The sequence below is a fragment of the Girardinichthys multiradiatus genome, chromosome 1 (assembly GCF_021462225.1).
Source record: "Girardinichthys multiradiatus isolate DD_20200921_A chromosome 1, DD_fGirMul_XY1, whole genome shotgun sequence".
NCBI lineage: Eukaryota > Metazoa > Chordata > Actinopteri > Cyprinodontiformes > Goodeidae > Girardinichthys > Girardinichthys multiradiatus.
The window spans coordinates 1,238,221-1,310,309 of NC_061794.1; the positions used below are offsets into that span (position 1 = coordinate 1,238,221).

A 72,089-nucleotide genomic window follows, 5' to 3' on the forward strand; every position below is an offset into this window, starting at 1 on the left:
CCCAGTAGACCCAATAGCAGGAAAAGAGGTTATCATTGATTATACAGACATGACTGAGAGAGTAAATGGGTTCAGATATCTGTTGGTGTGTGTGGATGCATTTACTGGATGGCCGGAGGCGTGGCCTACAAAAAAGGAAGACAGCAAATCTGTGGTGAAGTGTTTGATAAATCATTATATCCCTAGACATGGTTGCCCAGCTAAAATAAGGTCTGACAACGGAACACATTTCAAAAATGAGGAACTCAAAGAAGTGGAAAAATTTATGGGACTGAAAAACTCATTTGGCACTGTGTACCGTCCACAGTCATAGGGGAAGGTTGAAAGAATGAATCGAACCCTTAAAACCAAATTGGCTAAGATCTGTGCACAGTCCAAAATGAATTGGGTTACGGCCTTGCCATTAGCTCTGATGTCTGTACGGAGTTCTATAAATCAGAAACATGGTTTAACTCCACATGAGCTGCAAACAGGGAGGCCATTTCCATGCCCACAAACAAGGTTACCGTTTCTCACTGAGTGTGAACAATCTCATCGTGATTATTACAGATCTCTCCACAGTCTTGTTACAGCTTTCTCCAAACAGATCCCAGCAGAACCAAAGACCAGGGTCGGAACCACCACCTCGGAAGCCGAGTGGGTCCTCCTGAAAGTCATCAAAAGAAAGTGGTCAGAGCCAAGGTGGACCGGTCCATTTCAGGTCACAGAGAGGACAACCCATGCAGTCAGGCTGAAGGGCAAAGGCGCTACTTGGTATCACTGGAGCCAGTGTGCAGGAGCAGAACCACCTCAACGATCCCTTTCTCAGGTCCAGGAAGATCTGAGCGAAAACATAGGAGAAGATAATCCCACTTCTCTCACCCAAGAAGGGGCAGAATAATCTCCGGGTGAGAGTAACTAGCCCAGGGTCAGTCTGCCCTGAGAGCTGAAGACAGAAGAACAACAAAAGAAGAGGCGGAGGTGATTGAGTTTCCCTCTCACTGGGAGTGGTAGAGTTTCCCTCCCACCCCCCAGAAGACACTGTTCGGCGAACATTTTATATTTTATATTACATTTTGATTTTTTGTATCTTTTGTCAGGTTATGATTTAACTGTATATGTTTATGTTTTAAGTTTCATAAGTAAAAAAAAAAAATGAGTGCCCAAAGTAAGGGAACTAGACTCTAGGAGTTTCATCATAGGTGGAGTGTTACTCTCAGTATTCATTGTTATGTTTATTTTATGGTATTTTTGTGAACTTCCATTCCAGACATGTTCTGAAAACCACTCCGGGAAGGTGTCCAAAAGGTCTAGGACGTATGCCTTAAGCATTATGGGGGATTAGAATTAAATTACACGTTAGGGGCAACTACCACTTTTCGGTTTGACCTGTGTGATGTCATGAAGTGTGGGAAGAATCCAACTGCCTGGTTGGGGTATAATGTGTATTTGTGTGCCAATCTCGACGTGTCCACCTAATGCGCTGCAGGCAGGACCATGAGTTTATATGGGGGAAACGAGCTTTGCGGAAACTGGGGTCACGCAGTGGGGTATACGGGTAGGTGGACACCCACCCTGACATATATAAATTCACGGAATCGAGAAATAGCCAATCAAATCAGCCTGGTACGAGCATTGACACATAACACACTTGGGGGTGTCTATTTTTGTCCATAAAATCGTTACAAGAAGGTTTGCATCGCACATCTCACAAGTGGGATGAGGTGATGTATTTCACTCTAGGGGTAGAGGTAACAGGGACCGACCCCCAGGTACTAATCAATGTCAATTTAAATTAACCAACTCCCCAAGTGCAGGCCACTAGCACTTCTACAGTCCCAGAACCAGAAGACCAACTAGAAGGGGTGATGAAAGTAGATTACTCCAACCTGCAGCCTCTAGAAATAATCCAGATGGCCACAGGTTACACAGATGATAATCTTTGGTTGCAATGGATGACCCAAACTGCAAAGGAACAAAGTAGGTCTGACTGCATTGCATGTGCATCTGCAAGGCCACACTTAACTACTGACCCAGCCCCTTTATATCCGGAAGATGCTTGGGGGTACAGTTGCATGTTACAACTAACTAAAGAAGCCACCCCAGCCAACTGTACCACGCTAGCTAGCATCTTTCCACCCATCCCAAACAACACCAAGACAGGACCATTCACTCCTCAGAGGCTGAATGGGACATATTCTTGTTTCAAGTTCACCTCAAACACCCCAAAGGTGAATGTAGGACAAATTCCCTCGGACTGGTGTAATACCACCACGTCTGGAAAAGTGATAGGACTTTGGGCACAATCAGGATTATATTACTACTGTGGAGGATATAGACTTCTCACTAATATACCGAATAACACTATAGGAGTATGTGCAATGGTCAGATTGCAGGCCCCGTTGATTTTAAATGGTCCTAATATTACCTCTGTGACATATCAACAAGATAAGGCACTGGCACTCACTCGTAGGAGGAGAAGACATATTATGAAAAGAATCGCTTCAACCACTTTTAACTTGAGTCAGGGTTCCCCCACCTATATAGATGCAATTAGAGTTCCGCGAGGAGTCCCAAATGAGTATAAACTTGCAGACCAAATATCAGCTGGATTTGAAAACATCCCTATTATAGCTGCCTTGTTCCCAGTAACGCCCAACAAAAATGTAGACCGCATTAATTATATTCATTATAATGTTTTCGTCTGGCCAATCTAACTCGAGACGCTGTAGAAGGTTTATCTGAACAATTGGCCCCAACTTCCCTCATGGCAGTTCAAAATAGGATGGCATTGGATATGTTGTTAGCTGAAAAAGGTGGCTTGTGTGCCATGTTTGGAGATATGTGTTGTACTTTCATTCCTAATAACACTGCACCGGACGGTTCAGTGTCAAATGCTTTAGAGGGACTTAAGACCCTCTCCGCCACCATGCATGAACATTCTGGAATTGATAATCCCCTGGAGGGGTGGATGACAGGCATATTTGGACACTGGAAGGGTTTGATAATGTCTTTGATGATTTCTATTGCAGTATTTGTAGCTATAATGGTGACCTGTGGATGTTGTTGTGTGCCAAGCATTCGTTCTCTGATGGTGCGCCTCATCACCTCTGCAATTGAGCAGAGGGATCCAAAGATAACGATGCCACTGTTGCAAATTGACTATGACCAGGATGAGGACTCAGAGTGTGAATTCATGGACGTAGACTAAAATGGATGCATGTTTTCTTAATGATTTTCTCTTTTACAGGTGGTACAGTAATATTTTTACTTATTTTTACTTATTCTTCTCAATACTTAGTTAAAGGACATTTTAGATTGTGAACTATTTTTAAAGAGTTCAAAAGGGGAATTGTAGAATATAAACTATCTATGTGTGTAACTGGAAGGTACAGATATAGGGGAGTGAGAGGCATAGAAAGTGCAAAGTCATAAATTAGTGAATGACAAGGGAGAAAGAGTAGGGGAGGGCAAGGTTGTAAATAGATGGAGGATGAAAGAAACAGGGGAAGATGAGTTTGCCAGAAGAAAGTAACCAGAAGCACTCCTTATTTGGGCCTAAGGAAATGTTATGCTACATACATGAGTGACATGATATATGTATATGTTGAACACACCCCTAAGACTGAATAAAACTAGCTGGAAACAGAGGACAGTAAAGTTGGGCTCATAGGTTTTCACTGGAGCAACTTTCTCTCACTCTGCAGAAGCGAACATAAGTTGATTGCACTTGTGTTTATTTCTCTCTTTTGAAACCTGTACCCAAATCAACGGACCCGGGGAAGCAGAGACGGCTTCGACATATCACAGAATTTACTGTGCAGGATTTTCGTTCTCCAGACGTTCTGGAGGCTGCGCAGGCTGAAACCCCACACGCACCGCAGCGGCCCGGGCGGCAGATTTCTAGTGATCCGGCTCGAAGGACCAATAAATGTTGGAGTTAGAAAGCTGATAAATACAGACAAGTGTAATTAAAGACACAAGTGAACCAAGTAAGTTTGACTTGCAAGGGTGAGATAGTCCTCTGCCAGAACAGCGACTTCCTTCTCACAAAGGGAGAAATCCTTATACCAGCCGTTTATTTACAACTCACATTCTAACAAGCAAAAAGCGGGAATCGGTTCAGCCAATTCTTACAGAGATTTCAACCTAAAAGAGTAGTCATTCCCATATATGGTATAAGCTTGTCATGTCCAGGGAGTGATCCAACTCCACACCGCATTCCTTAACCTTCCACAAACCCTTTTTCACACTAAAAACAATCATAAGAATCATCCAAACTATAGTAGAACTTCAGACATAAACATGATTTAAACTGAACAATGATAACTTATATAGATTTTTCCAACACAAGTAGACAGGGTGTCTGCCCCACGGACTAAAACTGTCTTACCAGTAAATCTACAGTCTGAGAATGAAGTGCTCTATTAGGGATATATGAACCAATCAGATCCCTGATGTATGATGGAACTTGATCATTGGGGTCATTTTAAGTGAAAAGGAGAATTTTAAATTCTATTCTGGATTTAACATGGAGCCAATGAATGGAAGCTAAAATAGGAGAAATATGATCTCTCTTTTTAATTTTCAGCAGAATGTTTGCTCAAGCTGAAGGCTTTTAACTACATTTTGTGGACATTCTGATAGGAACCCTGTGGCCTGTGGTACTCCACAATTAACCCTAGAGTTTGAAGATGATTTATCATTTACATGACAAACTGGAATATGTCAGACAAATAAGATTTAAACCAGCTTAGTGCTGTTTCCCTGATCCCTACAGAATATTCCAGCCTTTTTGTTGTAATTGACTGTATCAAATGCAGCACTGAGATCTAACAGAACCAGTACAGATACTGAGTCCATTATCTGAGGCCAGGAGAATATCATTAGTGACTTCAGCATAACTGTTTCCATGCTATGATGAGCTCTGAAACCTGACTGAAACTCTTCAAACAGATCAGAACTGTGTAAATGTTCACACATTTGATTAGCAAATATTTTCTCAAGAAATTTAGATAAGAACGGAATGTCAAAATAAGGTGAGATCTTTCCATGTAATCCATGCAACATTTAGTAACTGCTCACAGTTAACTCCATAAAAGTTACAATAAATATCCTTATGTGTAATCCATGCAATAATTATTAAAACACACAGTTGAAGCAGTAGGGAGTGAAACAAGCATGTTCTCATATTCTGGAGCTGAGAGACTGGAGAGGCCTGTGTGGAGCCACGTATTATCTGCCACATATTATCTGTCTTATCTTTTGCAGAAGTATGAACAAGTATCCAATGATGTATGATGATTTTACATTCTTTCACATGTATTAAATAAAATTAGTAACCTTTGATTAACAAGTTAAAAGATGTATGATTGAAATGTGGGTAAGAACTGAGAATTATAGTAAAAAGCATTAAGGTTTGACATTCTCAATCAGCTATATATGAAAGAGATATAACGTTAATCATTTGTGAAGCATGAATAAAAGAATGAAGTGATGGTTTTGTAACTGTGTTTTAAAGTAAATGCTGAAAGCTGAAGAATGGAATGTGTAATACTGTGTAAAGTTTAAAACTGAGCAGATTAGGGAAAGAACTGTAGGATGACTGGGAGTGACGAGAGCCAGCTGTATGCTGACATCGAACCTTTTGAAGTCTAAACGGGAGGAAGGGAGGATGCGACTACAGCCAGCTGCGTGGCTATTATCGGCATCTCCAAGGCCGGGAAACAGAATCAGTAGTTCACGATGAACATGACTAAAGTATTGAGCAATAATCCAGAAGCTGAGCTGAATAGGTTGCGCAATAACTGAGAAGCCTAACAAGGGGCTGACTGGTAAAAGCATCAAGCACCATAAAAGCAATGCTGAGGGAGGGGACGGGGTTGTTTCCTCGCAGAAGACCAGTGAACAAGATCGGATGGAGAAAAGAAGCTTAGATGGAAAAGGAACAGAGACACAGCCCAACTGATCGACTGCATTAAAAAGAGGATCAACCCGTGAGCCCAGAAAGGACTGTGCGTCAAGATTAAGACTGATTTCATCTAAAGCCTTTTTATAAAGACAACAGAAGTGAACTTGATCGGTGAACAGCTGATTGCTCTAGGTTTCTGGCTTCTCGAAGTCCGGAATCAACCCCATTTATGTCTCCGGGTTTCCTTCAACTCTTCAGCTTCTGGAAACTACTGTCTTCGGAGATATATGACAACAAAGATCCTGTTTAACCATCGAAGCCTGGAGCATCAGTGCCTGCCCACTTAAAGGAAGAAAACTGAAGATTGAGTCATATTCCCTTCAAGAAACCACTCGTTGTTACCAGAAGAAACATCTCCATCAGGTGCATGGATGAGCCTCCTTCTTCAAAGCCTCTCCAAACTCACCAGTTTCAGCATCAGGGAAAGACAGGTTGAGTTGATCGATTCATTTCTATTATTGAAATTATTTTGTGTTGCCGAATTTAAGCTGATACTGACTCCTGCAAAAGCGTTATTAATTAAAGAAAGCATATAAAATTCTAGTTAAATCGTGGACATTCAATTATTTGAGTCACCGTATTTTTTGGTTTTTCATTGGTGGTAAAAAGTCTTGTTGCCTGGTTCCAATATATTTTAGGAGGTTTTTATAGGTTGCCTTCGTCAGGTTTGTTAAAACAGCGCCCTTGGGGCTCGTGCCGAGCCACTAAAATTAACCTAACCCTAACCCATACCAAGAGCCAGTTGTAAAATTAGGGAATGAGCAGCCGTGAACAAAAGTGACTGTTGAAAGTGTGGATGACTGCGATAGGCTACTCAGTCGTCCAGACCACCAGTTGAAGAAGGGCCAGAATTTTGTATGAAGGCTGTCAGAGGCTAGGCGAGTCATTTCCTGACACCAGCTTAAACAGAACTTTCAGTAAACCTGCTTAGTAAGATCTTTCAGGTTTGGGGAAGTCCGGACCCGTTGGATGGAGAGCTGGTTTGAGCAATCCCCTTAGACATAGGGAAGTAGGAGGGAGGGGTTAGCTCATTGGACAATGAAAGGAAGGTTACATATTGGTCTGTAATTTAGTAAATCATCTTGATCAAGGAAAGGTGTCTTAAGTAAAGGTTTAATTACAGGCCGGCTGGGTGACGGTACGTAGAAAGCATAGTCCTAGATCCTAGCCCACAGGTCACCACCAACCCGTCTGCGTTTCTAACAGATTTTCCCCGCTCAGCGACACACCCGCTGAGAAGCCAACTCTGGTAATTGGCAGCTCCATAGTCAGAAACGTGGCACTAGAGACACCAGCGACCATAGTCTAATGTCTGCCAGGGGCCAGAATGGGCGACATCAAATCCTACCTGAAACTGCTGGCTAAGGATAAGCGTAAATACAGTAAGATTGTTATTCACGCTGGCGGTAATGACACCCGGTTACGTCAATCGGAGGTCACCAAAGTTAGTGTTGCTTCAGTGTGTAAGTTTGCCAAAACAATGTCGGACTCCGTAATTTTCTCTGGTCCCCTCCCCGATCGGACCAGTGACGACATGTTTAGCCGCATGCTGTCATTCAACCGCTGGTTGTCTAGGTGGTGTCCAGAAAACAATGTGGGTTACATTGATAACTGGCGAACATTTTGGGGAAAACCTGGTCTGATCCGGAGAGACGGCATCCATCCCACTTTGGATGGAGCTGCTCTTCTTTCTAGGAATCTGGCCGAATTTATTAGTTCTCCAATACTCTGACAACCCAGGGTTCAGACCAGGAAGCAGGGTCGTAGTTTAACACTCCTCTCTGCAGCTTCTGTACTGCTACCCACCCATTACCCTATTAAGACAGTGTCTCGCCCACGGCCAAAATGGAATAGATTAAAAAATAATCTAAAAGGAGGAAATCAGGAAAATCGAATAAAAATAAACACAACTCAGACCGAAGAGAAAAATAAAACAATTAAATGTTGCTTACTGAACATAAGATCTCTCTCTTCAAAGACATTGCTAGTTAGTGACCTGATTTGTGACAATCAGATTGATTTACTTTGCCTCACAGAAACCTGGCTGCAGCAAGAAGATTATGTTACTATATTCACATTCCTCGAATTACTGAGCGAGGAGGAGGAGTAGCAACCATCTTTCAGTCGGATGTATTGATTAGCCCCAGACCAATCAATAGCTACAACTCTTTTGAATATTTAATCCTTAATTTTCCTCATCCAAATTGCAAAGCACTAAAACCTCTTCTGTTTGTTGTTTTGTACCGTCCACCAGGCCCTTACTCTCAATTTTTAGATCAGTTTTCAGACCTTTTATCTGATTTAGTGTTAAATGCAGATTAAGTTATTATAGTGGGGGATTTTAACATTCATGTAGCGATAGCCTAAATATAGCGTTTAATGCTATCTTAGACTCAATTGGCTTTGATCAAAACATTAACAAACCTACCCACCTTTGTCTTCATTCTCTGGACCTTGTGCTGACATATGGCATTGAGTGTAAAGACATAACAATATTCTCTCATAACCCTGTCCTGTCTGACCATTTCTTAATAACCTTTGAGTTTAATTTAACCGAGTACTCCACACCTGAAAGAAAATTTCATTATAGTAGATCATTATCAGGCGATGCTGTAACAACCTTTAAAGAATCTGTTCCACTTTTAATTTCCTCATTATCACTGAAAAGCACAGTGGAGGGCAATAATTCTGTTTCTGCCCCTTCACAAATTGATTCTTTTGTTCATAGTGTTTCTTCATCATTGCGTGATGCATTAGACAATGCAGCCCCCTTGAAAAAGAAGGTAATTATTCATAGGAGGCTGGCTCCGTGGTTTAATTCAGAGCTGCGTACTTTAAAGCACAATGTTAGAAAATTGGAGAGAAAATGGCGCTCTACACACCCAGAGGATTCCTACTTAATCTGGAAAAATAGCCTACTGTTGTATAAAAAGACACTTCGCCAAGCTAGAACAGCTTATTTCTCATCATTGATAGAAGAGAACAAGAACAATCCTAGGTTTCTCTTTAGTACAGTTGCTAAACTTACACATAGTCATAGCTCTGTTGAGCCATCCATTCCCTTAGCTCTTAGCAGCCATGACTTTATGGGATTCTTCTTAAATAAAATTGATTCTATTAAAAATAAAATCTTTGACATACTCCCGAAGATGATTACTTCGTCCTCAGCAAGTGAGACAACATTGGAAATGACTGCGGAACCTGATTTGTGTTTGGACTGTTTTGATCCTGTGAAGCTTCCTGAGTTTTCAGAAATATTAGCTTCACCTAAACCTTCAACTTGTATGTTAGACCCAATCCCAACCAAATTATTTAAGGAAGTGTTCCCTCTGATTACCAGCCCCATTTTAGATATGATTAATCTATCTTTAGTAAATGGATATGTACCACAGGCTTTTAGGTTAGTTGTAATTAAACCTTTACTTAAGAAACCTTCACTTGATCGAGATGACTTGAAAAATTACAGACCTATATCCAATCTTCCATTCTTATCTAAAATTCTTGAGAAAATTGTTGCTAATCAAATATGTGAGCATTTATACAGCAATGACCTGTTTGAAGAGTTTCAGTCAGGTTTCAGAGCTCATCATAGCACTGAAACAACTCTGCTGAAAGTCACTAATGATATTCTTATGGCCTCAGATAATGGACTTGTGTCTGTACTGGTTCTGTTAGATCTCAGTGCTGCATTTGATACAGTCGATCACAAAATTCTCTTAGAAAGGCTGGAATATGCTGTAGGGATCAGGGGAACAGCGCTAGGCTGGTTTAAATCTTATCTGTCTGACAGATTCCAGTTTGTTCATGTAAATGATAAATCATCTTTAAACTCCAGGGTTAATTGTGGAGTACCACAGGGCTCAGTACGTGGGCCAATTCTCTTTACTATATATATATGCTTCCAATAGGTCAAATTAGTAGGCAGCATGGGATAACTTTTCACTGTTACGCTGATGATACTCAGCTTTACTTATCCATAAATCCTGATGATCCCAACCAGTTAGATAGACTACAAGCATGTCTTGAAGATATAAAACTTGGATGACGTTAAATGTTTTGCTTCTAAATTCAGACAAGAGAGAAGTTTGGACCGGAGTCTTTAAAAAAGAAACTGCTTAGTCAATCACTTAACCTGGATGGCATTAAATTGACCTCCAGTAATAAAGTAAAAAACCTTGGTGTTATTTTTGACCAGGACATGTCATTTAAATCCCATATTAAACAGGTTTCTAAGATTTCCTTCTTTCACCTCCGGAACATTGCCAAAATTAGAAATATCCTGTCTAGGAGTGACGCTGAAAAACTAGTCCATGCATTTGTTACTTCAAGGCTGGACTATTGTAATTCGTTACTATCAGGATGTCCACAAAATGCAGTTAAAAGCCTTCAGCTGATTCAAAATGCTGCAGCAAGAGTTCTGATGAAAATTAAAAAGAGAGATCATATTTCTCCTATATTAGCTTCCCTTCATTGGCTCTCTGTTAAGTCCAGAATAGAATTTTAAATTATCCTCCTCACATATAAAGCCCTTAATGATCTAGCTCCATCATACATCAGAGATCTGATTGTTCCATATGTTCCTAACAGAGCACTTCGTTCTCAGACTGCGGGTTTACTGGTGGTTCCTAGAGTCTCTAGAAGTAGAATGGGAGGCAGATCCTTTAGTTATCAGGCTCCTCTCCTGTGGAACCAGCTCCCAGCTTTAGTCCGTGAGGCAGACACCCTGTCTACTTTTAAGGCTAGGTTTAAAACTTTCCTTTTTGATAAAGCTTATAGTTAGAGTGGCTTAGGTTATCCTGAGCTATCTTCCTTATTTTTTACCTCCGCCTTTCTCCCTCCCTGTTGGATGGAGTAAGGGGGAGTCAGGTTTGGCCTAAACCGGCTCAGTTATGCTTGAGGTGTAAACACACCCTCCATTTCTGCTACCTGTATGACACCTTCTCTTTTCCAATGGTTATAATCAGTCTGACAGAGACCGGTACACTCAATCCTTGCGGTTTTTTTGTATAACAATGGCCACCAGTGGGCTCTAGAAGGACAAACCTTATCAGTTTATTATTTTACTTAGTACCCTTAAGTACTAAGTAAAATAGTTTGGTGTTAGTTTGGCCATTCTAAAATGGCCAAACTAACACTCAATAGTTTATGCTTACCTACCCAACAACCCTACACCATTCCAGACCCTTTGTGAAGTGCCTTGAGATGACGTGTTGTGAATTGGCGCTATATAAATAAAACTAAATTAAACTGAATTGACTTGGTCAGCAATTTTCTGCCATGCTAACACTCGCTCTATTTCAGTAGCAACAGTATTGCACTTCTTATGTGCTGATATTCTCCATATGCTATTACTAATATTTCAAGTTCCATTTGGCATAAGGCTTCTTATATTCTCTGGTTGCCTTGATGAATCGTGTTATCTCTATTACATTATTGAGGTCTTCAATGTACTAGTGCTTGTGCTTAACTCAGGCTTAACTTAACTCAGAGCTAAGTAACCTAATTGCTACCGCTTCTTCTGGAACCAAAAACCCCTAATATCACAAAGCCGAGAAGGTCCACACCGCTTTCTGAAACTGACCCTTAAAGTCCAACTGAAGTTGTGAGTCATTGATGTGGATTCCCACATCAATCCTAAGTCCTTGGTGATGCTATAAATTCAGATGCATTAAACTTGTGACTCAAGTCTGACTTGATTTCAAGTCATATGACTCACGTCCACACCTCTGCCAGACTGATTTCTATCACTATACGAAACTGAAGAAAGCTGAATAGTTTGTGTCAGGGCAAAACTAAAGAAAACATTTAAGCTATTACAGCAGTTTTAAATAAATCAGTAGATGTAAAAACCTAAAGAAACAATTGAAATCTATTTGGCGTCAGAAGGTCTTAATAACTGTTACTGGAAACAATAATTCCCTTCAACTTTGCTTTAAATGTTCCTACTATCTAATAGTTTTTGTCACGGTCTGAGGTTGTTTTGGACCAAATTGCAAACAGTGACTAGGGCTCGGCATATTGTAAAGCAAGATCTTTAATAAAGGCTCGTAGTTCAGCAGTTATAAGGTCACTGGAGAATCACAGACGAAATACCCTGGTAGCACAATGCAGGGAAACACAAGGAGCTCGAGGAGAGACGTGACATTACATGGCTTGCATAAAGTGAGGAACCAGTGGAAAGTAATGAGTACAACCAGGTATATGAGCAGGGAGAGGAGGAGAATGGACCAATGAGAGGGAAGCTAAGGTGATCAGAAGAGAAGTGAAAACAGGTGCGGGAACCGGCTGTGGAGACTGAAGGAATGAATGGTTACTATGGCGATAGGACTGGGAAACGCAGGGACACGAGAGAAGCTAAACTATAAGTAAACCAAAGGAAAACTAGATCTAAGGATAAACAAACACTAACTCACAAGGACGAGCAGGGAAGCGAAAACCAAATACAACTAATAATCTTAACAACAAGAACGTAAAGGTAGGTAACCAATAACTAAATACAACTACCAGAGAGGAACTAAACACAGAGAACTATACTAACATAATGATTCGGGGAGGACAAATAAATGTAAAGAACTAAACGGGAGGGAACTTTACTATAAGCAAGCCTGTGGAGAACAATTAATCTAAAGGGAAACAAACCTCTGAGCAAATAATGACTGAAGGGAATCTAAAAACAAGGGGAGCTACTAAGGGGGACGAGTGAAGGAAAAGTCAGAACACAGGAAAACAGAAGAACATAAATAAACCAGTGAGTGGGTGGACTAATAACTACGAAGAAGAACACAGAAAGAATAAATGACCAAACAATAACCAAACGAAGAAGCACAACGTAAGGTAAAAACACTTCACAGCAAAACCAAAATAAACACAAAGCCCAAATTGGCAGATCCTGACAGTTTTTGACAAAAGGGCTGCTTTTATTGATAATATATTATTTAAGGTGGTGTATAAATTGCTTTTCTTAGTCAGACAATAATAGATCTCTGTATTAAAGCAGTCACTGTATCAAAACCTTTATTGGTGTTATTTATAGAGTGCAGACCATGAAGGTGAATGGAAAGACGCATTTTAATGGCATAAATAAATTAAGTAGAGCTGTATCTTCCTGCTCTAATCCTGCATATTGGCCCTATTCTTCAGAACACATAAAACTATTGCTTTAGGTTCATCTGGAGAGCATGTGAGCCTGTTTGATTTAGGATATGGCTAATATCTGTAGCTCCAACAGATAGGTCTGCTTTATCACTAGGTTGAGGGAAGGGATAGAATGGATATTACATGTGTTTGTTATCTTTGACTGTCATCATTATTTGATTTGAGAAAGCTCTGTTCAAAGAAGTAATAATTCAAATTGTTTTCAAACCTTAGCACAAATTGTAACACTGTCCATCATTTGAGAATGCATTATACGTTTTATCATCTCCTTATAACATATGTCTTAAATATTGTTTAAGACATACCTCATGCAAGTAATCTCTTTCATTGAGCAATCCTTAACATATGGTTGGGTATGAACTGAACCAATTAATAAAATTTCATTTAATACATGGAATTCTTGGAAGACAATGTTGCATTTCAACTTCAGCACCAAGGCCCTCAGGAAGAATAAGAATAAAATGAAACAATACAGTATTAAACAATAAAATCATAGCCATGTGAACACATTTCATCCAACAGGTGCTGAGGTGACATGCATTTATTTATTCTTCCTCTTTCCCCCACAGTCAATAGCTTTTACTAAAGCCGTAGTGAAATGTATGCCCCGTTTGACATGTTTACATACCTCACAATTGGAAAAACAAGCCCTGCCAATACCTTGAAAAAATACTTTGAGATTTTAAATTGTGGTGAAAAAATCTCAAGGTATATTTCTGAAATCACAATTTTAGTATTTTGTTTCTGAATTTCTTATTTTTAACTGGTTCAAAGAAAAACCTGTGCAATATCATAACTTTTTCTTGGGAAAGAACTGATTCCATCATGAGCTGCAATCAGGCTCACGGAGGCCAATAAACTGATAATTTAATGAGCATCATGCTTAAACATCCCAATTTAAGGTTATTCACTTTAACCTTTTAAAGTAAGCATAAAACAATGAAAAACACAGCTTCAACAAGAATTGAAACTCAGTTTAGAAGAGGATTAACCTAAAGGTACAGTGTCTTCCTGTTCTCCGTATCGCTGTTTATTTTAATAACACCATCACACAATGAATGTACACTGAAATGTGCTGACAATGGCTGTTTTTAAATTGACTTGAGAAGGTATCTTCATTTACAAACACTGTTAAATACTAAATGCTTTTAAATAATATTACCTGACATTTAAGGATCCTGCTGAAATGTTACAACTTCTGTTTGCAGTGTTTGTTAGTGATTATTGATCAGTGATAAGACATCCCAGTTCGAACAGTAAACAACATTCACAAACACTCTTTCAATTGTAATTGATAATTATTTAATTAAGCTGTCACAAACTGCTGTGATTGTTTACAGAAAATCGAATACATCATTGGAGGGACCAATCATTTACAATAAGAAACTGTGACATAATGGCATGACTTTAAGGTGCTTTTCTGTCTGGGGGAAAAAGAATAGCAATTTCTACCTTCTTTATTTTTATTTTTATAAAACTACTAAAGAAGGAGCTCCAGAACCAGCTTTGTCCTAGCACTGGAACTGAGCTTTGCTCTAGTAGAAACAGCCTACCTGTTGGAGTTCTATTAAAGCTAAAGTTTATCCACTTGTATCTGTGAACTTGAAGTCACAGAGAAAAACAGGATTTGTGTTACTGTAGATTTGTCTTTCACAAATACAAAACACCACTTCAGATTTTAAAGTGCAAGTACACAAATTGTATTCCTAGTCACATGTTAAAATTATTTGCAGTACTACTGATTGAAAACAAATGGTGGACATTGACATAACTGTGTATGAATATTTCTTTACACCTCACGGACACAAAACTGCTGCTAAACCTTTGATATTTTTCCGTGCAGAAACTTAAACTCTGCTCTACAAGTCACAATATCTAAAACATCTGCTCTAATATTTTTGCTCTACTCAATCCATTAAATTAGGAACATAACCATTTGACACACTTGTATTAACATCTTCCAACAGAGACCAATTTGTTTTCATTTTCTTTTTCTAACACAAACAAAAGTCAGTTAATGGACCTGCACGTATCTGCTGATGTGGGTCACAAATGCTACTTTACAAGCCAAACCTTGTTTCTTGGCACGCTCTGATTTTGTACCATATGTCTCACAGATTTGACTGCACTGTTCAATGGTTAGGATTAATTGGAATGTATGTACCTGATTTTTGTGAAGTGCCTTGAGGCAACATGTGTTGTGAATTGGCACTATATAAATAAAATTGAATTGAATTGAATAGATATGTGGAACAGAACATATACATTACCTGAAGGGAATTCGTATGCTCTTACAGCAGGGGATGCAGCCTGTTCAGGTGTCAGTAAGCACCAACCTGAAATAGCTCCAGACTTAAGGTTTGGGACAGGAGTGGGGAACCTATGGCCTCCGGGCCATATACAGCCCTCAGAACCTTTTGTCTGGCCTGCCATGCAATTTTAAATAAAAATAAAAAAAATAATTAAGGCTTTGTGGAGAAAAACATCATAACAAATAATATTTCTGCAATAAAAGCGTTAGTAATGCATTTATGCGTGCCAGGATCAGAGTTGGTGAACACAACATGAGTGGTCTTGTGTCAGCATGAGATGATAGATGGACAGATGTCGATCATGGCTAGGTAAAAAAAGAAAAGCAGATGCTGATTCTTGTGTTTTTCAAGAGAAATGGACGCAGCCCCCTTGAAAAAGAAGGTAATTATTCATAGGATGCTAGCTCCTTGGTTTAATTCAGAGCTCTGTACTTTAAAGCACAATGTTAGAAAATTGGAGAGAAAATGACTCTCTACACACCTAGAGGATTCCTACTTGATCTGGAGAAATAGCCTACTGTTGTATAAAAAGACACTTCACCAAGCTAGAACAGCTTATTTCTCATCATTAATAGAAGAGAACAAGAATAATCCTAGGTTTCTCTCTGTCAGACTGATTAAAACCATTGGAGAAGAACAAAGGTCGCACAGGTAGCAGAAATGGAGGGTGTGTTTGCACCTCAACCATAACTACATCCAGCAGGGAGGGAGGAAGACAAAGGTAAAAATAACTGGTGAGTGTTGTTTCTTCTTGGATTGTGAGAAAGGTGGGTAAATTTAAAATGGGATGAGTCAATTCGATTGAATCATACAGCTTTCAAGTCAGGTTCATACATTCCAATTAATCCTAACTATCGAACAGTGCAGTCAGATTCAGTTATTTATTCAAATTGGTTAAAAAGTTTTTCTGTCAAAGGAAACCCAGCAGTTTGCACCTCAACCATAACCGGTTTAGGCTAAACCTGACTCCCCCTTACTCCATCCAACAGGGAGGGAGAAAGGCGGAGGTAAAAAATAAGGAAGATATCCTAAGCCACTCTAACTATAAGCTTTATCAAAAAGGAAAGTTTTAAGCCTAGCCTTAAAAGTAGACAGGATGTCTGCCTCACAGAACAAAACCTGGAGTTGGTTCCACAGGAGAGGAGCTTGATAACTAAGCGCACTCCGCAATAATGGTCAAATTATATTTGTATCCTGAAACTCTGTCACTTGGTTGAGGTGAAGGGAACATGTGCCTGTCGGAAGCAATCGACAGTGATCATGTGTTTCTCCATCTCTTCTACATCTCTCTCGCATGTCCATCTTCAAGATCAAACTCTGTTTTCTTCATGGTCTTCATGGTCTCCTTCTTTTCTATCATGAAGCATTTTCCTCCTCTGAAACAAGTGGGCAATTAAAATTTAATACACAGAAATGCATAGCTTCACTAAAGCAATGCTAATAAAAATGTTTAAGGTATCTGGATAAAATCAGGAAGAGAATTAAATTAGGCATTACTGCTTCATATTTCATTTTGAAGACATAATCCCTAAAGGCCTACAACATAAAAAGTTTTGTCTTCCAATAGAGCAACACACTAGACTAAGAGTAAAGTTTTTGATGAGGGGAGAATACAGAGAGATGTAGTGTTTTTCATAAAGACTTAAAAGAAAGTTTAAATAGCAATCAAAAGAAAAGAACACATTTGTAAAAATTTCAGTTAAGATATCACCTTCTTTCGGAGGAAATCTTGAAAGAAGTTCACAATCTTTAATTCCCTCTGGAGTTTGGAAAAATTGGAGACATGGATCCCATCAGAAATTCAGCATCGGGCTTAAGAGTAAGGAAAAAAGTAAAACACAATATGCTTAGTCGAAAGGTTTAATATATTTGAGACAATCAACTTTGACATAATACTGACCTTTTTCAAAAGCCCAGGAACAAACAGCGGCCTGAATATGTTTAGTTGTTGTACAATCATCTCACGCAAGCCATATAGCTTCATGCCTGAGCAAATCTGCTGCAGCACTGGTAGGGTATGGACAGATGAGTGCAAGATCATGGCCCTATAATTCAGAGCAGATATATAATTGAAAAAAGTTGAGAACCTGATGTCAGCAGCATCATTACGTCACTAAAATAAATAATCACTTAGAAAATGAGCACACTATACGATTTCTTCCTTCCTCTCTTGTTTTACAAGACCACAGTACCCGCATGCTAATATTCTGTTAAGGAGGTTATTCAGAGCTCCAGGTTCTGCCATCTCAACCTTTGCAGATGGAAAAACATCGTCAATGATGTAATAGGAAACTTAGCACTTTTTAGAATTTATAAATATCCATGCTACTTTGGTGGCTGTAAACCAAACTGCATAAAACAAACTACATGAAACAAAGTAGCAGCAAGAAAAACAAAACCTCTTCCATAAGCTGTCTGGGCTCTGGATCAGTCACATCATCTTTGGAAAATTTGTCTTTGTCAATCTCTCCAGTGGAGATGTAGCTGAAACACCATTCCCTGAAAAAGTTAGGTGGAGGACCACCTTGTGTGGTTTTCACTGCAATAATCTCTCCAGTCATCATGCAGAAGTAAAGTGTATTAATACATAAACAAAATATAATACACATATGACTGTTACATTGCAGAATACAATTACACATACTTGAAAATATCTTTATGGTACTCAGTTATTGAGTAATTAGGGGTTTTCCCAGCACTCCCTCCACAAAATAGGTTGGCCTCAACACCTGACATCATTTCTAGAATTGAAATAAAACATGGGTTACTACATGAAAGATCTCAAATAAAGTGAGGTATATTATAATGTGCAGCAAACATCATGTAAAGCTCTGAAACGGTTTGACATTGTAGATTGCACGCAACCAGATAACACCCATACACTACTATATATTATTTATGACATGGAAAACATACCAGTTAAGATTTCTTTCCTGAGTGCTCCATTGTCAATTCCCGATTCTCCATTGAAAGACACTCTGACTGTATTTTTGGAGAAGACTTCTTTTAAACCCTCCAATGCCCCTGGTAAATATATCCTGTCTTGTGACACAAATGTTGAAAACCGCTGTGTCAACTCAAGTGTGTGGATGGCTTTGGCCAGACTTGAAAAAAATGTAATGCATGTAGACCTTAAGTAAACCGGCAAATCAATGATACACGTTTCTGGAGTGTCAAGTTTAGATGTACCTGTTACACTGTTTTTCTTGCCCTTTCAGTTCTTCACCAGCATGTTTTTCGTCGTCGTCCAAGTCAAAAGTGTGCGTTTCTTTCTCTTTACTAGAAGCAAAGATTCAAGGTGATGTGACTTAATTATTGAAATCTTTAAGAAAATTATGACTAACAATATCTAACACCATGAAAGAATAAATTCTGTGAATAAAGACTGTGTAAGATGTGCATAATGGAAGAAAACCTTTCTCCACAGGTGCTGGTATGTACTTGAACAAAATACTCAGGAAACAACTCTGAGCACAAAGGACAGGCCACAGAACAGAAAGTGAAACTGTACCTTTACCTTAACATCTATCTTCTGAGAGACAGGTGTACATGGGAGCACACCTGGAGATGCCTATAATAAAATGTAAAACTAACGTCAATCACACATATGATGAATAGTTTAAACAAATAGCTACATATGACTGATCTTACATTAACAGGATTGCTCAAAGCTGGAGACTCCAAATCTGTCATCACATCTGGTTCCAAATTTTAAAATGTAGGGGTCAATAAGATGAACATTTGTGAAAAAAGTTTAGTGATAACCCGCATTAAAAATTGTAGGATTCACATTAGAGTTTACATTACCGGTTCAGAATATCTGCTGTCTGAAGAGCTACCTGGCTCACACTCCTGGGCGTGTAAAGCCAGGAACTGAACTGCCATGCTCAGATAACAAGTGGCACATCGGGCTTTTGGAATCTTTTTAAACTCCTTGGATGAGTATGGCAAGGGGGAGGTGTCTAAAGTATCTTGGATGGGCAAGATGTTCAGGCAGCTCTTTCCACCCAAAGCTTTGGAAAGGTAGGCTCCTCTTTAAGTTTCTGCCTCAGGTGGCAGAGCACTTAATTTCCACTGGTCTGATACTCCTATATGGGAATATGTACAATGTATTAGTCATTGAAAATGTAAATGAACTAATCTACCTACAATCAGGAACAATCAGGAACATGAGAACATTAACCAGCTTTTACTACTAGTATAGTGAATAGAGAATATTCATTTCATTCAACTGCTGACATACCACAGAAGTTAACTGAATAAGGTATATTCTGTCCAACCAGCAGCTTTATATAACATCCAGGCCCCTTCCAATGGTACCATTTTTGAGTTTGTATCCATGATTATTGTTGATATCTATGGGGAGAGACAAAAACAAGTGTGGAGGTTAAAATGTAACCCTCCCTCAGTGTCATCTCTGTTCAGGTACATTTATTACTGAGGCTTCTTGGGAAGAGACATCTCCATCTCTTTCCCTATTTTGTTTTACCTGGCAATGGTAAGCATGTTCAGGAATATTGACAGTCCTCCTGCCAGGTCCAGCCAGGAGAAGGACCATCTCATCAGAAGACTTTGGTGTTCGCTCAGTGCATTTATCCAGCAGAAAAAACTGGATGGGTGTCTGGGATTACATTAGGAGACTGAAGGATGTGAGAAAGCCTAAATCCACAGAAGATCTGTGGTTAGTTCTCCAAGATGTTTGAAACAACCGACCAGTCGAATTCCTTCAAAAATTCTGTGCAAGTGTACCTTGAAGAATTGATGCTGTTTCGAAGGCAAAGGGTGGTCACACCTGTTAGGTATTATTAAGTCAACTCAGAGGCAAGAACGATACAGTCAGTTTTACTTGCAGCAAGGTTAGCTCACTTTGCAGTGCAGACTACTTAGTTCTCACACCCTATCTCTTTATTTATATGCACAGTTCAAAAGGCAGTTCTGACAGGGTGTGTGTGTGTGTGTGTGTGTGTGTGTGTGTGTGTGTGTGTGTGTGTGTGTGTGTGTGTGTTCCTGTCTTGGCATCACAGTGAGAACCATTTTCCTGATTTCACCATCAAATTGAGGACCGTTTGTACCAAAGTGAGGACATTTTGCTGGTCCTCACGACCTATTTTGCTAACGTTTAGGTTTAGGACTAAGGTGTGAATTGACTTTAGGTTAATGTTAGGGTTAGACATGCACTGGTAATGGTTAGGTTTAGGGTTATTGTCAGGGTTAGTGCATAGAAAGGGTTGAAAATGACTGAAAATCAATGGAAGTCAATGGCAGCCGCTCTCTACAGAAATTACAAAGTCCTAAAAAGGACATCATTTGCTGCTTTGTTTTTGGTTTCGGGGCTTCCTGTATGGCTGTTCTTCTGCTAGGTTAATGTTAGGGTTAGACATGCACTGGTAATGGTTAGGTTTAGGGTTATTGTCAGGGTTAGTGCATAGAAAGGGTTGAAAATGACTGAAAATCAATGGAAGTCAATGGGAGTCAACACATGGTCCTCACTACATATAGCAAAACAAGTGTGTGTGTGTGTGTGTGTGTGTGTGTGTGTGTGTGTGAGGCTGAAAAGAGGCTGGTTCCCACGGGATGCAATTCAGCCTAGTGTGTGTGTGTGTACAAATAGATAACGATGATCCCACACACGGGAGGGCTGCATAGCAGAGCATGATACAAAGCGGAGTGCAGCTGCACTACAGCACAAAGTTTTTACTTTGATGTAAAAACTGGGGCACATATACCATACCAGCTGGGTAGAAGTACATAATAAGCATTATTTCCACATAACCAAGCTCCTCCTTTTATCCAATATGTGCCATTTTGCATGAAGGTTGTAATCCAAAATGTTGTTTTACAATTTGTACTTGTACCCAAGTAAGTAGAGTTGTTCCCTTTGTTTTTGTTGTAACACTGGGCATGCTGCTTTATGTCCTTTAAATAAGCATTGAAAGGGGAGACTTTTTCTCCTTCTGTAATATTGAAAGCTCTCCAGAAATCGGGACAGGTACAATTATGAGGGTTACACGTATTATTTAAACTCTGTTTTGCTGCTGGAAACTAACCTGGGAAGATAAATTGATTGCGACGTGCATATCCTAGTGCTCTAAAGGAAGAGGCGCAATTTGCCTGTGAATCATTCATAGCTTTGACATATATGGTGGGGCCTTGGGAGTGCACAGGCATTATGGAACACACATAACAATCAGTTTTATTTTGAGTTTTAGCTGTGTCATACACATAACGATACCAGTAATTCTGCAGAAATGGATGTGCGTCATGTCCTTCCGTCAGTGGTCTGAGATGCGTCCCGTCTGTTGTCCACCTTTTCTGTGGTGTCCTCTCTCCTGGGTACTGTAGTGATAGAAGAATAAGTACTGCTGCCAGTATAAAGCTCAGGCTTATCAGTCCTGTCCACATGTTACAGAGAGCAATTTTATAAGTTGGGCGCAGATCAGCTCTTTTCTTCACCGGTTTGAGACACTGGGCCCTATGGGTCCTCCAGTCCCTTTGTAGCCGGGCTTCTACTGCTACCCCGTCGGTTGATCTGGCTCCTGTAATGGCAAAACTGGCTTACAGTGGCTTTTAAGGATCCAGGAAAGCCTTTTCAGAGCTGTGGGCATTGTCAGGTGTACTTGAAATGGCCCTTCCCACCGAGGAGTGCTCCAACCCTTCCTGTGGAGTGTCTTAATCAGGACCAGGTCTCCAGGCCTCAGGTCGTTCTGTGGGATAGGAGCAGAGATTATCGGCAGACCACTGGACATTTGTGCTTCTTTTGTCTGCAACATTTTATTCATCCACTCAGCTAATGAAGTTTCCTGTTGTGCTTTCTCTGTTTCATTCACATAAAAAGACAGAGGAAATGGTCTGCCATGTACTATTTCAAATGGAGTGAGGCCAGTTTGATTTGGAGTTATTCTCATCCATAGTTTGACCAGAGACAGACAGTCTGGTAAGGCTAATGTAACTGTGGTTTCCAGTAAGTTCTTTAAGTTAATAAATGATTTTTCCCCCTCTTCTGTCCAAATAATTTTGTCCCATAAATCATAGATTATAATGGTTGCACTATGGCTGCATAGTCGGGCAGCCGCTCTCTACAGAAATTACAAAGTCCTAAAAAGGACATCATTTGCTGCTTTGTTTTTGGTTTCGGGGCTTCCTGTATGGCTGTTCTTCTGCTATTCAGCAGGGAGCGGCCGTTTTTGTGATAAGGTGTGACCCAGATAAACCACTTCTGTCTGACAAAACTGTAGTTTTTTGTTTGTTTTTTAGGCCTTGTGGCCTGTTTGATGCAGGTGTTTCAACACGGTTATTGTGGCCTCTTCACAGTGTTTTTCTGTGTCTGATGCCACTAAAATGTCATCCACATATAGCAGAACTTGACTGTGTTCTGGTATTATGCAGGTGCTCATTGAGTACCTTAATGCTTGTGTATATACATGTGGGCTTTCACTAAAACCTTGTGGAAGCCTAGTATAGGTGTATTTTTTCCTTTAAACTGAAAACCAAACAAATGCTGTGACTCTTCATGCAGTGATACTGTGACGAAAGCATTGCTAAGATCTACTACAGAGAATTACTTTTTATCTGGGGTCAGTGAATGCGGCAATGTGTGTGGATTTGAAACATCAGGAGCTGCATGCTCTACACGTAGCTTCAGGTGCTTCTCTTAATATTCCTGACTTCAACATATCTTGTATTACTGGCTTAATACCTTCTTCAGCTTCTGGCTTTAAGGGGTATTGGCGGACTAATGGCCTTTTTTCAGATATTAGTTTAACCTTGTATGGTGGGAACCCCTTTATTAATCCTACATCAGTTGATGATTGGGACCACAGTTCAGGTGGGACAGCAGCTAAGGGCAGGATGTATGTTGCTCTCTTTGCTCTCAGCTAAGCCCTGTATTTGTCCCTCTGCCTCATCTAAATGTGTCCTTGGATGGACTTTGACTGTCCACCCTAGAGTGAGCTTCCAGATTTCTGTATTAGGATCTACTTTCGACAGTGTCAGTGCTGTTCCTGCAGAGGTTTAAAGCCTCTGTTTTTCCAAATTCTTATTATTCTTTTTTATCATATTTTATTTTATTGGGGACTTTATTTTATCTTTTTTTTTTATAAAGTAAGTCCTTATTACATTTAAAAATGAGATCACTATTTTTGGTAGTTGCTATTGTTTTTAAATAATGCTTGGTTTAGTTCTTATTAAAATAAAAATTAAAAACTCACTCACTGATGAACACAAAAAATGAAGGGCATATTATATCTTATAATCTTAGTTTGTTTTACCCAGTTTTATAGATACACCATCCAGTTTCAGTCAGCTTTGTATTTAGTTCAAGTAACTAAAGTTTGTTTCAATTAACTCAAGTTTTCTCTATTTCAGTCCAGTTCAGTAATTCTGTTAAGGTTAATTTCATCTTATGTTAAGTTTGAGTCTAATTCAATCATTTTGAACCTGACTGGAAAACGTCTAAACGTCTGTTAAAATCTTTTCGTTTTACCATAGAGAACTGACCTAATATTATTATGGTATGTTGAGGACTCTAATTTTTACATAACATGAAACAGACATTTATTTCACAAAAACAGAAAGTCAAATACAGACATTTGGCCACAAGAAAGTTTAAATACCCTGTTTGTAAAAGAATTATGAAAAATTGAAGACGGGTCTATGAACTTTCTTATGGTTATCAGTATTTTCAATACAGGTAGAACCTTTGCTATCTTTATATGATTTTTCGAAAAAGATTCTGGAAACCTTATCAAGATATAAGTTTGGCAATGATCATCAGAACATCAGACCTTTATTAGCGCTTTTAAGGTCCCTCAAAGATGCATTACAATGAAATCAGTCATTCCCATTCACACACATTCACACACTACTTACTTATTTCTCTGTCAGAGTCATTTTCTTTGCAACATAATTTGAACATAATTTGACTTCTATTGTTCTTAAAATGCACATCGTTTCCTCATAACCCCTTTTGTTTCCACTAGGTCTGTTTTGAACGCTTCAATTCTTTTTTATACACCAAGAATCAATAAGGTGGTCGTAGTGGGGTCCACCTTAAAGGTGTTGTCTGTTGAGTGTCATGTTATCATTGTCAGGTCAGTGAGGTTCATAAGTCAGTCAGAACCTTGGTCATTTGGTCTGTGCTCATAATGTTTCATAGATCCAGCCTATGATTAGTCAGCAAAACGTCCACCTATAGGAGAAAAATTGATTGTTAATGAATGAGCTGCATTTCCTAGGAACACTGTCTTCCTCCTGGATGAGCATCACCTGTTGAAAAACTTTCATCATTGTTTGTTTCACATATTCAATCAGATCTTTATATTATACCAGTAGGTGAAGTTGTTAGTATCTCATGTAGACTGACATATACTGTTGCATTTGAAGAGGATCTCAGATTAAATAAATTTAGTTAGAGCTTCAATCCAGGTTCATTTTGTGTCTGCAGACTTTAGCCAATTTTTCTTTTCTTTTTTTTTTTTATACATAAAGAGCAAGATTCAAAACATTTTCAAAAGGCAGATTGTGGCAGAATGTAGACAAAATAACATTCAAGCACACAATCACCATATTAAAGGCTCTACTTCTAGAGAATCACTAAACTTCTGAGGTCTGGTTTTGGCCCGCGGACCTTGAGTTTGACACATGCAGGGTAGAGTTACAATCTTTTTCAGACCTTTCAGCAGAGACAGGCTTCTGCTGTTTGCAGAAGTTTTATCTTTGTTTTCAGGCAGCTGCATCTCTTTGTCAAGGTCGTTTCACAGAGCTGAAATTTAACTTCTCTCAAAGAGGAAAAATCAAGAATGCAAACAATCTGAGCCAATATGGAATTATTTCCCTGTAAAATTAATCTTTTGCATTTTATCATGGTGTCGTTCGTAGTATAACACCATTATAATTTGGGGCTACCTTGGTATTCTAAACTGGGATGGGTGGCAGTCCGCCCCCCTTATTTGTTTTCAGTTAAGCTGAAAGTTTTCTCCTGTGCTTTTCTTAAGGCCTCAGTATTATGGCTATGTCAGTTAAAGGCTGCTCTTGCTGTTTTTGTATTTCATCTTTTTGTTTTAATCTGTTTATCAACTGTGTGCACACAGGGACTGAAAAGTCCCCTTTGAAATTATAATCTGGCAAGGTTTTTTATTGTCTCTTAAATCTTTTGAATGCATAATCTCCAGTTTAAGATCCCCGTGTAGTTTTAGGATTTCAGTGATAATTAAGTTACCTGAAAATCCGTATTTTTTATGCCATCGAGTACATATTTCTTTGACCCCTTTCACATAATTTTCCATAAACTTTACATCTCCTTTTAAATCCGAGCTTTTGCTGTGTCTCTTCCCCATTGTTCTTTGTTATTTTTCTTCAAACTATGAATGTCCCAAATAGAAGGTCACTGACATGAGATCACAGAGAGGACATTAACACGCCCTTCGACTGCGGCTATCCCACAGCGGTGTTAATTTTCAGGGATGAAACCCGTCCTGTATCTCGTAGTGATCGTCAGTATGTAATTTTATTCGGGCAAAAGAAAACACAGGACTAGCAAAATCCTGCTATGATTCTCTTAATATGCTTAGTCCTCCATATACACACAACACAGTCATACAGTTAGTATTTTAAGTACTTTGTAATTTTTTCTAAGTTAACTTGGTGTATTTATTTTTCAATTTATTCCGTTCTTTTTACTTTTATAGCGTTTTATTTGGCCCCCTTCCCGGCGGGGCCCTACCTAATTTGTCGCTATTCCCTTCCGGCGGAATAATACCATCCCAATGCAGTGTCCTTAACGGCAACACACTACCAACGACTTTTTCTTATCTTATGTACTGTATTTTAAAAGTGTCTCATCTCGGAGTTGACTTCTTGGTGACTCTCTGGATCCTGTGAGAGTCACCCCGTGCCGAGCAAGTCGATAACCCACTGGCCAAACGTGAATTCACACGTCTGGGCTTTCAGCCACTCCGGCTAATGGAGGCTGTGCAGCAGTGCTTCGCTCAACGTCAGGCTTCCCCCACGGATCCCAAAGTCACTGTTAAAGCAAAGAAAATAAGGTTATTGAATTAATCCGGCTCGAAGGACCAAGTTAATTGTTAGGTATTATTAAGTCAACTCAGAGGCAAGAACAATACAGTCAGTTTTACTTGCATCAAGGGTAGCTCACTTTGCAGTACAGACTACAAAGTTTCGACACCCTATCTCTTTATTTATATGCACAGTTCAACAGACAGTTAAGACAGGGTGTGTGTGTGTGTGTTGGTGTGTGTGTGTGTGTGTGTGTGTGTGTGAGGCTGAAAAGAGGCTGGTTCCCACAGGATGCGATTCAGCCTAGTGTGTGTGTGTGTGTGTACAAATAGATAAGGATGATCCCACACACAGGAGGGCTGCATAGCAGAGCATGATATAAAGTGGAGTGCAGCTGCACTACAGCTCAAAGTTTTACATAAGTGATAACAAGTTTTCGCACCCATCCGACAACACCAAATGTTGATTTGATTTCTCTTTTGTTCATTCACTGCATTTTGTTGATTGATGAAAATAAATGATTAACACTATAATTTTCTAAAGCACTCTGTTTACAGCATTTTATAGTCCCCCCAGCGTGTCCTGGGTCTTCCTCTGGGCCTCCTCCCAGTGGGACGTGCCCGGAAAGCCTCACCAGGGAGACGTCCAGGAGGCATCCTAATGAGAGGCCCGAGCCACCTAAACGGGCTCCTCTCGATGTGGAAATGCAGCGGCTCTACTCTGAGTCTCTCCCAGATGACAGAGCTCCTCACCCTATCTCTAAAGGAGAGCCCAGACACCCTGCGGAGGAAACTCATTTCGGCTGCTTGTATCCGTGATCTCATTCTTTCGGTCATGACCCAAAGCTCATGACCATAGGTGAGGGTAGGAACGTAGATCGACCGGTAAATCGAGAGCTTTGCTTTTTGACTCAGCTCTCTCTTCACCACAACAGACCGCTACAGCGCTCACATCACTGCTGATGCAGCACCAATCCGTCTATCAATCTCCTGCTCCATCTTTCCCTCATTCGTGAACAAGACCCCAAGATACATGAACTCCTCCACTTGTAGACTGGTTGGACAAACTCCCATGCACCCTCCAGGACCCTACTGAGGGTGTAGAACTGGTCTGCTGCTGCAGAACCACGTTAGCCAACACAACCCTACAACACCCAGAGCCTTAAGGAACTCCGGGCGAATTTCATCCACCCCCGGGGCCTTACCACCAAGGAGCTTTTTAACATCCTTGGTGATCTCAGCACCAGAGATTGGAGATGCCCAGACTGCGCTTCCTCAGTGGAAGACGTGCCGGTGGGATTGAGGAGATCTTTGAAGTACTCTGCCCACCAACCCACAATGTCCCGAGTTCAGGTCAACAGCACACCCTCCTCACTGTAAACAGTGTTAGTGGTGTACCTCTTCCCCCCCTGAGACACTGGATGGTGGACCAGAATCGCCTCAAAGCCATACAGAAGTTGTTTTCCATGGCCTCTCCGAACTCCTCCCATGCCCAACTTTTTGCCTCAACAACCACCCGAGCCACATGCCGCTTGGACTGCCAGTACCCATCAGCTGTTTCTGGAGTCCCACAGGCCAAAAAGACTTGATAGGACTCGTTCTTCAGCCTGACAGCATCCCTCACCGCCGCTGTCCACCAGCGGGTTCAAGGATTGATGAAACAACAACAAAGTCGATCATCGAACTGCGGTCTAGGGTGTCCTGGTGCCAAGACCACATATGGACACCCTTATGCTTGAACATGGTGTTAGTTATGGACAATCCATGACGAGCACAGAATTCCAATAACAAAACACCACTCAGGTTCAGAATGGGAGGGCCATTCCTCCCAACCACACCCCTCCAGGTCTCACTCTCATTGCCAACATGAGCGTTGAAGTTCCCCAGCAGACCATGGAGTCCCCCGGAGGGGCGCTCTGCAACACCCCCTCCAAGGACTATAAAAAGGGTGGGTAGTCTGAGCTGCTGTTTGGTGCATAAGCACAAACAACAGTCAGAACCCGTCCGCCCACCCGTAGGCGGAGAGAGGCTATCCTTCCGTTCACCAGAGTGAACCCCAACGTACAGGTGCCAAGATGGGGGGCAACAAGTATGCCCCACCCCAGCTTGGCACCTCTCACCAAGGGCAACTCCATAGTGGAAGAGTGTCCAACCCCTCTCAAGGAGACTGGTTCCAGAGCCAGAGCCATGCGTCGAGGTGAGCCTGACTATTTCTAGCCGGAACCTCTCTACCTCGCACACCAACTCAGGCTTCTTCCCCACCAAAGAGGTGACATTCCACGTCCCAAGAGCCAGTTTCTGCAGCCGAGGATCAGACGGCCAAGGTCTCTGCCCATACCACATTGCACCCGACCCCTTTGGCCCCTCCCACGGATGGTGAGCCCATCGGAAGGGGGACCCATGTTTTGTCTTCAGGCTGTGCCTGGTCAGGCTCCATGGGTGAGAGCCTGACCACGAGGCACACACCAGCGTGCCCCACCTCCAGGCCTGGCTCCAGAGTAGGGCCCCGGTGACCCGCATCTAGGTGAGGGAACACTGATTCCTTTTATGGTAATCATCATAAGGGATCTGTGGGCTGCACTTTGTCTGATCCCTCACCTAGGACCTGTTTGCCTTGGGTGACCCTACCAGGGGCATAAAGCCCCTGACAGCATAGGATCATTGAGACACTCAAATCCCTCCACCAAGGTAAGGTGGCAGCCCAGGGAGGGTTTGTTTTTTAATGGTGATTGATATTGTCCATATTTAGCAGGCTTTATTTTTGACAAATGCATATCTGAATATTTTTCAGGAAGTATCATTGTAAATGTTTGAAGATGCTAATTTAACGTTTAACTTCTTAAAATGTATTTCCTCCTCCTTAGATTGTGAAAACAGTCCGTCATTGAGTCATGCTTTTATTTTGAAAGCGGGATTGTGAACGTGAGTTCTTCTTAGTACTTCGGCAAACTGAATGATTCTCTCAGTTAGTCAATAGTACACAGTAATCTATCCCGACTAACAGCACTACCTACCACCAAATCCACAAAACTCCTTACTTCTTTAGCAACAACAATGCAGAACTTAGTAGTGTCTGCTAGCTTCTTTTCAGAACCAGCCAGCCATAATCAAAAGCTGCCTGGCTTCGCTTTTTTGTAAGAGTTTTCATAAAAATTCTGACTTAATTCTTTTAATTTAAAAAATTGTAATTTAAAAAAAAAATAGATACCAGTAGATGTAAGACGACAACAGAGTAGCATGGATTTGGAGAGCTGGCATTCAGAAGTTACAAACACTGCAGGAAGTTCAGCAACGAGCAGTAACCTGACCACTCCTCCCAGAAAAAAAGAAAAGGCTGCCAAAATTCCGAATCAGTTAGGAAAAATATACATCTAATTAAACTCAGTTTTGAGTCAAATGCTTCCAAGGTCATTTCACACAAAGAAAAAGGGTGAAAAAAAATCACCATGCTGGTAGAGGTGCCGACAATGGGGTTGGATGGCCAGGAGGTGACCCTTATTTATTTTTCAAGGAGTTGGCAACCCTACCGCGGAGTCAAGTACGCGCAACTTTGTTTTGCTCTTTAGACTACAATGGACAGTGCACGCAGAGTTCATGCTGCTCACAGTACGCCCAAATATGTTCTGCCCTTAAGTAAAACTGCTGAACTGTATACAAATAAAGGAAAAAGGGAACTAATAAAGAACCCTAGTTCAAGAACCAAGGTATATTTTGAAGAATTTGGAAACAGGTCAAGTTTGTTTTAAAACTAAAAGTGGAATTGTGTAAACAACCAATTAACAATGCATATCAAAAGGGTAGATAAAACATTACAATAAAATAACAAAACAATAATTTAAAGAATGATTTGCCGAGTTAGAAATAAATAGCCTTTTGAACAATTAATTCTTAATAATGTGTTGATTACCCCTCAATGGATGGATGGTTTTGGATAGTGTTAGGGTTTGAAAACTTTTGTATTGTTTATCACTCATGTCCGCTCTAAGTGCCTTTCCCTCCTTACATGCCACAGGAAGGGAGATGGGGACAAGAGTGAGTTATGCTTTTATCAGCAACATCTAGGGACTGGTACCAGTCCTCACTCCCTCTGTGCCTCTGTGTTTAAGATCAAGACACATGAACCCTAACCTTTCTGACCCCCCCCCCCCCCCCCCCCCCCCCCAACATTTTGTAGTGTGTACTGCAGAGCTACACTTGCCGCAAGTAAAACTGTCTCTGTATCGTTCTTGCCTCTGAGTTGACTAATTAATACCTAACATTAACTTGGTCCTTCGAGCCGGAGATTATAAGAACTAAACTGATTTCATTTTTCTTTGCAGTGACTGGTGGACCTCCGGGAACAGCCTGACGTCGAGTTAAGCGCTGCCGCACAGCCGCACCTAAGCCTGGTGGCTGAAAGACCCGGTGTGTGACATTCGCATCTGGCCGGTGGGTTATCGTCTTGCTCGACGCCAGGTGACTCTGGGAGGTCCGACAGAGTCACCTAGAAGTCAACTCCGAGGTGAGATAGCTTTAAAATACAGTACATGAGATAAGAGTAAGTGCTATATAAATAAAAGAAGAAAAGTACTTAAAAGTCGTTGGTAGTGTCTTGCCGTAAGGAGACAGCAATTGGATAGGTTTTATTTCGCCGCAAAGAAATAACGATAAATTTAGGTAGGATCTCGCCGCAAGGAGATCAGAAACGACTAGGTAATTCCGCCGTAAGAGAACTGGATAATTTGGTTGGTAACATTTCGCCGTAAGGAAATGAAATTAAATGTTGAATAATAAGGGAGCTCATAAACTAAGCTAGGTCGACCATACATATTGCTGAAGGGACATAAATATGTTAAAATACTAACTGTGTGAGTGCTGTTGTGTGTGTTTGGAGGACTAAGCATTTTGGAAGAATCTTAGTAGGATTCTGCTGGTCTTGTGTTTTCTTTTGCCCAGAATAGAAAGACGTATTGGTGATTTTTGGAGATAAAGGTCGGGTTTAGTCCCAGAAAATTAACACCGCTGCGGATTAGTCGCAGTAGAAGGGCATGTTAATGTCCTCTCCTTGAATCTCATGCCAGTTAACTTCTTTCTGGGACATTTATAGTATTGTGAACTAAAATTAAACATCATGAGGAAAACACAAAACCTAGGCAAGATATCTCTCAGACACCTCTGAAAAACTCACAAATAATCTTTTTAGATGGATCAGCATCAAAAGATGAATATGGAAAGAACAGAGTTGGTTATGCAGTAACCACTGAAACTAAAATTATAGAATCACAGGCCCTGCCCCATACATGCTCAGCACAGACTGCAGAGCTGTATGCTGTTATCAGAGCGTTTCAACTATATGAAGGAAGAATCCTAACCATTTATACAGACAGCCAATATGTATTCAGTTCTGTTCACCATTTTGCTAAAATATGGGAAAATAGAGGGTTTAAAACATCATCTGGAACAGAATTGACACATTTTAATCTGTTCAAACGACTGCTGTTAGCTATCCAGCTACCTGCAAAGATAGCGCTTTGTAAATGTAAAGCGCATCAATCTGATGAAGCCAGGGAAACGAAGGGGAACACCTTTGCTGACATTTCTGCTAAAATAGCTTCGAGGCTTCCCCTCACTTTGAAAATGTCAGATATCTTATTTATAGATACAGATGTGCTGAAAGATTCACAACAATCTGCACCAGCTGCAGAAGTTAAATCTTGGCTGAATAGAGGGGCCATAAAGAAAGATGACATTTATCATTTGGAAAAAAAGCCAATATTACCAAAGAATTTATACAAGACGGCGGCCCATGCGACACACGGAATTTCGCATGTGTTGAGGGGGGGAATGATACACTTAGTAAATCTACATTTCTATACCATAAATTTTTCTGACTATGCAAAAAACTTTTGTAGATCATGTATTATCTGCTGCAAACATAATCCACAGGGGAACATGAGACCCAAAAGAGGCCAGTTCCCAGCAGCAATTCATCCTTTTCACACGATACACATGGATTTCATAGAGTTATCATGGTCAGGGGGAAAGAAATATTGTTTAGTGGTCATAGATGCATTTTCAAAGTGGGTTGAGATGTACCCTGCAAAACACTGTGATGCGCTCACAGTGGCGAAGAGTTTAGTGACACATTTCTTCCCTACATATGGTATCCCACAAATCCTAAGATCAAATAATGGGACTCATTTTGTAAATAATGTAATAGAACTGTGCTCTAAAGCATTAGGGTTTCAGTTAAAAAACCATTGTTCTTACCACCCACAATCTGCTGGGCTGGTTGAACGAACAAATGGAACAATAAAAAATAGATTAATGAAAACAATGGAAGAAACAGGGAGGCCATGGCCTGAATGTCTATCTCTGGTTAAATTATGGATGAGAATAACTCCAAATCAAACTGGTCTCACTCCATTTGAAATAGTACATGGCAGACCTTTTCCATTGCCATCAGAAATGGATGACATAGGAAAAGCACAGCAGGAAACATCATTAGCTGAATGGATGAATAAGATGTTACAAACAAAAGAAGTACAGTTGTCCAGTAGTCTGCCAGTAAATTCTGCTCCGATTTCACAGAACAACCTGAGGCCTGGGGACCTGGTCCTGATTAAGACATTCCACAGAAAGGACTGGAGTACCCCCTGCTGGAGAGGGCCATACCGTGTTCTCCTGACTGCACCGACAGCTCTGAAAATCGCAGAGAGACCATCCTGGATCCACAAGAGCCACTGTAAGCTAATATCACCGTTACAGGAGCCAAACCAACCGACGGGGTATCAGGGGAAGACCGGGTAAAAAGAGGTTGGTGTCCCATAGGGCCCAGCATCTCAAACCGGTGAAGAAAACAACTGACCTGTGCCCAATTTAGCATGGCTTTTTGTAACATGTGGACAGGACTGGTAAGCCTGAGCCTAATTCTGGTAGTCAGGGCTCTTTCTCTGTTTGAGGCAGGATCCACAGGATGCAACATCACACGAGAAGAGATGGACATCGGACGGCTCTCATCTCAGACCCCAAGAAATGGCAGCCTCTGCACATCAGTAATAAGGGAAGAACCACACCATTCGAAGCACATGTCAATGGAAACACATTCCACCACGATTGTTTGAGTAGAGAAAAGAAAAATGATTCTTCTATCTATATGGGTAACACATGTGGAGGCACATGGGTCTCCAAAGGTAATAATCAAAATGGAACATATTGGGTCGAGAGGGTAGCTTGGTTATGCGGGAATAATGCTTATTTCATATTACCCCCGAATTGGTATGTGGTGTGTGCTCCAGTTTTCACATCTGATCACACTATAATACTCAGTAAGGTAACGATGATACCCACCTTTTCCAAGAGGCAAAAGAGAGATATAGAAATGAAACCACACGACCCTATCTGGGGAACTAATGTCCCGGATGAATTTAAGCTTTGGCCAAAAGATGAGAAAGTGACACTATCTCTCCTTCCTTGGCCAGGTGTGGGGAAACTAATGCTGCGTGTGGAAACTTTAAGCTACCGATTAGGGCTGTTTTTGAATAATTCCATAATAGTAGAAGAGGGCCAAAACACAGACATGAGTGCTATGTGAGCCATGATAATTCAGAACCGCATGGCTTTGGATATTCTAACAGTATCAACGGGGGGTGTTTGCGTTTTGTTGAACAACACCTGTTGCACATAAATCCCAGATAATATACATTTCTCAAATATAACATGGGCGCTGAATAACCTACGTAACCTGCAAAATGTCATGACACACAACCACCCGACTCCCAGCTCCTCTTGGCTGGACTGGATGCTCCCAGGGGGTGGATGGATTGGGTTAAGATTCTCTTATTCGTCATAGCAACATTCCTGATCATCCTGTGCACCTTGTCAATATGTATTATCCCAGGTTGCAAATGCTTGGTAAAAAGGATAGTAACTCAATCAGTCACAATCGCATATGCAGCACTGATTCAAGTCGACACAACACTGGACCCAAAAGCAGATGACTATGATGACATGTTGTAAATGAATATATCTTCAATGCCTGAGTGTATTCATAATTGTACTTCATAAAATGACCTTATAGCAGAAAATCGAAAGAAGTTGCTGTTTAAGTGAAATGAGAAAAAGTGCAATGATGATATGAACAAGGCTTGTTTTAATACTTTTATTTTTATTACATTTTGTTTTCTGTGTTTTATTATATTGTTTTACTCTGTCATGATTGGTGGTCGCCTGGGCGGAGGGACCGTGTGAGTGTTTCCCACAATATAATCTGCTTTTCGTCCGTGGGTGTGTGCTCACACAGAGTGTTTTCTTTTACATGTATTTAATCATGACTTATTCGTGTTAGGGTTTTAAAACCTTTGTATTGTTTATCACTCATGTCAGCTCTAAGTGCCTTTCCCTCCTTACATGCCACAGGAAGGGAGATGGGGACAAGAGTGAGTTATGCTTTTATCAGCAACATCTATGGACTGGTACCAGTCCTCACTCCCTCTCTGTTTAAGATCAAGACACATGAACCCTAACCTTTCTGACCCCATACACACACACACACACACACACACCCTGAATGTTTGTTGAACTGTGTGTGAATCAGCATGTATAAATAAAGAAAGAGGGGTGCCAACATGTTGTAGTCTGTACTGCAGAGCTACCCTTGCCGCAAGTAAAACTGACTCTGTATCGTTCTTGCCTCTGAGTTGACTAATTAATACCTAACAGATAGGCTGACATAAAATGGCGACAAACCTGATATAACTGTTTGACCTTGATGACGGCAGCAATGATGACACATCCAGATTAACAGTTTAAGCTAACAAAGATAAGTTTAGCTTATTCATCACTCCTTTAAGTCACACACGTACCTTTAACTACCATTAATATAAATAATAAGGTGTGTATGAGCACTGGGGGCGTAATGCTGATCTGTGTTTTAATCACTCATTGAAGTAAAGTTTCACATAAATTTCATACACAACTAATGGCTGTTGAGGATTAAAATCATTTAGTTTCATATATGAGTTCAGTTCGCACGTGTAACCATAAAAACTGACATAACATGTATTGTGAGCCTGAGTGGGAAAAGTCAGAGGTCACCACAGGTTTCAGGTTGGAGAAAGTGTTAATCTCAGGTTAGGATGTTCCCAGCAGCTGTAAGCAGTAAAATGCCGGCTGCATGGGCAGTAAAGCAATAAATGTCGGCTGTTGGGCATGGTATAAATAATAAAGCACTCACATAGGGTTGGCTAATTTACAGCGCCGACACAGACTTCATAATAATTATTGGAGGGGAGGGTCAGTCAGTAAGCTTTGAAGCAAAAGGTATAAGAGGTTTTAACATTTATAGTAAGACAGAGCACTCAGGGATACGGCCTCGTTTTGCTGACCGAGTCTCTCCCAGGGGGCCCTTTAAAATAAAATTAAATAAAAGTACAACTCGAGTGATTTAAATTATGAACATAAAATACATTTCTTAATTCTTAAAAGATCATGACCACCTCTATTTCACAAAGTGAGTTGGTCCGCATGAAGTTTCCAACTGGTGGGGCTACCGGCAGTTCCTCTCGCCAACTTTAGTGAGCTACAGGCTCATCTGAGGAGGAAACTGCACCAATGTGTAAAAGCCAAAAGATCGTTTATTATACCACTTGTTCAACAAGCACAAAGCTGTAACATGAAAAAAGAGACATTTCCCCTGCTTTGCCCAACATCAGCCTCTGTTTGCCAACCTCTATAAGCTAGCTGCTTAGGCAAATAGCCTAGCTTTTAATGGTTAACACGCTCAAACAAGTATGTAGTGTGGCAATAGTGAATACGGACAGAGGAGGGCACATAAAGACATTGGGGAAGAGCACAGAGTGGAGGGAGGAGAGCAAAGAGGAGAAAGAGAGAGATCACCGAGAGTAAAAATAGATGAGGAAAAAGAGGGTAGGAAATAAAGAGGACAGATTAAAATATATATATATCTGTCAGGATGTTAATATCGGATATATGCCTATTTCATATTTTATTGACATTTTAGATATGTTTGTGGAGAGATATCCAGACTGTCAAATATATATAAGGATGTTTATTTAAGTTTGAGTTTAGGGTTTCACTTATTTTTTGTAGTCTAGTAGGTATCACATGTCAGATATCTTATTTTTTTTAAAGTCAAAGATTGTTCAGTTTTGATTGTAAGAAGAAAATGGTACAAAACATTGCTCTGCTTCTCTGGGAAAAGAAATTATATATATATATATATATATATATATATATATATATATATATATATATATATATATATATATATATATATATATATATATATACAGTACAGACCAAAGGTTTGGACACACCTTCTCATTCAAAGAGTTTTCTTTATTTTCATGACTATGAATATTATAGCTTCACACTGAAGGCATCAAAACTATGAATTAACACATGTGGAATTATATACTGAACAAAAAAGTGTGAAACAACTGAAAATATGTCTTATATTCTAGGTTCTTCAAAGTAACCACCTTTTGCTTTGATTACTGCTCCACACACTCTTGGCATTCTGTTGATGAGCTTCAAGAGGTAGTCACCTGAAATGGTTTTCCAACAGTCTTGAAGGAGTTCCCAGAGATGCTTAGCACTTGTTGGCCCTTTTGACTTCACTCTGTGGTCCAGTTCACCCCAAACCATCTCGATTGGATTCAGGTCAGGTGACTGTGGAGGCCAGGTCATCTGGCACAGCAACCCATCACTCTCCTTCTTGGTCAAATAGCCCTTACACAGCCTGGAGGTGTGGTTGGGGTCATTGACCTGTTGAAAAATAAATGATGGTCCAACTAAACGCAAACCGGATGGAATAGCATGCTGCTGCAAGATGCTGTGGTAGCCATGCTGGTTCAGTATGCCTTCAATTTTTAATAAATCCCCAACAGTGTCACCAGCAAAGCACCCCCACACCATCACACCTCCTCCTCCATGCTTCACGGTGGGAACCAGGCATGTAGAGTCCATCCGTTCACCTCTTCTGCGCCACACAAAGACACGGTGGTTGGAACCAAAGATCTCAAACTTGGACTCATCAGACCAAAGCACAGATTTCCACTGGTCTAATGTCCATTCTTTGTGTTCTTTAGCCCAAACAAGTCTCTTCTGCTTGTTGCCTGTCCTCAGCAGTGGTTTCCTAGCAGCTATTTTACCATGAAGGCCTGATTCACACAGTCTCCTCTTAACAGTTGTTCTAGAGATGTGTCTGCTGCTAGAACTCTGTGTGGCATTGACCTGTTCTCTAATCTGAGCTGCTGTTAACCTGCGATTTCTGAGGCTGGTGACTCGGATAAACTTATCGTCCACAGCAGAGGTGACTCTTGGTCTTCCTTTCCTGGGGCGTTCCTCATATGAGCCAGTTTCTTTGTAGCGCTTGATGGTTTTTGTGACTGCACTTAGTGACACTTTCAAAGTTTTCCCAATTGTTCGGACTGACTGACCTTCATTTCTTAAAGTAATGATGGGAACTCGTTTTTCTTTACTTAGCTACTTTTTTCTTGGCACAATACAAATTCTAACAGTCTTTTCAGTAGGATTATCAGCTGTGTACTGTATCCACCTCCTGCACAACACAACTGATGGTCCCAACCCCATTTATAAGGCTTTAAATCCCACTTATTAAACCTGACAGGGCACACCTGTGAAGTGAAAACCATTTCAAGTGACTACCTCTTGAAGATCATCAACAGAATCCCAAGAGTGTGTGGAGCAGTAATCAAAGCAAAAGGTGGCTACTTTGAAGAAGAATATAAGACATATTTTCAGTTGTTTCACACTTTTTTGTTCAGTATATAATTCCACATGTGTTAATTCATAGTTTTGATGCCTTCAGTGTGAAGCTACAATATTCATAGTCATGGATCCAGAGAAGGTGTGTCCAAACCTTTGGTCTGTACTGTATATATATATATATATGTATATATATATATATATATATATATATATATATATACATTGTGGAGATATATTATGTGTGTGCATTATTATTATTATGTTCATAACCCAGTGTGGGAAATAAAATGTATAACCTGTGTTAGTGGCCTGCAGAATTGTATTGCACAAATTTGGCCTTGAGTGTGGTGAAGCAGAAAAATAGTGAAGAACTGTAGGGGTGGGAGAAGGATGTGAAAAGATTAATGGGCCAAGCACTCCCTTCTTATATCAGTAGATACGAGTGCAGGTGCTGGGAGACAGGAACATGTCCTAATATGGTAGGCAGGAAAGGTTTGTACGTGACTATATGTGAGAAAAAACTGTAAACAGGGCGCTGCCCATTTTTATGTGTGTTTTAATAAAAGCCATGTGCCCAGTGAGAAGCTCCGAAGTCGTCTCGGTGTGTGGTCAGATCACAGAAAGCTTCCCTGGTCCAAGTATTTTTAATACAGCTGTCTCCGTGTGATTTATTCTAAATGTGTGTAATTCCTCCAGGTTATGGTGAATAAACGAAAACGCAGAAGGCCTCTTTAAAGAGGATCTTCAACAATATATATATATATTTATTTATTTATTTATTATTATTATGCATTTAGTACTTTTTGTTTTGTGGCAGGGGTGTGCTAGTCGCATTATCCCTCGACTGTCATTTTATTTGCATCTGACCCACATACAGGGAACACTCCGGAGAATAGAATTAGTAAAAGGTTGTTTATTTGGAAGATGATAATCAGGAACATAATGGTCGAAAATCTCACTGTATGGAGAGAGGGGAATAGGTTGACTGAATACAGGGAAACAGAAAGTAAATGAAACTAAGAACAATAAACTAAAATGATTGTGAGTTCAGCTTACTAGGTAGCTGTGGTCAGGACGCCAGGGGTAGAGAGATTTAGGATCCAGGTTTAATGAAGGTGAATCCGTAGAAGGTTTCTTGGGTGCTGTTCTGTGTGAGCTCCGAGCGGACAGGAATGAGGTCTGTGTGCAGATGCTTACGTCGAAGGGTGGACAGGTTACGCTTACGACTTGGTCCAGGAGACGACAGGAGCAGAAAACTGCCAGCTTGATGCGAATCCAAACGAAGACAGGAGATAGGATATGAAATCCATAGAGTGTAGATAGGCTTGATCATCCAGAGTAACCTCCGGAGACATAGTCAGTACACAGTGTCGTAGATCCAAAGCTTAGGCTTAATCGGCAAAAGGAGCAAAGACAAAGGTCGAAGGTCAAAGAACGAAGCATAAACTTAAGGATTGGCTCGAGCTTGTACCACTGGTGGCAAAACACGCTGGCATCAATGTGCTGGCAGCCTCCTGCTTAAGTACTCCTCAGAGTAATCAGTGGAAATAAGTCGCACTTGTCACCCAGCACACCTGAGAGCTCCAGCACCGTCTGAAAATGAGCACATGTAGCAAGTCATTAAAGAACAATGTTTTAATTACTATTATTACTTTGAAAAACATTATTTAACATGCTGAGGGCTCAACCCTACAAGGAAAGTAAAGGAACAGGAAAGAGAGAGGCAGAGGTGCCTTTCTCTGCTTTCACTCATTGCTGTAGCAGGCACCAATAAATAAATAAATAAAAGGACAACCTCTGAAAGCTAAAAACCGAATTAAAAGGTTTATGTCTCAACAAAATCTAAAGTATTTTTTTAGCAACTTAAGTGAAGAAATATTACAAAGTTATAGTATCATTTACTAATATCTTAACATTTAAGCTTGATATTCCACCTTTCCTGTGTATAAAAAGGTAAACAATTCCCAGATTGTCATATCTTTAAAAAGATGGATGGGGACATGGTCCAGTTATAGATGATAAGATTCAAAGCCTTGTTTTTCTTTAAAACCTCATCATGTTTGGACAGCAGCAGTATAAAATAACTGATGTTTCCATCACCAGTGAATGGAAACTGTCAGTGGGCTGAAACCAGCATCTGCCATGATGGCATTAAATCATCTATGGTACAGTGTTTTCCCTTTAAATTAAGCATGTTTGGAAGCTGTGTGTGACAATGTGCATACAGAATTGTTTGTGTGCAGTTTTTTTTCCTCCAGTGCTGTTGTTTGTTCTTAGAAAATCACTTCCATAGCTGAAAGTCTAACTATTTTGTTCAGTCAGGAAAGGATTCTAGATATTCAGCAGTGTAGCAGTATAGTTTTTCTTGTTTTTCTGTGTGTGTCCATAAAGGTTAGGATCTTTCAACTGTTTATTACTTTTTTTTTTTATTGTTGGTTCAAACTGGTCTGAAATTTATGCTGCTGATTTTATTGTGTATGAGACATCTTATTCCCTGCAGTTTGGTAACTTACAATAACTTTTGCATTTTCATTTAAATGTGGTATTAATTTCATCAGTGTAAGATCGGTAGCTGTAGGCTAGTTGGATTATAAAGCTGTAATTATTTGGTAGTACCATGTATTAAGCAGCAACACCAAGTAAATTCTGACCTATTCCACATGGTGACAAGGAATGAAAAGCAAACATGACAAGGAAAACTGTATAATATTGATACAGTAATGTTTTGGTATCAATGCATACCACAGCAATTGTGGGTTCTTTGAATTAACCTCGTATTTTTACAGCAGCTGATACACCTGAAGGTTAGAACAACCATGTAGACCTTTGATGGAAGGTATGTTGTCAGCTAAAGTGTTGTTTTCTCATTATTATACAGTCATTACAACTATATTATCACTTCCCTCTTATGTGAAGAAATTTCTCACAGACCTAGACTTCCCTCTACTGGTCAAAGCAAAAAATAGCAATTTGGTCCTTTAACTCATCTTCTGGACAACAAATCTTTCTTTATTTGAATTCAACTAATAACACATAAGTATGTTTGCAATTTTAATTATTGAAACAGCAAATGAATTTGTTTTCCCCTGTGATGAGTGGTTTATTATTATCCTTTAGTGTTGTCATTTTGGTGTAGTGATACCTGAAACATTTACTTAGATCTGCAAAGTTAGGGATTCCTGGTTGTTCTATGTTGTTTATTAATCGTTCAAAGTCCTTCTAGACTTGGGTGAATGCAATCTCAAATGAAGATGGTTGGACATAATTTCATTATGATTCAGCAGCTTGTAAAACTCTCTTAGTGATTATCTTCTACATGATCTTATCAATTTCTCTTTGGAAGATTTTTTTGCCCCTCTTTACCTTACTTTATTGAAGTAGATTGATTAGTTTCTGCACATTTCTTTTAAGGTTTAACAATACTTCAATCAGGGTGAGGTCTGGACATTGACTGGGCCACTTTGATTCTATTCTTTTTCAGCCATTCTGATGTAGATTTGCTGTATATAGCTGCAATGACTGCAGCCCAGACCTGTACAAACCACAGGCCTTTGAAGTAGTACCACGATTGTACAAGTAAAAACGATCTACCTTGCAATATATGGTACATTATTGTGTTTTGTTGGTTTCTTTGTTTTTGCATTGCAGGCTCTTGATGCTGGGGTTAACATTTGGCCATCTTCGCGTCTGGTCGCCTGAGACTACGTGACGTCAGAGGATAGACTCCGCCCAGGTGTTTTGGTTCCGCCAGGAGACGTGAGGCTTCTGTTTTTAACCAAACAATGCTATGAGAGCGAACTTAAGCTCATTTTTATTCTATTTCTGTTAAATCGGACAAACAAATTAAACGGAACTAGGTTTCTTTAGACACTACGAGCTCAGGGCAGAAGTCATGCTAACTCCAGCTGATCTTGGTGCTGATCGGGGATGATCCAAACGTCTCTTTCGCTAATCGAAGATGGATCCTCGAGAAGTTGACCCCACGCTGGCGGGTTACATTGATGAGGATGCCCCTTCTTCCCCCGTCGAAGTGGATACTGCCGTTTTGCTTCTGGGGGCAAGTGTAACAGCCATCACACACCCTATCTTATACGTCAAACTGCTAATTCAGGTAGCTAACATTTGTTAGTGTATGCATTATCCAAAGATGAAAACACTCTGGTAGCATATGAATCATGTTACAACAGTTTACACATTGCCAAGTGACTCTTCAAGACAATGTTCTAATTTCAGAGTAGCAGTGTTTTAGAGTACAATTTCCAGTCGGATTCAGTTTATTATTAAAATTAGTTAAAAGTTTTTCTATCTAATGAAACCCAGCAGATTGCATCCAGTCAGTGACTTGCAGCATTCACTCCTCCTGGATGAGCATGTAGAGACAGTGGACAGTCACTGGTGTTGACTTTGCAGCAATCCCTCATACAGAGCATGCATGTAGCGACAGTGGAGAGGAAAAACTCCCTTTTAACAGGAAGAAACCTCCAGCAGAACCAGAACCAGGCTCAGTGTGAGCAGCCATCTGCCACGACTGACTGGAGGTTTGAGAGAACAGAGCAGAGACACAAAGAGAACAAAAAAGCACTGATCCAGGAGTACTTTCTATGGGAAAGAAAAGTAAAACATATATGTGCGGTCAGTAGGAGTGTAACAATACTTTAAACTCATGACATGAGGCGATTTATGATAATTAACTAAGAGATTTTAAAAATATTATGAGAAAAACCGTGGCTGTATAATATTAGAAAAATAGGACATTTTGACATTATTGTTGAATAGTGGTATGCAATATTAATTGAAATTTACCCATTTGTAATTATTATTATGATTATAGTATTTAATATTTTATTAACTATGCGATGGATTGGCGACCTGTGCCGGGTGTACCTCACCTCTCGCCCATAGACCACTGGAGATGGGCACCAGCTCCCCTGCGACCCACTATGAAATAAGCGGTATAGAAGGTGAATGAATTAATATTTAATTAAATAATAATTTGGTCTGTTAAGCGTTGTCCTGTGAATACCAGCTCAAAATGGCTTTGATATAAGGACCACAGAGGAAAAGGTGAATCAAGCTCTGGGATTACTGTACACCAAAACTCTGCACACACATGAAATAAATTCACACAATTTCCTGAAATACAAGAATTTATTTACAAAAACTATTTAATTCAGAGTCAAACATTTTAATTAAAGGCGACATCATGCAAAACTCTTTTTTAGGCTTGAACTACATTTTATTGTGCATTTGGAGTCTGTAGGAGTGCAGAAAAGTTGAATTTAGTCTCTCCAGTTGTTGCAGAGATATCTTTATGTTCTGTTTGTGTCATATTTTTCAGTCTGTTCAGTTTACTCTTATCATCTGTTACATTTTTCCAACGGTTACATTACAGTATTTGCTGCGGAACAGCTAAACAAGGTCATGGACTGATCAGTTTCACGTATCCTCCATAATTATTTCTTGCTGTGATTTTGTAGTCCAAGCTAAATTATGCCTAGGATAAGTTCAGTTCAGTTGTTGGTTGTATTAATCCACACAATTCATTACACTGTCCCCCGGCATCAGAACCTCTTCGAAGGGCCTGGTTAAATTTCATTTTTTCATGGAAATCTACCCACATCTGTGGGGAGATTCCTATTTACCCCACTTCAAGGACTAGTGCCTTCAGCAACCTCCGCCAGTATTAAGAAGGATTTCAATTCAAATTCAAATCAATAATACTTTATTAATCCCAAAGGGAAATTAGATGTTGTTATAGTTCATATTATGAAGGTTTCTTCAAAGAGTCGTTGTAGATGCTGATGGCTGTGGGCAGGAAGGATCTCCTGTAGCCTCCGTCTTACAGCAGATCTGGAGAAGCCTCTGACTGAAGACACTCTGTTGTACAACAGTCTCATGAAGAGGATGCTCAGGGTTCTCTATAATGTTCCTCATTTTGTGAAGCATTCTTCTTTGTACAATGATATCCAGAGGTTCCAGAGGAGTCCCCAGAACAGGGGCCAGCTTTCTTTATCAGCTTGTTGAGCTTTTTCAAGTCCCTGGCTCTGATGCTGCTTCCCCAGCAGGTGATGGCAGAAGAGATCACAGACTTATAGAAGACATGCAGCATCCTTCTGGAAACGGTGAATGACGTAAGATTCCTCAAGAAGTAAAGTCTGCTCTGTCCCTTCTTGTAGATGGCTTCACAGTTGCATCTCCACTCCAGTCTGTTGTCCAGGTGAACACCGAGGTATTTATACTCCTCCACCACCTCCACTTTTCCCATGATGGAAATAGTGTTTGACCTATCCTTGTTTCTCTTAAAATCTACAATCATCTCCTTTGTTTTATTCACATTCAAGATGAGATGATTGTTTCCACACCATGCCACAAAGCGGTCCACCACCTTCCTGTACTCAGCTTCTTCTCCATCTCTGATCCACCCCACAACGGCAGAATCATCGGTATTTCTGCAGATGACAGGAGTCTGTCTTGTACTGGAAGTCTGAGGTGTACAGAGTGAAAAGGAATGGTGAGAGTACAGTCCCCTGTGGTGCTCCTGTGCTGCTGACTACCTGGTTAGACTCACAACCCTTCAGTCTTACAAACTGTGGTCTGTTTGTCAGGTAGTCTTTGATCCAGGAGATTGTTGAGGCCTCCACCTGAGTCTTCTGGAGTTTCTGACAAAGCAAATCAGGTTGAATTGTGTTAAATGAACTGGAGAAATCAAAGAACATGATCCTCACAGTGCTGCTGTCCAGATGACAGTGGGTCTGTTGAAGTAGTTGTATGATGTCATCTTCAACTTCAACTCCCCTGCGATAAGCAAACTGAAGGGGGTCCTGATAGTTTATTGTTTGCTTACTCAGGTGGGCCAACAGGAGTCTCTCTAGGACCTTCATGATGTGGGATGTCAGGACAACAGGTCTATAGTCATTGAGGACTGATCGGTGAGTTTTCTTTGGTACCGGATCCAGACAAGTTGAATGGTTGAAGGCAAACGTGTAGAAGCAGAAGGGTCTAGGGCTGAGGTGGAAGATAAAACATTTGAGGTGTTACTGAACAGCTTAGACATTGGAAAAAAGATAGGTTGTTCACTTTTTACTGATGATGGAGCCATATTGAAAAAGGGGAGAAATATAAAGATAACTGGAAAGAAAATACAGGCTGAGATAAATAGGATAGAGGAATTGGCATCTCAATGAGGATTCATATTCTCAGTTGAGAAAAGTTGTGGTATTTACATGGACAATATAACAGAGGATATAAAATTTAAATTATATAATCAAGAATTAAAACAAGTAAAAAGTATAAAGTTTCTAGGAGTATGGTTTGAAGAGAAAATCCTATGGAATAAATATACAGAAAGTGATGGATAAATGTAAGAAAGTATCAAATATTATGTCTGGCTGGCAGGGACCTTGGAGCAGATAGGGAAGTGTTAAAACAAATTTACACATGATTGATCAGATCAAATATAGATTATGGAAGTATTATATATGGTTCAGCAGCAAAGACACGGCTTTGTACATGTGCCTTCAAAGCAACCCCAACAACAGCACTTGAAGTAGAAATGGGAGAAATGCAGTTAGATCTAAAGAGAACACAATTAACAATAAATTACTGGATAAATTTACAAAGCAATAACCTGGATCATCCAACACAAGACATCTTGAAGACATGCTGGGAAAAAGATAAAAAAGATACAAGAAGTTTTGGATGGATTATGAGAAAGATAACAGAAGAATTTCAAGTACAAAATATAGTAATACGTCCCATACTGCCACTAGCTGTTGTACCACCCTGGATTTTTCCAGAAGTGAAGGTAGATATGTCGTAGTCATACTTGTACTCATCGTATTCCGCTTTATCCAGGACCGGGTCGCGGGGTCAGCAGACTCAGCAAAGACACTCAGACGTCCCTCTCCCCAGACACCTCCTCCAGCTCCTCCGGGGGAAGTCCAAGGCGTTCCCAGGCCAGCTGAGAGACATAGTCCCTCCAGCGTGTCCTGGGCCTCCTCCCGGTGGGATGTGCCTGGAAAACCTCCCGAGGAATTTGTCCATGAGGCATCCAGTACAGATACCCGAGCCACCTCAACTGGCTCCTCTCGATGTGGAGGAGCAGCGGCTCTACTCCGAGCCCCTCTCGGATGGCTGAGCTCCTCACCCTGTCTCTAAAGGAGTGCCCAATCACCCTACGGAGGAAGCTCATTTCAGGCGCTTGTATCTGTGATCTCATTCTTTCGGTCCTGACCCGAAGTTCACATTCTTTCAGTCATGACCCGAAGTTCATGGCCATAGGTGAGGGTAGGAACTTAGACCAACCGGTAAATCGAGAGCTTCGCTTTTCGGCTCATCTCTCTCTTCACCACAACGGACCGGCACAGCGTCCCCATTACTGCGGCAGCCGCACCGATCCGTTTGTCTGTCTCCCACTCCATTCTCCCCTCACTTGTGAGCAAGACCTCAAGATACTTGAACTGCTCCACTTGAGGCAGGAACTCCCCTCCAACCTGAAGAGGACAAGCCACCCTTTTTTGGTCGCGAACCATGGCCATGGACTTGGAGGAGCTGATCTTCATCCCAGTCGCTTCACACTCGGCTGCGAACCACCCCAGCGCATGCTGTAGGTCTTGGCTAGAGGGGGCCGGTAGGACCACGTCATCTGCAAAAAGAAGAGACGAAATCCACTGGTCCCCAAAACCAGACCCCCTCCGGCCCTTGGCTGCGCCTAGAAATCCTGTCCATAAAAGTTATGAACAGGACCGGTGGCAAAGGGCAGCCCTGTTGGAGTCTAACATGCACCGGGAACAGGTTTGACATTGCCGGCAATGTGGACCAAAGTCCGGCTCCGCTTGTACAGAGAGCGGATGGCCCCTAATAAAGGGCCCTCTACTCCGTACTCCTGGAGCACCCCTCACAGGGCACCACGAGGGACACGGTCGAATGCCTTCTCCAGGTCCACAAAACGCATGTGGACTGGTTGGGCAAACTCCCATGAACCCTCAAGTACCCTGCAGAGGGTGTAGAGCTGGTCCAATGTTCCACGGCCGGAAGGAAAACCACACTGCTTCTCCTGAAGCTGAGGTTCAACTATCGCCCAGACTCTCCTCTCCAATACCCTGGCGTAAGCCTTACCAAGCAGGCTGAGGAATGTGATCCCCCTATAGTTGGAACACACCCTGTGGTCACCCTTGGTACGAAGGGGCACCACCACCCCAGTCTGTCAGTCCAGAGGCACTGTTCCCGACTGCCAAGCAATGTTGAAGAGGCTTGTCAACCATGACAGCCCCACAACATCCAGTGACTTGAGGTCCCCAGGGCGGATCTCACCCACCCCTGAAGCCCTGCCACCATGGAGCTTTTTAACCACATCGGTGACTTCAGCCTGGGTGATGAAAGAGTCCAACCCCGAGTCCCAAGCCCCTGCTCCACCAGGGAATGTGTGATGGCAGGATTGAGGAGATCCTCGAAGTACTCTTTCCACCGCCCAATAATGTCCCCAGTCGAGGTCAGCAGCTCCCCGACCACACTGTAAACAGTGTTGACAAAGCACTGCTTCCCACTCCTGAAGCGCTGGACGGTTTGCCAGAATCACTTCGAGGCCGACTGGTGGTCCTTCTCCATGGCCTCACCGAACTCCTCCTTGGCCAGAATTCTTGCCTCTGCCACAGCCCGGGCTGTGGTACGCTTGGCCTCAGAGTACCCGTCACCGGCCTCAGTAGAACCCACAAGCCAACCACAGCCAATAGGACTCCTTCTTTAGCTTGACATCATCCCTTACTGACGGTGTCCACCACCGGGTTTGGGGATTGCCGCCACGACAGACACCGCAGACCTCACGGCCACAGCTACGGTCAGCACCATCGACAATAAATTCGGAGAACATGGTCCACTCGGACTCTATGTCTCCAACATCCCCCAGGATCTGGTCAAAACTCTCCTGGAGGTGGGAGTTGAATACATCTCTCTATGTGCTTGGGCCTGCCAAGTCTGTCCAGCTTTCTCCTCTTCCAGCAGATCCAACTCACCACCAGGTGGTTATCAGTGGACAGCTCAGCCCCTCTTATCACCCAAGTGTCCAAAACATGCGGCCGAAGGTCTGAAGACATGACTACAAAGTCGATCATCGACCTCCTGCCTAGGGTGTCCTGGTGCCAAGTGCACTGATGAACACCCTTATGCTTGAACATGGTGTTCATTTTAGACAATCTGTGACTAGCACACAAGTCCAATAACTTAACACCACTCGGATTCAGATCGGGGTGGCCATTCCTCTCGATAACGTCTCTCCAGGTGTCACTGTGTCCCATGTGGGCGTTGAAGTCCCCCAGCAGAATGATGGATGGCCTCGCGTCTCTTGTTTGGGCTTGGCCCGGCCAGGTCCTGCAAGGAGTGACCCAGCCACCAGGCGCTCTCCGACGAGTCCCGACCCCAGGTCTGGCCCGTACCGGGCGACGTCACGTGTCTCGATTTTGTGGTCCTCATAAAGGTGTCTTGAACCGCTCTTTGTCACCTAGTGCCTGTTTGCCATGGGAGACCCTATCAGGGGCATTTAAGCCCCAGACAACATAGCCTCAAGGATCATTTGAGCATTCAAACCCCTTCACCACGTTAAGGTGGCGGTTCAAGGAGGGGAAAATAACGTACAGAAATATGTTAAATAATTATTAATCAGATTTAAACAGATGCATCAAAAACAAATGATAAAATAGGAATAGCATTCATTGTACCGGAATTTCAAATAAAAGTAGGAAAACAAATCACAAATGGTTTATCAGTACAAACAGGAGAAATGTTAGCAATACTATTAGCAGTACATTGGGTGGAAGACACAAAAAAACAATAATTTGTTCAGATTCAAGCTCGGTATTATTGAGATTAAAACATAGCCATTCAGACAGCAGGCCAGACATTGTATTAGAAATACATCATACTTTATTCAGACTACAAATGACGGGTTTATCAATAGTATTTTTATAGGTTACAGCACATATTGGAGTTAAAGGAAATGAGATGGCAGATAGGAATGCTAAGAAGGCAACACAAAATCATATCAATTTGACAGTACATTTAAATAAATCAGAGGCAAAGAGCATCATCAAACAAAAATGGAAGAATGGCAGAAAAGGTGGGATGGAGAAAGAAAAGGAAGATGGTTTCTTAGGATCAAAAGGCAGTTGGTGAAAAAAGAAATGGAAGAAGGAGCAGAAAGGAGGAAAGAATAATAACAAGGTTAAGATTAGGACATACAGGACTTAACCATACAGTTTTTAAAATACATAAACATAATACAGGAAAATGCGACCACTTTGGGATGGATGAAACAATTAAACATATTATTTTAGAGTGTCAGAAATATAAGCAAGAAAGAAAAGTTATGAAGAGAGAATTTGAAAGGATTGGATAAAAGTTTAGCATAATGGATACATTGCAAAAGAACATAGGGAGCAAACATGTACAAATTATTTTACAATTTCTAAAAACAAAATTATTTAATAGAATTCAAGTATATAACACAGATATTAATCCATGATGAACCACACTCCATACCAGTGATGGCGGTTATGCACACCTTCATATTAAACAGGTTTCTAGGATTTCCTTCTTTCATCTCCGGAATATTGCTAAAGTTAGAAATATCCTATCTAGGAGTGACGCTGAAAAACTAATCCATGCATTTGTTACTTCAAGGCTGGACTATTGTAATTCTTTACTATCAGGATGTCCACAAAATGCAGTTAAAAGCCTTCAGCTGATTCAAAATGCTGCAGCAAGAGTTCTGATGAAAATTAAAAAGAGAGATCATATTTCTCCTATTTTAGCGTCCCTTCATTGGCTCTCTGTTAAATCCAGAATAGAATTTTAAATTATCCTCCTCACATATAAAGCCCTTAATGATCTAGCTCCATCATACATCAGAGATCTGATTGTTCCATATGTTCCTAACAGAGCACTTCATTCTCAGACTGCAGGTTTACTGGTGGTTCCTAGAGTCTCTAGAAGGAGAATGGGAGGCAGATCCTTTAGTTATCAGGCTCCTCTCCTGTGGAACCAGCTCCCAGTTTTAGTCCGTGAGGCAGACACCCTGTCTACTTTTAAGGCTAGGCTTAAAACTTTCCTTTTTGATAAAGCTTATAGTACGAGTGGCTTAGTTTATCCTGAGCTATCTTCCTTATTTTTTACCTCCATCTTCTTCCCTCCCTGTTGGTTGGAGTAAGGGGGAGGAGTCAGGTTTAGCCTAAACCGGCTCAGTTATGGTTGAGGTGCAAACACACCCTCCATTTCTGCTACCTGTATGACCCCCTCTCTTTTTCAATGGTTATAATCAATCTGACAGAGGGAGGTATCCCAATCCTTGTGGTTTTTCGTATAACAATGACCATCAGTGGGACCCTTTGTGGGGTTCCTTGAGACGACATTGTTGTAAATAAGCGCCGTTTAACTAAATAATCTGAACTGAAACTATCTGTGTAGTTATGCTGCTATAGGCTTAGGCTGCTGGAGGACATAATGACCACTTTCACCCTCTTCGCTACATTCTCACACTACTCTCCAATTTTGCATTATTTGCTGTTATTTCAGCTTTTAACTTTGTTCTCTCTTTTCTCTTCCTAGAAGCTACACCTGGCCTGGCTCTGTGTCTACCTGTGACACCTTTCTGGAGAGGGGAATCGTCCGAGCTTCTGCTGGCAACAACTTAATGCTCACCTTCTACAGATGATCCACATGGCCCTGTCTTTTAGTGTTTAACCCTTTCTCTCTCCTAGACATGGCTACTGACTGAGCTTCTACTGTGACTAACTCTATGTGCTCTCTTTCAGACTAACCTTGAAAACTGGCTCAGAGTTTATCTGTTCTTTCTTTCTAGATGAAACGACTAAAGGAGCTACATCCATTAACATTTACTTTTCCTTCCCATAGAAAGTACTTCTGGATCAGTGCTTCTGTGTTCTTTTTCTGTCTCTGCTCTGTTCTCTCAAACCCCCAGTCGGTCGTGGCAGATGGCCGCTCACACTGAGCCTGGGTCTGCTGGAGGTTTCTTCCTGTTAAAAGGGAGTTTTAACCGAATTGAATTTAATTTAATTTAATTTTTGCCAACTGTCATTAAACTCCAGAAGAAGAAGTGGAGAGTTCTTTGACTTGGAGGGGGCAGTGTGCCTAAGTAGCATTTAAAGAGACGGCACCAAAATGATTTGCTCTCAGGGGCACCTCAGAACGGAGGTAAAAGATGCCCCTTTTCCACTGGCTCGATTTTGCCCGACTCGGCTTTGCGACCATTTCCATTACTGTTTTTTCAGTACCGGTACCTACTTTTTTGGTACCACCTTCTGAGCAGGTATGACCAGGGCTGAGTTGGTACTATAATGTGACGTGAACAGACTGCTGTTCACTGATTGGCCATGGGCCATAAGCCATTAGAGTCCAGCAAGCGTAAAAAAACAGCCTCTGGATGGAGCTATCAGGAATGAGAAGGTGTTTGCCGACATAGCGGAAAAAATGACAAGCCATGGTTTTCACCGCACATCGCGGCAGTGCAGGGAAAAGCTTAAGAAACTGAAGACTGGTTACAAAAGTCTCAAAGACCACAACGATCGGTGCGGGTCGGACCCAAGCGGCAGTGATGGTTTGGCCTCGTTAAAAAATAAAACCAATAGAGTGTTGCACTATTACCATTCAGGGTTATATATGTTTGAGAACCAAGGATTATCTTGAGGAACCTGGGAATGAGGTTGTGTTAGCCTTCGAACTACAGTAATTTAGAACAATAATTTATAAGGCGTAATCGTCACTGTTGCACTCGGTGGATTGTTTGGTGTGTGAGGGCTCTCTCATTTGATCTGATTTCTCTCTACTGTGATATCTCTTACTTGTTATAATACATAAGCACATTAAAACACATACTTTCTGTTGCCACATTTAACGTTTGGGGACTCTCCATGTCTTACATGGTTTTTCTAGTAGTGGTAAGGGGTTGCTAGTTTAGTGTTAGCTTTAACTCCACCATGGCTACCCATAATATTTTCTCATTACCCTGTCCTGTCTGACCATTTTTTTAATAACCTTTGAGTTTAATTTAACCGAGTACTCCACACCTGAAAGAAAATTTCATTATAGTAGATCATTATCAGGCAATGCTGTAACAACCTTTAAAGAATCTGTTCCACTTTTAATTTCCTCATTATCACAGAAAAACACAGTGGAGGGCAATAATTTTGTTTCTGCCCATTCACAAATTGATTCTCTTGTTGATAGTGTTACTTCATCATTAGACAATGCAGCCCCTTTGAAAAAGAAGGTAATTAGTCATAGGAGGCTGGCTCTGTGGATTAATTCAGAGCTGCGTACTTTAAAGCACAATGTTAGAAAATTGGAGAGAAAATGGTGCTCTACACACCCAGAGGATTCCTACTTAATCTGGAAAAAATAGCCTACTGTTGTATAAAAAGACACTTTGCCAAGCCAGAACAGCTTATTTCTCATCATTAATAGAAGCGAACGAGATTAATCCTAGGTTTCTCTTCAGTACAGTTGCTAAACTTACACAGAGTCATAGCTCTGTTGAGTCATCCATTCCCTTAGCTCTCAGCAGTCATGACCTTATGGGATTCTTCTTAAATAAAATTGATTCTATTAAAAAGAAAATCTTTGACATACTCCCGAAGATGATTACTGCATCCTCAGAAAGTGAGACAACATTGGAAGTAACTGTAGAACCTTATTATTTTAATATTTTAAAGAATGATTTGCTGAATACAAACCTTCTGGATAAATAACTCTCAATGGTGTTTAATTAGCCACCCTTATTTAGTCAAATAATATTTAGGAAAATGTTATCTGGAATGGGAACCTGCAACCTTTCTGGATAAATCACTCTTAATGGTATTAGCTATCAATTTTAGTAATGAACTAGTAAAATGGGAGGATTGAGGATGACCTATGTAATCATAAGATGGCGGTGAGTCGTGCGTAAACCTCTGATTTTACCGGCACTAGCTGTTAGCTGCTTCAGCTAACAAAGGAAAGCCCATAGCTTACCTAAAGTTGAACTTGTACCTTTTAAAATACCATTAATAAAAGGATTAAAAATATTTTGATGGCTTTCCCACGGCTCAGCCACCTCATCTCTTGATGGTAAAGCACATCTTTGCATACGGTCTCAACCTCCTCCAGAAGGGCCCTGAACCATGGGTGTGAGAGTGCTTTTGACCATATGCAGTTTATAACTGCAATAACATGCACCACATCCTTCAAACCAGTTGATTTGGCACATAGCTATTCTTGATGAAGGATGCAGTGGTAAGTCAAGTCAAGTTTATTTATATTGCGCTTTTCAGCAACAAGGCACTCAAACCTCTGTACATGAGGAAAAACATTACAATGATACAGAAAATTCAACAGAAAATCAAATCAAAAGACATTAATAATCCTTCGGGGTTTACTGGTAAGAGCTGGTTCTAATCCAATCTTTATGATAGAGGTAATTAGCTTATTAAGTCCTCTGTGGTAAGGAATTCATCCTGTGCTAGAAGAAAAATATATTAATCCTTGAGGTTGCTGGTATGAGGCAGTTGTGATCCCATTATTCAAATAATAACAGTCATGGGCACTCACTGAAGTCTAAGTAGAGAAGCAGGATCACTGGTATAAAACAGTTTTTGTCCAAACTTTCAAATACTAATAATGTTTGGCTTTCACTGGTATGAAATATTTGTAATACAATCCTTCTAAGAAATCTGAAAATCTATTAATCCTTCTAAGCAATCTAAAAATCTATGAAGCCAGATTTAGGTAAAAAGTGGATAAGAAGAAAGACCACATTAGATAAGATGGAAAAATCATATTTCACACTTTATCCTTAGCATACTTAGGATACAGTTTGAGATAGCACAAAAAAACCTCAGCAAAAATAAGCGAGACAACATATTGCAGGGATAGGGTGAAGGCCGTATGTCAGGGGCACGTATGTTTATATGAGCATGTGTGTGTGTGCATGTGAGTGTGTGCAAAGTAAGTCCATGAAGCACTGTCACAGAGGGCATTGTCCTTGATAGTACAATGGAATTGTTCATCAACCGGCCACACAGTTATGAGCAGGTCCACAGATGTCCTCAGGGAAGGGAGGGGACAGAGGGAGCAGAGCATCATGTTTACATAACTTCCAGGAGAAGTTGAAGATAGCCAGCCATCAAGGCCGCGCAGGGGAGCCAGATTCGGAAAACCAACAATTATTTGGGTCAGGCTGACTCTTAATTTTCCGTCAGCCTTGAGAGTCTCCCTGGTGCTTCTCAATGGCAAATCCAAACAGCCAAATTCCTGATCTTTCGCCAGATCTGAGCATACAACTTCTCCAAGATTTATCCCATATCACTTCTGAGTCCAGGAAACGCAGCCAGCCTTTGATCTTGTAGGATCACATCAAGTTTGCGATTCTGCTCCTTTAACATTTCAGTCTGAGTGTAAATAGCTCTGCAGATCCCTTCACATGGCTTATGTGAAGGGATCTGCAGAGCTATTTACAGCAATGGCCAGAACTGCTGCCGACATTTTCCCAATTTCACGATATGCCAGGTAACCGCTAACTCCAAAAAGTAAAAATCCTGTTATCAGAAATCCAATTATGTACACATCTTCCATGTCCTCGGCTGACATTGTCAGACACACAATCCTCCACTTCTGTCAGGAGTCCATTGTGTATCCGGAGAAGAATGTCCCGTCTGGACAAGAGGGCTCTCCCACAACCTGTCTTCCCGTCAAGAAAATTTTATCAATTGCATTGAGAGACCAGCTGACCAGATCCATAATTCACATTTCAGGAGATATGCAAAGAGAGGCTCCGAAAGAAGACAAGACACACAGCAGAAGCAGAGCATACAGGGGAGGGTGTGGGAGACAGGAGAAAAGCGAGAGCAGAACGGAAAGAGTATTGGTATTGTGCCACCTTACCTCTGCATTGGCCAACTTTCTGAGAAACTAGTGTGGGGAGGCCTGCTTTCTTCCCAACCATGCCAAGGGGTCCGTCTGTTGTTATCCCAACCATTTTCTCTCAGCTCAGCCTGCTTGTTTCCGGTACTTGCTCAACTGCTGCAAACATAACCTCACTTTTTGTTGTGTGGCACAGCGTTTCAAGTTCTGTCAGTTCCTGCATAATTTCAATATTTTCACTCTCCCTGAATAAAAGCCAAAGGTTGTGTGGAAATCCAAAATGTCTGTTCTTTCATCACACACCAAAGAATAGGCAACAAATTCACAAGCCTTACCTTTGAATTGTTCTTTAATGTCCCGAGACATATCCCTAATGCGACGTGTCACAGTATTTCTAGACAGGCTGGTTTGAGAGAAAGCCCATATTTGAAACAGGCACATAAATCATTGAAAATGATCTCCTAGTCCAGGCAATTAGTACAGAAATCTGAAAGCTGGTCCGTGTAGTGCTGTCCTGTGCTTCTGAGGACTGTGAAAAGGGCTTTCTTGAAAACTGGTCTAGAAATGACAACCCTGATCATCATCTTCATAAGGCTGCCATTCAAGAACAGAGTGTCTTCAATCAGAGGCTTCTTCAGGTCTGCTGCAATACTAACCACTACAGGATATTTTTCCTACCTGCAGCCATTAGCATCTGCAACAACGCTTTGTATAATAAGTTGCAACATTTAGTTTTTCTTTGGAAATAATGAAGAACTTTTGAATTGAACTGAGGCATCCCTTTTTGCACAGTATATGATCTGCAACAATGTTCGTTCACATTGTGTTTTTTACTTAATCATATCACTGTAGAAGTTCAGAGCAGCTAAGAAGGAGTGTGTTTGTTTTCAGCACAGCATATTGTCAAAGTCGATGGAAAGCTGGGACTCTTCCGTGGCCTCTCACCTCGTATTGTATCCAGTACCATCTCCACTGTGGTCAGGGGCAAAGTTAAACGGGTAAGGAAGTGACTAATATTATGGTCAAATTTTTATCTACGGTTTTCTTTAACACAACAGCCCATTCTTCTCTCCATGCGATGGAAACAACTGGTAGTTAGTTTTTATTTACTAGGAAATATTACTACACATCCCAGACAGAAGTGAAAGGCTGACAATTTATTTTACCCATCACTGTACAGTGATGGGCATTATCATCTGTTTTTAATTATTTGTTTAGAGGTTTTTCTTAGGGCTTTGACTGCTTTTTACTCACTTCACTTTAGTCCTAGTGACCAGTTTGATCATTATTTTTTAATTCCATTAATAAAGGCAGATACAATTGCAGTGGTTTCCATTTTCAGATGCAGCTTTTAATTCAGATTGAAACTTTGTCTTTAACCAGATGGAGCTTCGGTCCAAAAAACATGAGCAGCAGAATTCCCTCAGGAAAGTGTTAAAAGAGGTAAGAGGTCAACGGTGCCTGAAGAATCATTAGCAATAAAATAAATCGCAAACTTGTTCCAGTTCAATCATAACTAAATCTTTTTTTATACCTGATAATTTATACTTTTGGTCACTAACGAGTGGCAACAAATCCCTGAAAGTTTCTTCGTTGTTAAACTGTTTAGGATCAATATTTGTTGTACAATTGTGTTTTCTATCTCGTTCATCTTCGTGAAACGAGAATTAGACTGACACAGTTTATTTGTTTCAATTTGCCATTCTGGAACAACAAATTATGCTGGCCTGTTTCTTTCAACTTTTTTCCCAGACATCACATGAGATGATATTTCAGTGCCTGTCCAGAGTAGCTACCCATCCTTTTCACGGTATGTCCTAAGACGTTTTTTTTCTACACATGAAGTACCTTTTGAACTTCCCCTCTGATCCTGTTATCATCAGTAGAACCAGTTTATTGGTCCTTCCCGACCTGTAGAGGCTTCCGTACTCACTCATTCTCTTCATCTGCTTTTTTTTGTGTTAGCTCTGGCCTTTTTGATGTGAACTGCCTTCATGTGACGTGTGATTATGGGAATACAATACTAGGACTGTGATCTGCGCAATAAGGGCCTGGGGCCTCATGTATGAAGCATACTTATGCACAAAAATCTTGCGGTGCAATGTTTTACGTACAACTTGGCATGTAATAAAATTAACGTTGCGTGAAAGTGTGCGTAAATCCATGAAAACCTTTGACCTGCCATGGAAATTTGCAGAAACCACGCAAACGTTTTCAATAGACAATAATATACTACAGAAAACTAAAACTCACCCTCATCCACTGAAATATGACATTTAGCCTCACAAAATAACGTAAAACACCTCAGAAAAAGATTAAAACAACCTCAGTCGGATATAAACTGTACAACTTCATCCGTTTCCGTCACCAGTAGATGGAAATGCTCATCGGTATGAGCGCTGAAGAACATAAAATGCATGTGAATCATCTAAGTGGCACTTTCATTATCATTTAAAACGAAAACTGTGTTGGGTCAGCAGATTGATTCCTAACAAGTCAGGTTTGATGATTGCTACAGTGGACAAGCTAGAGACAATTGTCCATAAACACTTCTCCATAAATAGCTGCGTAAAGTTGCACTTAACTGTGAAATGATGGCTTTGGCAGAGCTGCAGGATGGAAGACGTTGGAGGGAACGTTTTGTTCAGAGATCGTACTGACCTGCTGGCACATGATGATGCAGGGCTTATCAGCCAGTTTATTTCCCAGGGCAATTATTTTGGAATTCTGCTCGGAGCTGGCCATAGTGGTATAGAGGGAAACCAGGAGGAACGGTGCGTAGGCAGTGCCAGTTCCAGTTCTCACCACGCTGCGGTCTTTTCAACAGGCGCTTTTCAGAGGGAGCTAACTGACAGCTCAGGTATTTAACAGTCATCCCTGAGCCGGGCCATCCCAGCTATATGAGTTGGCCTCATCCGTATATTGCTCTGATATATAACATTCCTCTAAACGGTGACTCTCATTTGCAGCGAGGAGCTGATTTCTGAATGTAGTCAGAGCTATGGACTGCACTCAAACTGCTATAAGGGCACCAGCCCTAAGTGAAAATGCTTTTATGAGTAGAAATTTAATTCAATATGTATGTGCAACCTATTTGTGATGCGCAGTGCCACGATGGCCTCCTCAACTCATGATTCCTTAATACTTTCAAAATATTTATAATTGATCTAATAATAGTTGTGTTGGGAAACCTCTGTGGGCGATGGCTGGCTAATTTTTTATTTTTTTATGTGATGTCCTGAATGGTTGTAAAGATTTAAAGTACTTCACATAGTATGTGTGGTGACCGTCTTCCTCATAGAAATAGAGGCATATTCACGTCAGTATGATGATAAGCATTGAGCTATGAAGGAGCTTATCGCAGCAGCTAGACAGCCATTTGGTTTAGATACGCAAATTGTAGAGCTAAACAGGTTAGAGCCGACAAACGTTAGATATTCAGACAGGTTTGAGTCGCTGATCTCATTCTCTTAGCGTTTCTCCGCCGACAGGAACCGGTTCTTTGACTGCCACAGCACCGTTGTCATGGTTATTTGGACACATGATGAGTGACTTCCGGCTACTTATACTACTTTGCATTTGTATTTCGGAGCAGGGACTGCGTGGTCACAGCGCCACGTGCAGCTACGCCAAATTCGCCGCAAATTGCGGCCGCGCAGCAAGCTTCAGAATTTCTCTCTTATGCAAACTTTTAGTATGAACGCTGCACTCTCTTTAGGACATGAGGCCCCTGATATTCAAAAGGTTTGCGTGTACAAAACCACATGCAAACTGGGTTGGGTGGGCAAAGGTGATCTACAAAACAGGTGCAAATCGAAATGTGTGTGCAAAATGACTTAGTGGCACAAGTTTTTTATTATTATTATTATTATACAGTACAGACCAAAAGTTTGGACACACCTCTTTCAAAGAGTTTTCTTTATTTTCATGACTATGAATATTGTTGCTTCACACTGAAGGCATCAAAACTATGAATTAACACATGTGGAATTATATACTGAACAGAAAAGTGTGAAACAACTGAAAATATGTCTTATATTCTAGGTTCTTCAAAGTAGCCACCTTTTGCTTTGATTACTGCTCCACACACTCTTGGCATTCTGTTAATGAGCTTCAAGAGGTAGTCACCTGAAATGGTTTTCACTTCACAGGTGTGCCCTGTCAGGTTTAATAAGTGGGATTTCAAGCCTTATAAATGGGGTTGGGACCATCAGTTGTATTGTGCAGGAGGTGGATACAGTACACAGCTGATACTTCTACTGAATAGACTGTTAGAATTTGTATTATGGCAAGAAAAAAGCAGCTAAGTAAAGAAAATCGAGTGGCCATCATTACTTTAAGAAATTAAGGTCAGTCAGTCTGAACAATTGGGAAAACTTTGAAAGTGTCCCCAAATGCAGTCGCAAAAACCATCAAGCGCTACAAAGAAACTGGCTCACATGAGGACCGCCCCAGCAAAGGAAGACCAAGAGTCACCTCTGCTGCGGACAATAAGTTCATCTGAGTCACCAGCCTCAGAAATCGCAGGTTAACAGCAGCTCAGATTAGAGAACAGGTCAATGCCAGAAACGAGTTCTAGCAGCAGACACATCTCTAGAACAACTGTTAAAAGTAAACTGTGTGAAACAGGCGTTCATGGTAAAATAGCTGGTAGGAAACCACTGCTGAGGACAGGAAACAAGCAGAAGAGACTTGTTTGGGCTAAAGAACACAAGGAATGGACAATAGACCAGTGGAAATCTGTGCTTTGGCCTGATGAGTCCAAGTTTGAGATCTTTGGTTCCAACCACCATGTCTTTGTGCGGCGCATAACCTCCAGGCTGTGAAAGGGCTCTTTGACCAAGAAGGAGAGTGATTGGGTGCTGCGCCAGATGACCTGGCCTCCACAGTCACCGGACCTGAACCCAATCGAGATGGTTTTGGGTGAGCTGGACCGCAGAGTGAAGGCAAAAGGGCCAACAAGTGCTAAGCATCTCTGGTAACTCCTTCAAGACTGTTGGAAAACCATTTCAGGTGACTACCTCTTGAAGCTCATCAACAGAATGCCAAGAGTGTGTGGAGCAGTAATCAAAACAAAAGGTGGCTACTATAAGAACCTAGAATATAAGACATATTTTCAGTTGTTTCACACTTTTTTGTTCAGTATATAATTCTACATGTGTTAATTCATAGTTTTGATGCCTTCAGTGTGAAACTAAAATATTCATAGTCATGAAAATAAAGACCACTTTTTGAATGAGAAGGTGTGTCCAAACTTTTGGTCTGTACTGTATATTATTACTTCCAACTCCATGGCTTCGAACTTGATCTTTCTTTTACACTTGGCTCTCCAGCACTCTCTATAGTGACAGCCAGTAGCACATGCAATTTAAATAGGGCAGTCTGTACCTCCTTTGCACCTGTTATCCTTTGCGTACACAATCTTTGTAGGTCTCACGCGCCCACTATTTGCATGAAGCCAAAGTAACATATTTTTATGCTGGATAAAATGAAATGCTTAAATGGTTTCCAATCATCCTGAAATAACTAAGACCACCAAAGTGTTTTCTGCTGCCTACACTATGTGCCATGTTATCTGTCCTATAAAAGCTAAAATGACGTACAGTACTGCGTCTGAATGAACACCAGTCATGAGATTTTCTGATCAGCTCTTTTGTTTCTTTTAACAGTCATGTCAGTACGCTGTATGGCCCAGTTTGTTGGCAGAGAGGCTAAGTACAGGTAGGGCCACATGGTCTGGTCCAGGTTCAGTACAATACTTCTTTTAAGGTATTTCAGATTTTAACTTTACTGACTAAATAAATATATTCAGGAGCAAAATTGAGAATTTTAATTAAAATAAATACTGCAGTTAGTGTTTTCACAAGAACCCATAAATATCAATAACTGCTGTTCTGCCCTCACTGCATTGGCTACCTGCAGTTTTTAGAATAGATTCAATTGTATTGTTTGTTTTTGAATCCCTGAATGGTGTTGTGCCATTATATCCTTTCTCGCAGTCTGAGAATCTCTAATCAGCTTCTATGGTTGGGACATTCAGTTCATGGAATGCTTTTCCACTAAATATTAGACAGGCCTCTTCATTGTCTTCTTTTAAATCGCTGGTTAAAATAAACATACTTTTATAACACGGCTTTTAATAGTTTAATTTATCGTTTGTGTTTTACTTATCTTTACATTTTAATTGATTTCGTTTTGTTAAATTTTTGTATCTTTTATGATGTTTTGTGGTAATTTATAGAATTTAAAGCACTTTGTAACTGTTGTTTTAAAAAGTGCTATACAAATAAACTATAAATTGTATGGTATCATTTTGAAATGTTGCTGAATGTGTTTTTCTTGTTTTCAGTGGTGTATTCAGTTGTATCTTCAAGATATTTCAGGAGGAAGGATTGGCTGGATTTTATATGCAAGTTTGACTCCCTCTGTACAGTTCTTACAGTATTTTTACCTCCAATTTTGACCCCTGCAGGTCTGACCATTGTTCTTATTTGCAGTGGTTTTGTACCGCATGTACTGGGAGAAGTCCTGTTCCTGTGGTGCTGTAACCTGCTGGCTCACTTTATTAACACCTATGCTGTTGACGACAACGTACGTATTTCAGCTGTTTGTAACAAAGAATCTAAGCTTTGATGATAAATGCTGTTTTATGAGAAAATGCATTAGTATCAAGTCTTGATGGTTTCGAGGTAAAGATGAGAATAGTTGTACTGAAATTTGTCTGGGTCTAAACCTATTTAATAGTATGTTTATAGATATTTAAAAAGTCTTATGTTGCAGCTGTTTTAAAACCTCAAAAGATTAATTACTCAACAATGCAATTCAATCATGTTTGATTGTTTCAAGCCAAAACGAAAAACAAACTGCAAAACAAAATTAGCTCTACATTTCAATCCAGTTGTAATGTTTAGGCCACCAAACTGATTAGGTACAACATGATGCCAAGGCGCAGGAACAGTTTACCTCCAGACTTTTCAACATGGATCATTTTAAGCCTTGTGTTAAAGAGTATCTGAAGGATCATCAAACCTGTATACATTTACCTTTGCTACCACGTTCTCCACTTTTTGTCTCATTCCTGTCATTTTGCTAGGTCGCATTGTTGGTTTTAATGTTTGTCAGTAGATACAGTGCATCATTGTGTGAATGCATTTACACAATTGAGATCCTGTTTCTCTTTATTGTGTGAATGCTGAATGCATTCACAGTATTGAGATCCTGTTTCTCTTTATTATATGTATCTAACACTTTTTTTGGCACCTATCTCCTCCTTCATACTTTGTGCTATTTCAGCCATTCAAGTTTTTAAATGTTTGGCTCATTTAGGACATTATGGCTATGATTTTTGGTATTAATACGTTTTATACTTTCTAAAATATTCAGCTTTTTGTGCTGATTTTTGGCCCATTGAAATGAATGGAAAATCTTAAAAATTCCACAACATTCAGCTAAAACGTTGTGCTCTTTCACAGCTTACTACTTCTACATACTTTCAGCTAGAAATCCCATTCAACTTTTAAAATGTTCACAAGCCATTAAGCTATCTTCAAATAATTCGGCTTTTTCATATTTGTTACGGTTCTTCTACAATCGCGATTCAAATTTTACGTAAAATGTTTGAAGTTCTCGATTTTATAATGTAATCCAAAGGCGGAATTTGGCAGTTGCTAGAGTGTACACTCTAGGTTTTTTAACAACCTAAGAAAGAACGAACAAACTCTCCTCACTCGCTTAATTTTCACTCTACTGACACAATTTATATATCAAAACGTAGGATTCTCTTTCACGGTTCAGAAAAGGTCACCCTCATTGATGTGGGACTAACAGAGTTCCAGCAACATGCCCCGAAGCAACGCAAAGTAAACACACCCCGAATGGGAAACCAATGGGAATTTCAGAAAAAAATCTGAGCAAAAAATCATTAAACTCACATGTTTTCGAATGGCCGCCTCTCGTAAACCGTTTGAAGTAGAGACATGAGCCTTGTGCAGATTTATCTTCAGACATTGCTGGCGCTCACAGTGAAGGAATTGTTTTGATACCTTTTATCATTTTGTCATAAAAAAAGGTTTGTTTCGGAGTACCTAATCAGTCCTTCCCAAAATCGCTTGAAATTAAAAAATGTTAAAATTATCCACTTTTTTACACTGTCACATCTCCTACATAGATTTATGTGGACACATGAAAATCTCCAGGATTGTTCACCGATCCCTGCTGATACCTATGGTCCAAAAAATTGATACCTTTTATTGTTTCCTCGTGAAGTAGGTCTGTTTGACAGTGAAAAAATCACCTTCACTCAGGTTAAAAATTGTTAAAATGATCCACTTTTTCACAGGTTCACACCTCCCAGACAGATTTTTGTAGAAACTTGAGAAGCTCCATGATTGTTCAGAAAGGCCTGCTGATTAATACGTTGCATGAATCAAATTGATAGCCCTTATAATTACCAAGTTATTAGACGTTGTTCGAGAGCATGTTCAGGCAGTTTTGTCTTTTTCTCCATTCATCCCTTTCTTTTCACCTATTGTTGTGCCTTTAATATTTTATTTTCAAAATAAATGTGTTAATATTATCGTTCCTCTGTCCGTTCTGATAAAAATGGTCCAAGAATAACGTCGATAGCCCCTACGGTTTCCGAGTTATGGGCAGTTTTTCGGGAGCATGTGCCACCATGTTATAAAGCCAGGCCATGATGAGACACAATGTGTGGTGCTGCGTGAGTGAGAAACAGCAGCTGTTGGGCGCTCATTATTTACCATAGCAACTGAACACAGCTGCCAGTGAACTTAAGTAACCTCTGACAGAGAGTGGCTCTGAGGCTGAGCTCAGGCCAGAAGCTTCCATGAGTGTTCACAATAAGTCAGTCATAGCTGACAACCAAACTAGACTTTCAAAATAAGACCTACACATACGCTACAAAATAAAAGCCTTTTTTCACACTGAACATCAACCTTCCATATGTACTAATTTTTTTAAAGCTGATAATAGCATAAACAATGATTTCAGACAAGCAAGCAGGTTCTATATGACTAATGGAAATAACCCAGACTTGAAAGGACAACCCTGCTAGATTTTCAACATAAGACAAACATGTTCTACAAAATAAAAGCCTTTACATTTTAAACTATAGAAAATTGGAGGACTTGGCTTCACACTACTGTTGGTGCACACCCAGTGTTGGAAATAGGACCATGTCAGCCTTTAAAATAAGGCATACTGAAATTTTCAAAATAAAAGCCCCAATCTTTAATAGTTACTAGTGATTATTTAAGCTGATAATAGCATACATAATGATTTTAGAATAGCAAGCAGGTTCTATGTAACTAATGGAAGTAACCCAGACCTGAAAGGACAACCATGCTAGATTTTCAAAATAAGACAAAACATGCTCTACAAAATATAAGCCTTTACATTTTAAACTATAGATAATTGGAGGACTGGGCTTCACACTACTGTTGGAGCTCACCCAGTGTTGGAAATAGGACCATGTTGGCCTTTTAAAATAAAGCTTACTGAAACATTCAAAATTAAAGCCTCAGTCTTCCAGAGTTACTAGTCATTTTTAAGCTGATAATATCCTACACAATGATTTTAGAATAGCAAGCAGGTTCTTTATATCTAGTGGAAGTACGCCAGACCTGAAAGGACAACTATACTGGACTTTCAAAACAACACCTAGACGTACCCTACAAAATAATCGTCTTCATATTTCACACAGCAATAATTGCAGCATTGGTCTTAACACTATTGCTGGGACTCTGTGATGGAAATGGATCTACTTTATCCTTTCAAAATAAACTCAATGATATTTACAAAATAAATGCCTCAACATTCCTTAGTTGGAGCCTGCCATAGCAATGAAGGGAGAACAGTGAGTTGCCTGACTCCCATGCCATTGCCTGGTGGCACCTATTACTACACATCTCTAAATTGGACTCTTTATTTATTGCCGACTGCCAAAGCAATGCAAGGACGTATGATTACTGGTGAAAAAAGAACAGGTCTAGATAGACATCTTAACCTTCTACCCTCAATCATGATGCACACGGTTCTGTTGCTTTGGTTTTGTACCTCAGCCCCACAACCTTTGGCTCTGGTCCGAAAAGCACGCACCAAGAGGCAGGCCCCGTCTAACTTTATTCAGAAATGTTCTAGTTTATTATTATTATTATTGTGTGGATGCTGAAGAGTGAATAATTTTAAACAGCAATTTCATAGACTTTTGAATATAGGCTGTAGTAAGCATTGGCATTTTAGCAAATTTTACCTTACGCATTGCTTTTTGCATGGTAGATGGGTTAAATTAATATCAGCCTTCATGCTAGTGATAGCCAATATGTTAATGTTAGCATTTTAGCTTCTCTTTCTCCTCTCTTCTCTCTTATCTGAAGAACACTTGTTTGTTTTTGTGTTTCTTCAGCGTATTTGTTGTTAGTTCCTTTTTTCTGAAATTCCTATTTTTTATGTATTTTAGCACTGACTTCAAATTCTTAGTCTATCTTTTTGCTTCAGTCTATGCTTTTTCAGCTCATCTATGGGCAGCTCTTTCCTGCTTTTTTAATGTTTTTGTCAGTTCTTCCATTTCAACAACTCTTTCAACAAGTAGTTTTGAAGTGACTTCAACTTGTTACACTGTTTTATAGCTTATAGTCTACCTGCTTAAACAGATCAGATGGCAGTTTTTCTTAGCTGTTTCTGCTATTTTTACTAATTTATCAGATTTCAGCTGATTTTCTGCTGTCAATTTCAGCTTGTTTCTGCCAGCTTTCAGCTAAAAAATTCAGCTTACAGCATTCACACTGCATTTTTGCAGGAAATGCAAAGTTTTCTAGTTTAGTTTATTCTTTCTTTTAAGTAATATACCATTAACCTGCCAAGGACTACAAATGAAATTTGGCCTCTGCACTAAATAGTGCACTTTTACAGTTTTTATTCATGTATGTCCTTGAATATCATTTAACTTCTGTTCTTGTATTTGTTTTTTAGTTTAGTCAGGCCTCAGCAATAAGAAGCTACACAAAGTTTGTGATGGGCGTAAGTTTATCATTAAAGCATTTTATTTTGACAGTCACTGGTGTTTTATTAATGCTGACTGTATTTCTCTAGATTACTGTGAGTGTTCTTACTTATCCATTCTCTTTGGTTGCTGATATAATGGCAGTCAACAACTGTGGGTGAGTAATAGAATGAGACACAATCAATTAAAGCTCCAATTGTTTAAACATTCTCTGTTCAATGAGGTTTGGTGGATTATTTAATGAACAACCTGGAAGGTTGTCATCTGTATTTACACCTGGCAGATGTTAAGGTCTTGATTTATGAGATGTATTAACATTCACGTTTGCATGTCAGATTCATTTTAAAGCAACAAATCAAAGACAGCCCCACCATTTGTTTTCCTAAAGGCTTTAGATACCAGTAGGAGCCTTGAATTGAATATCATTGAAAGTACAAGCTCATTTTCCTGCAGTCTTGCTACTGTTCTCTGACTAATTTAGCTCTGTGTTTTCAGTCTGGCTGCAGGTCTTCCTCCTCAGTTCCCCATCTTTAAATCATGGCTGCACTGTTGGAATCATCTGAATTCCGAGGTACCCTGACATCCTTACCCTTAATGATAAAATATCTATCCACCTGTCCTCATAGGACTCATTATAGGGGTTGGACAATGAAACTGAAACACCTGGTTTTAGACCACAATAATTTATTAGTATGGTGTAGGACCTCCTTTTGCGGCCAATACAGCATCAATTCGTCTTGGGAATGACATATACAAGTCCTGCACAGTGGTCGGAGGGATTTTAAGCCATTCTTCTTGCAGGATAGTGGCCAGGTCACTACGTGATACTGGTGGAGGAAAACGTTTCCTGCCTCGCTCCTCCAAAACAACGCAAAGTGGCTCAATAATATTTAGATCTGGTGACTGTGCAGGCCATGGGAGATGTTCAACTTCACTTTCATGTTCATCAAACCAATCTTTCACCAGTCTTGCTGTGTGTATTGGCGCATTGTCATCCTGATACACGGCACCACCTTCAGGATACAATGTTTGAACCATTGGATGCACATGGTCCTCAAGAATGGTTCGGTAGTCCTTGGCAGTTACGCGCCCATCTAGCAAAAGTATTGGGCCAAGGGAATGCCATGATATGGCAACCCAAACCATCACTGATCCACCCCCATGCTTCACTCTGGGCATGCAACAGTCTGGGTGGTACGCTTCTTTGGGGCTTCTCCACACCGTAACTCTTCCGGATGTGGGGAAAACAGTAAAGGTGGACTCATCAGAGAACAATACATGTTTCACATTGTCCACAGCCCAAGATTTCGCTCCTTGCACCATTGAAACTGACGTTTGGCATTGGCATGAGTGACCAAAGGTTTGGCTATAGCAGCCCGGCCGTGTATATTGACCCTGTGGAGCTCCCGACGGACAGTTCTGGTGGAAACAGGAGAGTTGAGGTGCACATTTAGTTCTGCCATGATTTGGGCAGCCGTGGTTTTATGTTTTTTGGATACAATCCGGGTTAGCACCCGAACATCCCTTTCAGACAGCTTCCTCTTGCATCCACAGTTAATCCTGTTGGATGTGGTTCGTCCTTCTTGGTGGTATGCTGACATTACCCTGGATACCGTGGCTCTTGATACATCACAAAGACTTGCTGTCTTGGTCACAGATGCGCCAGCAAGACGTGCTCCAACAATTTGTCCTCTTTTGAACTCTGGTATGTCACCCATAATGTTGTGTGCATTTCAATATTTTGAGCAAAACTGTGCTCTTACCCTGCTAATTGAACCTTCACACTCTGCTCTTACTGGTGCAATGTGCAATCAATGAAGACTGGCTACCAGGCTGGTCCAATTTAGCCATGAAACCTCGCACACTAAAATGACAGGTGTTTCACTTTCATTGTCCAACCCCTGTAGTTGGATGAGTTTTTATGTTACTTCAGAGTATTAAAAGTTAATCTGTTCTCCCTAACCTCCTTTAGGGTCAGCTCCTCAGAGGTTCCAGCTTCTTTTTCCGTCGTGTGCCCTTAACTTTACCGCCTTCCACTGAAGACTGACATCGTCATCATCACCTGCTAGAATGTTCTTCCTCTTTGTGCTCTTAAACAGGAAGATATCTCACCCATGAACTACATTCCATTAGTCAGATAAAATAGAAGTGGCAGCTCTGTTCATGTTTTGCCAAATGCCCCTTTTCAACCAGTCCTTACTCATTGCAGTTCTGTACAGATATACTCACTATTTAGGCTTTTTCATTAGTAACGGATGCGTGAAACCGTTACTCCTTATAGTACCTGCTAACTTGTGGTTACAAGCAAGCCTCCATTGTTGTTGTGCTTGTTATGCATTTATCTTCACTGCTGAAACTGAGGATCAGCGCTTTTATACTAGAGAAAAAATTCTGATGACCATGATGCAAATTAATTTTGACCTCATAGGAGCTGCACATTTTTGCCTTTATTCCACTTCCTGTTTGAATCTCTTGTGACTTTTGCAGCTCTTGATTCATGTCAAATAAAAATCAGATTATGAAGGAACTGAAACATTATCTTAAGAGCTGGATTGGTTGGTGTATTTAGGTGATCAAACATTGTATTTAGTGTTAAAATTTCACCACCAAACAAACGTTAATCAGGGTCATATTTAATTGGTGAGGTTGTGGATGCATAATAGATTTCAATCTAAAGTTTTGTTTGACCAGAAGTTTTGTTTTTTAAACTAATAATTTCTGATGACAGAAATTCCATCAATCCATCTATACAGTCACTGAGTTCTGGGCCTTCCCCAGGGTCTCCTCCCATTAGGACATTCCAGAAAAAAACTTCAAAGTGAGGTGCCCAGGAGGCATCCTGATCAGATGCCCAAACAATTTTAACTGACGGATTTGGAAGAGCAGTGGCTCTATGTCCATATTCCCTCCTCACCCTGTCATTTTGGCTGCTTGTATCCAGGATCTTGTTTTTTTGTTTATGATCCATATCTCATCACTGTCGCTGAGGGTTGGATTGTAAATGGAGCAGTAAATCGAGAGTTTTGATTTTTTGCTCAGCTCTTTCTTCACCTTAACAGACCAGCGCAGCGCTCACATTACTGCACATAAAGCCCCAATATGTCTGCCTACGATCCCACGATTGGTGTCATGTACAAGACACTTTTTCCACCGGAAAGGGCCTTCTTTGACCCTCTTGACCCAATCCACTTGAAACTGTGTCAGAAGACAGATGACAAGTTGGTCTCACTTGGTTTCAAACACAGAGACTTTTTGTTAGAGGGTGTGGCCATGGTGGCGCAGCAAAGTCTGACATCCTGCCATGACCATCCGTTTGGCTCTAATTTTCTCGTATATCATCAGATCTGCACGAAATTGAACATGATAAATATTAATCACCCTAAAAGATATTTCAGCAAATATTTGGTGGGTGTGGCCTAATTTCTTTACACAGCGCCTCTTAGAAGCATTAAACCAGTCAGCCCCAAGCTTTTTTTATTCTTAAGTCTTTGTATTAAGTTTTCAAGTTTTATATTGTATAAACATAGTTGAGTGTACAAACAAGTGTACATACATATTTAAAATATTCTGGGGTAGGTGATACACAACCTCCCTGTAGACTCAAACAAAAACAAACATTGTGCCATTGTCTGTGAAGACATATAACTAGAAGATTATGTAAAACAACAATTATTAATTTTTTTAATTTACATAAATAAATTATGTAACAGTAGCACTGTTTCCTTGCAGCAAGAAGGTCCTGGTTTCGACTCCCAGCCGAGGGTCTCTCTGCATGGAGTTTGCCTGTTCTCTCTGTGCATACGTGGGTTCTCACCAGGTACTCCGGCTTCCTCCCACAGTCCAAAAACATGACTGTTTGGTTAATTGCCCTTAGATGTGAATGAGTGTGTGCATGGTTGTATGTCTCTGTGTTGCTCTGCGATGGATTGGCGACCTGTCCAGGGTTTACCCTGCCCCTTGCCCGTAGACTGCTGGAGATAGGCACCAGCTCTCCCGTGACCCACTATGGAATAAGCGGTATACAACATGAATGAATGAATGAATTCCATAAATAAATAAACATACTGTATGCACATAAACATACACAAAGATACAAACATACATATCCACACATTTAGATTTCAGAACTAAAGACCAATGAATATAATGTACACTAAATATGTATGACATAAAGATAGAAAGTACTTTGAACCAAATGAATGTTCACTTAAGGAATCACCTGTGTGCCATGCTACAGCAATAACGTCAAGAGTTATCCTGATGGGATCAGAACTAGTGGAATAAAAAAATCTGTGTACAGCCTCTTGTGGTGTGGCAAACGTAAGATGTTTCAGGAGGTCACTAAGCCATGTTTGCAATGTATGAGGGTATTTCTCCTTCTACTTTATTAGAATAAGTCGTCTTGCCAAGAGAGTTGATTGAGCTGGGCTCCATGTGAGGCGACTCCAAACATTGCAGAGACAGCCCAAGGTTCAATGGGGACTTTCAGACTGTCTACAAGAAATTTAAATATTGATTGCCAGAAACCACGCAGTCCTTCACATGACCAGAACATGTGTGACAGAGTTGCTGGTGCTTGTCTGCATCGGTCACAGGTAGGATCAATGTCTGGTCTTATTTTAGCTAGCTTAACTTTAGATGATGAAATTGGATAATTTTTTGTCTCACACAGATGGAAGAGGAGTAAACCCTATTCAACACTTTCCCCAGTGTCCCCCTCCCATTGACATTTGAGCTTAGACATGGATTTCTGATTTTGTGTATTCAACAGCGAGTACATTTTACCAATTGACCCCTTTAATCTAGGATTGATTTTTAAAATTGACACCAAGATGGAGCTGGCCGGTTGTGAAGGGAAACCACAGGAAACAAATGCTATAAAGTTGCGGATTTGTAGATATCTAAAGAAGTGAGAACAAGGGGTTATCAACGTTCCTAACCAACTTGTTAAAAGACACAAATGTATTATCAATATATTAGTCTTGTAGTGTTGTAAATAGTCTCTCAGCCCACGTGTTCATGAGGTAGAGTTAAATGAAAGTCCTTGAAGTGCAAAGGAACGTCTAAATTGTTTCCAAATTCTAAGGAGTGTGTTTAATTTGTACTGTATTGCACCGACTACGCCAAAACAAATTCCTTGTATGTCCAAAAACGTACTTGGCAATAAAGCTTTTCTGATTCTGATTCTGATTCTGACTATGGGATTCTTAGTGCGGTTGGATAGGGGTTCAGGCAGAGGGAGAGTTGAGTAAAGTAGGTAGTGCGGTGATGGAGGGTTGCAAGATGATTGCTCCAACTGCAGCCATTGAATGGAGGTTCCCAGAGAAGGGTCCCTCCAACACAAGGTGTTTCTTATATTGGCTGCCCAATAATGGAACTGAAAATTAGTAAGGGACAGCTGCCATGAGGATGTCTCTGTAATCTACTTTTGTGTATTGGAGGATTTTTCTATTCCAAATAAATTCAGATATGAATATATGCAATGACAAGAAAAATGATTTAGACTAAGTATAGGTATACGTTGAAATACATATAAAAATCTTGGATGCTGAAAGAATAATGACCTTTCAACCTGTTTGGTCGGTGGATGTGATTGAAGACAAAATTATTTGCCAGTGGGAGGCCAACATTTTAGGTAAGGATTTGCTGTAGACGTTTAAGAGCAAAATGGGACGGAAACAGCCGCAATCTTTTGGATTTTTGTCTTTTTTTTGGGAATAAGTGTTATGACCGCTCGCCACTTAGTGGGGGTAGAATACCCCCGATTAGTGATTCCTCAAATACAGGAAGCAAGAGAGGGGCAAGTTGTTTGTCAAATTTCTTGAAAAATTCACAAGTGAAACGTCTGGTCCAGGGGACCTGCCACTCTGCAAAAAATTCACAGCATGTTTTAGTTCCTCTATGGAGAAGGGTTTCTCAAAATCTACGGTCAATTCTTTACTGAGAGTCGGGATGTCCAATTTTTTGAAGAATAAATCAAATACAGAATTGATGGGAGCAGA

General features: G+C 40.5%; 1 protein-coding gene and 2 long non-coding RNA genes across 3 annotated transcripts; 2 read left to right on the forward strand and 1 right to left on the reverse strand.

Moving 5' to 3' along the window:
* Nucleotides 1-12,289: 12,289 nt before the first annotated feature.
* On the forward strand, nucleotides 12,290-18,971 carry LOC124876428. Its single transcript, XR_007040304.1, has 3 exons — nucleotides 12,290-12,425; nucleotides 18,636-18,715; nucleotides 18,845-18,971. It is a non-coding gene; the product is annotated as an uncharacterized LOC124876428 (long non-coding RNA).
* Nucleotides 16,570-17,456, reverse strand: LOC124876433. The gene is made up of 3 exons (XR_007040306.1): nucleotides 17,318-17,456; nucleotides 17,129-17,229; nucleotides 16,570-16,793 (listed from the first exon to the last, which is right to left on the reverse strand). It is a non-coding gene; the product is annotated as an uncharacterized LOC124876433 (long non-coding RNA).
* A 22,891-nt stretch (nucleotides 18,972-41,862) lies between the features above and the next one.
* On the forward strand, nucleotides 41,863-71,271 carry LOC124881004 (mitochondrial carrier homolog 1-like). The gene is made up of 13 exons (XM_047386520.1): nucleotides 41,863-42,273; nucleotides 44,625-44,673; nucleotides 55,959-56,065; nucleotides 56,451-56,510; nucleotides 56,820-56,877; nucleotides 60,737-60,788; nucleotides 61,417-61,476; nucleotides 61,565-61,658; nucleotides 66,057-66,104; nucleotides 66,177-66,244; nucleotides 66,583-66,658; nucleotides 68,060-69,904; nucleotides 70,479-71,271. Exons 1-12 carry the CDS (start codon nucleotides 42,121-42,123, stop codon nucleotides 68,132-68,134), a joined length of 900 nt encoding a protein of 299 aa, XP_047242476.1. The 5' UTR covers nucleotides 41,863-42,120; the 3' UTR covers nucleotides 68,135-69,904; nucleotides 70,479-71,271.
* The last annotated feature ends 818 nt before the right edge of the window (nucleotides 71,272-72,089 follow it).

What these genes read in the sequence shown, in the direction of transcription:
- LOC124881004 (XM_047386520.1), top strand. Translation starts at nt 42,121, where the DNA reads ATGGATCCTCGAGAAGTTGACCCCACGCTGGCGGGTTACATTGATGAG. An exon ending in GTACAGAGTGAAAAGGAATG is followed by an intron (nt 44,674 to 55,958) that starts GTGAGAGTACAG and finishes GTTTGTTTTCAG; the next exon opens with CACAGCATATTGTCAAAGTC. An exon ending in CCTATGCTGTTGACGACAAC is followed by an intron (nt 61,659 to 66,056) that starts GTACGTATTTCA and finishes TTTGTTTTTTAG; the next exon opens with TTTAGTCAGGCCTCAGCAAT.